Source organism: Lactuca saligna, chromosome 5 (assembly GCF_052625555.1).
Source record: "Lactuca saligna cultivar CGN05327 chromosome 5, ASM5262555v1, whole genome shotgun sequence".
Classification (NCBI taxonomy): domain Eukaryota; kingdom Viridiplantae; phylum Streptophyta; class Magnoliopsida; order Asterales; family Asteraceae; genus Lactuca; species Lactuca saligna.
In genome coordinates, this window is record NC_136421.1 from 311,259,798 (window position 1) to 311,324,745 (window position 64,948).

At 34.9% G+C, this 64,948-nt stretch overlaps 3 protein-coding genes and 1 long non-coding RNA gene across 5 annotated transcripts; 2 read left to right on the top strand and 2 right to left on the bottom strand.

The window, feature by feature from the left end:
- The first annotated feature begins 10,502 nt into the window (after positions 1-10,502).
- Positions 10,503-12,731, top strand: LOC145048594 (tryptophan synthase alpha chain-like). Its single transcript, XM_078997126.1, has 9 exons — positions 10,503-10,772; positions 11,014-11,160; positions 11,263-11,328; positions 11,503-11,611; positions 11,703-11,779; positions 11,935-12,012; positions 12,133-12,210; positions 12,296-12,355; positions 12,443-12,731. The coding sequence occupies exons 1-9, from the start codon at positions 10,575-10,577 to the stop codon at positions 12,575-12,577; spliced, it is 948 nt and encodes a 315-aa protein (XP_078853252.1). The 5' UTR covers positions 10,503-10,574; the 3' UTR covers positions 12,578-12,731.
- Positions 12,732-39,386: 26,655 nt separating this feature from the next.
- On the bottom strand, positions 39,387-43,939 carry LOC145048595 (Guanylate-binding family protein). The gene is made up of 17 exons (XM_078997127.1): positions 43,464-43,939; positions 42,952-43,054; positions 42,757-42,826; positions 42,629-42,667; positions 42,261-42,378; positions 42,109-42,166; positions 41,943-42,007; positions 41,815-41,821; positions 41,659-41,719; positions 41,523-41,582; positions 41,351-41,370; positions 41,173-41,238; positions 40,919-41,086; positions 40,561-40,818; positions 40,248-40,460; positions 39,894-40,165; positions 39,387-39,768 (listed from the first exon to the last, which is right to left on the bottom strand). The coding sequence occupies exons 1-17, from the start codon at positions 43,553-43,555 to the stop codon at positions 39,627-39,629; spliced, it is 1,812 nt and encodes a 603-aa protein (XP_078853253.1). The 5' UTR covers positions 43,556-43,939; the 3' UTR covers positions 39,387-39,626.
- Positions 43,940-48,552: 4,613 nt separating this feature from the next.
- Positions 48,553-51,264, bottom strand: LOC145048597 (uncharacterized). The gene is made up of 2 exons (XR_013682923.1): positions 48,969-51,264; positions 48,553-48,880 (listed from the first exon to the last, which is right to left on the bottom strand). It is a non-coding gene; the product is annotated as an uncharacterized LOC145048597 (long non-coding RNA).
- Positions 51,265-53,583: 2,319 nt separating this feature from the next.
- LOC145048596 (3-ketoacyl-CoA synthase 20-like) lies at positions 53,584-55,702 on the top strand. 2 transcript variants are annotated; one of them, XM_078997129.1, is made up of 3 exons: positions 53,584-53,758; positions 54,018-54,505; positions 54,779-55,702. In XM_078997129.1, exons 1-3 carry the CDS (start codon positions 53,725-53,727, stop codon positions 55,580-55,582), a joined length of 1,326 nt encoding a protein of 441 aa, XP_078853255.1. In that variant the 5' UTR covers positions 53,584-53,724; the 3' UTR covers positions 55,583-55,702. The 2 variants fall into 2 exon arrangements, with proteins under 2 accessions (XP_078853255.1, XP_078853254.1); XM_078997128.1 differs by having other exon boundaries at positions 53,595-54,505; positions 54,779-55,699.
- Positions 55,703-64,948: the final 9,246 nt, after the last annotated feature.

Genomic DNA, 64,948 nt, shown 5'->3' on the forward strand with positions numbered 1-64,948 from the left:
AGGAAGGCTCCGGTACAGTCGCAGCCGGCACCGAAATGGTCCAAGACAGTTGATGCTAGGTTGGGAGATCAGGGAAGCCGCACTTGTGGGAAGTGCGGGAAGGGTAACACCGGAGTTTGTAGGTCCGGTGGTGCGTGCCGCAAGTGCGAGAGAGAGGGGCATTATGCGAGGGATTGTCGCCAGTCATCCCCGGTTCAGGATATGAGGATTTGTTACCAGTATCATCAGGTTGGTCACATGAGGGCCAACTATCCACAGCTTGTTGCAGGACCGGTGCAGGCTCCAGCACCGGCCACTTTGAGGATTATGGGTTGAAGTCAGGGTGGTGCAGATCCCCCAAGGGCTCCGGGTTGTGCATTTCAGCTTATAGCAGAGGAGGTTAGGGCATATCCGGATTTAGTTGCAGGTATGTTTCCTTTTTGATATCTTGTTATCTTATGGTTGTTATGAAGTATTATATCTGCTAGTCTTGTTCGCAAAATTCATGGTATTGCATTCGTTTGATTTTTCGGGTTTATTGTATTATTGAGGAGTCGGTTAGTATCCAAGGGATGGATGGTCAGGATTGGTTGCGTGGTCTTGTTGTTAGCATTCACGATGTGAGAAGTGTTCATCTGGGAGTCGGACTCTTTTAGGATTCGAGATGTACAATGTCGGGAGAGCAGTTTTGTGAAGGTTACTCGTTCAGAGGAAAGTAGTTTTATGGATAAGGAAGGTATGGGATAGAGATGATTGTTCTTGGCCGGATGAGTCACCGGTATTTGGAGGTCAGTGTTCTAAGTGGGGGAGAGTTGGAAGATTCTCTAAAGGATCGACAAGTGTTTGAGAGTGATTAGCTGTGTGGGATTCAACAATATTCAGTCAGCCAAGAGTGTGGACTGGTATGAGTAAGGGGCAGACAGATGGGATAGGGTACAGAACGGGGTTACTGGAAAGGTGATTGGTTAATGAGAGGCCCGGGATTAGGCCGGGATCAAAGTATAGGAACGAGTTAGAGTTCGGAACCCCTGGAGGGCAAGAACAGTAGGTTCGCGAGAGATTCCTGAGAAAGAGAGTTCGAGTTGATGTATGATAGTTGAGCAGACCGAGACAACTGAAGGCTAGAAGGTGTACCAGTCAGGTCGAAGGCTCGGGAAACGGTCCAGACAGTCTGCAGGCCCAGAGAGGCGGTCCAGACATGCTGAAGGTTCTGAGAACGGTCCAGACAGGCTGAAGGCCCAGGAGGGCGGTCTAGACATGCTGAAGGTTCCGAGAGTGGTCCATATGGGTTGAAGGCCTGGAGGGGCGGTCCAACCATGCTAAAGACTCTGTATGTGTTAGTGGATCAGTATGAGGAGAATGAGAGAATATGTCGCCATGATATGGTGATTGATATGGTCTGGCCCCAAGTATTGATCATGTTAGTGGAAGGCAGTGCATGGACCCGAGAGTCCTTGCGGGTAAAATCAGAGTAGGTGAAGTTCGAGAATAGCAGTTGCTCTACATGGATACTGTAGAGTGGAGTTTAGCTCAGTGGCACGCGCATACGTGTAGGAGTTGTCGGGTGGATTTCCTGGAAAGGAAAAGGTATGTAGCTCCGGAAGGTGCGTGGGTCCTCCGTTAGGGGAGGAAGTGGAGTAAATGGATGACCGTTGTGCCTCAGTCATATGTTCAACTCCTTGGAAAAGGAGGAGGTTAGTGGCTCCAGATTGGAGATTTGGAACAAAGGAAGGTGAGACAGCAAGTTAACAAACTCGGGAGTAGTTTGGACAGATGCTGGGGGCGGTATAAAAGATTTCGATCGGAGGCCAAGGACCTGGAGACCATGATAGGGAAGACGCACTAGTAAGGTTGCAAGAACCTGAGTTGATGGGTAATCGAAATCTGCAGTGCAGGGGTTGTTCGGAAGTTGTGTTGCCGCAGGCTTCGAGGATGAAACCTAATTTAAGTGGGGGAGAATTGTAATGCCCCGTTCTTGAAATATCTATTTATGGGTTTCCGAAATCAAGAGTAAGGGCGTTTCGGTCCTTAATATGGATATAAAGTTGACGGGAACGAACTTATGATGGAGGAGATGTTGTAAATTAAAGATATTGGCAGCAATGATCCCTAAGGGGGAAGTTTAGCAAAGGGGTCCCATGCATGCCAAGCATGCATGCATGTGTTTGGTCGGGTACGCCCAGCGTAATGAAGGAAAGGAACGCGAAGCTCTCTCGACGTACGCCCAACATACTGGATGTACGCCCAACGTACGTCTATCATTCAAAAACCCTAAATTTAGAGCCAGCTACTATATAAGGAACCTAATGGTTCTCACCCTAGCCTCCATAAACAATCTCTCTTCCTCAGAAGCCCTAGATAGTCGTTCCACCTCCATCGTTGGGTGTGTTTGACCTTAGAAAGCTTGTTTTGGCAAAGGAGAGTCTAGAAGAAGAAAGAGGAAGTTGTCAAAGAAGGCGTTGACTGGCTGGAGCTTGTAGATCTGGAAATACATCATCTTCTGAGGCCCTTTTGAGGTAAAAAGTCTCTGGCTTGACAATCATATTGTGTAGATCTATGTGTTGTGAAGTTTTGAAGTCATTCTTGTCCCAAAACCTCATCTTGATGCATGATTCGAGTTGGTTGAGATTAGTTGTCCTTTTAGACCTTAGGAGAGGTCTTGAGTAAGAAAAATGAGGTCCTAAGGGCTTTGGTTGTCTTATATGTGATATAGATAGGTCTTAATGGATTAAGACATTGGATTAAGAGCTTTATGGACATCCCAAGTAATAAAGTTTGAGACTTTATGAATCCTAGGCATATTTGGTCTATGGATTCGAAGTTTGGGCTTAAGAGCTTAAGCCATTAAGATATTATGAGAAGTTGTAGTTCAGCGGAGTTACGCCCCGCGTAAATGGGAGTACGTCCAGCATAGTGGGTCTGTTTCCCGATTTCAATTCGTGAAACATCGTTGTACGCCCAACGTACCAAGGAGGGTACGCCCAACGTACTCCCTCTGTTGGGTTTTCATTTTGGGCCTTAAGAGATTGGGATGTTATTGGGCCATTAGAGCTTAGGCCGTGACTGGACATTATGGATGGACTATTTTGGACTCACTAATTATTATGGACCTTGGATCTAGGCCCGTTTGGTGAGGAGGACCCAATTTAGTAAATTGGGCCAATATTGGGTTTTGTTTCGGACTTTTGGTCTTTGGACCAACAGTAGGCTTGAGAGATTACCTAGTGTTGGGCCCTTCATATTCTGGTGTTGGGCTTTGGTCATGGAACAATTTGGGTTAAGGGTAAAATGGTCAATTTACCCTTGGAAGGATATTGTGCTTGGACTAATGATTGTTTTCCTGCTTCGAATAGTTCGGGATTTTTGGTGAGTCGGTGATTCGGGAATCTGCTTCTTCAGTTCATAGTTTCAGCAGTTGCGAGGTAAGTTATCCTCACTATATCGACATAGTCTAAGTGTAACGCCCGTGTTTCTAGGCTTGCCATTTTTAGCAATGTAATAGTCTAGGTTAACCTTGTAACTCAACTTGAAATAATAAGAATGTATTATTTGTGAATTATTTGAATTATGTGATTTATGTTTGTATTTTCTTAATTTTTATAATTTAATGAATTAAGAATAAAATAAGCGTCAAAATTTAAGTGTGAGATAAGCCCGACATCTTTGCATAAAGTTGTAGTGGTTGAAACAAGGATTTCGGAGATATAAGGAATGCCAAAATCTGAGTTATAACGAAGAAGTTATGACCTGTCGAAGTTTCGAGACAAAACCGGTACGACGCTGAGTGACGTAAAATATGAATTTAAGATAGAGCGATATTTAGCCTTAGCGATCTAAACGAAAGTCGTAGATTTCATTAAACCGAGAGCATGCATAAAAGGAACGCCCAAATCTGACTTCGTATGAGGAAGTTATGATTTTCTGAAGTTTCGACGTGGCAGTATGCAGCCCGAATACTCGATTTGAGATCGAGCGGTTTTTAGCCGAAACAATCTAAATGAGAAACGAAGATCTCGTTGTTAGTAGCGAAACGATGACAAGTTAGGCGAGGACGGACGTCAGACGAAGAAGTTATGAATTTATAACGAAATTTTTCTGTCCCGGCCTTCTAAAAATAAATAATAAAAATAAAATTCAAAATTAGCCGACAGAGTCTAAATGAAAGTTGTAGAGTATGGTCTGACCTTCGCGTGGATATAAAGAACGTCGAAAACGGAGCTCGTATGCGAAAGTTACGCAATTTAGAAGTTTGACAAGTCAATTACGCCCCGCGTAATTTGTGTACCCCCCGCGTACTCAGTCGGATGCAACTTGTCTGACCAATACTCGAGTGCCACCAGTCGACGCACACAGTGACGTCAAAGTACGCCCTGCGTAACCCGAGTATGCCCCGCGTACTGAGTACGCCCCGCGTAATTTGAGTACGCCCCGCGTAATCCCAGACCCAGCAGCCTATAAATAGAACTCGAATTCAGCCATTTTCTCTTGTTCAAACTCTTCCCTCTCTCTAAGTTTTGCCTCGTTTTGCGTGTCGTTTATGCCCCAAAGCCCCGGTATCATTCCCGAGCCCCGAAGTAAGATCCGAAGCCCCGAGGATCCCGAAGAGCGTTATTCCCGAGCCGAAACGCTGCCCGCGAGGAGCCCGGTTTTGTGAAGATCTTCCAGATCTACGGAGAAACACCTCTTCTGCAAGCCGTAGTGCTGCCCGATCATCTTTTGATCAAGTGAGTGTGTAGTTATTTTCATTCCAACGCAATATTATGAAGTATTTCCTATAAAATACGTGTTATGTGTATATATTTGGTTGTTATACGTATGAGTGTATATTCACTCTCTTCTATCTTATAGATATGATGTATTCTCTATGAAATACGTGTTATGTGTGTATGCCTCATCTGTTATGTGGAATATGTATTGCTTAAAGCATGTTATACAGGTTTTTAAACTATGTATAAAAACGTATATTTTTATCTACTAATATGTTGGGTAGAACATGGGTAGATAATTGGTGTGTAATAAACAAATGAGAGGCCTCGGTGTTATTGGTGTTATTCTAGTCATTCAGCAGAGTATGGATGACGACCACGGACTATTCTAGACTGTCCTGTGGAACACTAGCAGGCTCATTACCTGTAGGTGTTGTGAACGACGTGTTCACCGGTGTACTCTATCCCCCACATGGTTGCCTTTAGGACACTTAATGTTGAGGAAGCCCCTCTGCAGTAATGTCCATCCCGATGAAAAATCCTGAAATAGGTTCCTTATAATAGATGTTATTTTTAGGAACGTAAGGTGAGGATAACGGGAATGGGTAATCGGGTTTATTGTTGATTGTTGAAATTAAATATAATTATTGTGGGTTGAAAACCCTATATGCTCACCAGGCTCCCAAGCCTGACCCACTCAGTTGATTTATTTTACAGGAAGTGGCGCAAGAGCTTAAGATGGGCGAACATCAAGTTGTTTTGTTTACAAGTCTGTATATGTATATATTTGTTGAATGACTTGTAATGCTATTGTTTATGCTTTATGATCTGTATCGGAACATGACATCCCGACTTTTGATTGTGAAATGAAATCATATTTCTTTATGAAATGTTTTGATAAATATCTATTTTATCATGTTTTGTTTTTGGGAACAAATTCCGCATCTCTTTTAAAATTAAAAGGATTTACTCTGAAAATTATTTTAAAAAGCATAAATGAAATCGGTCTTTTCTGGCCGAGATTTTGGGGATGTCACACTAAGGCACGAAGGTCGACCCTTTATCGGATTGTAATCCGGGTATCGTTGTTATGTTATTGCTTTGCTATGTTTGCATCCTGGTAGTTAGGGTGGTATATGTTAGAGACCCAGTTAAGTCGGTATCCTGTTTAGGATGATGTTATGGTATGTGATCTGCTCGATCGGTTTGTTTGGATGTGAATTGTTATATGATTGGATGTTTATGTGCACATGGTTGTTGGACTGGGGTTGGGTTGAGGCGGGTCCTGCTTTGTGCTGTAGGCCAACATACCCAGGGCGGACCGGTTATCCTAAAGGCCCAACGAGCGGTCCGGATAGGCTGTAGGCCCCACGAGGGTGGACTAGACATGCCGAGTCTCGGAGAGTGGACCAGGCCGACTGAAGGCCCGGTGTGGGCGGACCAGTCATACTGTAGACTCAAAGAGTGGACGAGGTGGGTTGAAGGCCATGTGCGGGCGGACCAACCACACTTCAGACTCGATGGATATGGATAGACTCGGAGGGTGGACCAGGTGAACTGAAGGCCCGGTGCGGTGAACCAGTCACATAGTAGACCCGAAGTGCATGGCTGTTCTGTATTCTGTTATGTTATGATATGTTATGTGTATGGTATATGTGGTTGGTATTTTGGGGGTAAATCACTAAGCTTTCGGGCTTAGAGTTGTGGTTTAAATGTTTTCAGGTACTTCAAGAGACCGTGGCAAGGCGAAGGCGTGATTGTACCGCTCCTCATGTTTTATGTGTTTATGATGTGGTTCTGTGAAAATACTCTGATAATAAATGTATTGAAAACCTTTTTGTAACGAATTAATGAAATCAGGTTGTTTTTGAAAAGTTTAAATTGACTTGAAATTTATGGATGTTATAGTAAAGATGATTTTAGACAAGAAGAATGCGAATGAAAGAAGTTTGACTTGCAAAAGATAATAGATTGATGTAAAGAGAATATCGATATATCTATTCTTGGTTACAAACTCATGAAACATTCACTCTTTAAATAGTGAAGGAAGAAGTTGGTACAAACCACCGACACATTTTAAGGACTGGATATAAATAAGTGTTTGACAAACTGACACTTAAAAGATTCACACGGTTTGGTCCTAAGAAATGTTACATCAATATAAAGACAAAACACATTTAATGCTTGTACAAACTTCTGACTTCAAGTTATCTTTATCTTGGAATTGATATGCTTCAGAACACTTAACATCTCGGACATAAGTTGACTTCATATCTTCATTACTTCGGATTGCTAGAGGTTCATTTTTCATGTATTAACAACCTCCCCATAAGTGAACTTAGCAATCAATCAACTTAGTTGGCTTCTTCTTATATGAAAAGGTAAGCGTTGTAGAGTCACATTTGGACTTCTAAATATCATTTGAGATGGTTGATAAGCTTATTCTTCACATGCTCTGGAGCATCACTCTTGGCAACATTGGCGATGGACTTTTTCAAAACGGATGAAGGAATGAGATTCTTATCCAAGACTCGGAATAATTCTTTCTTGTTGGTCTTCTTCTTCAGATAGATGTATCCGAGTTCTTCTTCAGATAAATGTATCCGATTTCTTGTCCTTCAATTGGACCTTCCGCTAGGATTTGGGCTTCTAGAAGTTCATAAGGGATTTTTGCCAACACTTTTTCTGTTCCAAAAAAGTGTGTGAGCTCAAAGTCAGATCTATAGAATTCGATGACATAATCTTTCAAAAAGTTCATTGCAACACTATAGGCTCCGATGCTAAATTGATCAGTTTGACGACTTCTAAAATGAGCTGCAGTTGTGAGAAAATCATTAGGGTTGATAGATGGAAAATCCGCATCCGTGATATAATAAATGAGTAATGTGTATGATTACTAAGTTTTATACTTACCTATTGTTTATTAACCCTTTTTCAGTACCCTCCGTGGTAGACATATGAAATAAATTGGCATGAGTGTGACAACATTTCACATTCTCATGGATTTTTAGTTTTCTATTAATATGACATTTTGAGATATAATATGAGATTATGACTTCGGTATTTTGGTTTATGCAACATTTTTAGAAAACTTTGATGTTATGTTTTAAATGTTTCATATCATGAATGTTTTTCTTTTACAAATGATTTTTATTTTGATTAAAGTTTGAAAGTTATGTTTTAAATATACTTTTATTCCATAAATTAGGATGTTACAAAACAAACAAACGATATAGAACCATAAAACATGAAATTAAACAATTTCACAGTGATGTGCATTTGCTTGCATTACGAAAGTGTTACAGGATATTCACACATAACACGTAAAAGTTATTCACTGTAAAATGTTCTACTTTTATATACCACACTATTTTCATCAACATTTAGTTGCTTCAAACAACCTTTATGTTAGCGTATATGTACGCATATGTCAACACTTTATAATATAATTTGTCAAAAACAAATAGAACCATAAAAATGGAACGAGCAGCTTTGTGATGTCATAATGTGTTCCTCTTCCATTCAACCATTATGAGAATGTTTTTAGATAACTTATTTGAAGGAATGCAAAGTATGAGACGACAATAAATGAGGTGTTAAGGGTAAAATAAATTTCAAAATTCATTTTTGATACAAACAATGAAATATATTGAAAATAATCTTCAATTGGGGGACTATCTTTTTGATGTTTCACATTTGGTTTCAAAATCGTTTTTGTAAGGGAAAATGACTTATATGGGTAACTATGTTTCAAAATCGTTCAAAAAATATCATTCAAGTTTGGTGTGTCCAAAAAACACCATCCAAATAAAGTATTTGTACAAAAAACACCAACGAAGTACATTCTTTGTTCAAATTTGACCTTTGGTAACCGGCAACTACCGATAAACAATAAGTAAAGGAAAAAAAAACAATAGGAAATGACTCAAAGAGGTAACTATGTTTCAAAATCATTCAAAAAACACCATCAAAGTTTGGTTTGTTCAAAAAACACCATCCAAGTAAACTTTTTGTACAAAAAACACCAACAAATTATATGTTTTGTTCAAATATTACCCACCGGTAATTGGTTCTTACAGGTTAAATGATAACTTGGCTTAACTATTATAGCATGGCATAATGATGATTGACAAAACAATAAATGATATATTCCTCCTTTAAAAACCGATTTAGGGTTTCTTTATGAACGAATAACTTCTTCTTCTCCTATGATTGCTCTTCTTCTTCTAAAGTGATGATCTCGAACTCAAGTCCAAAACGCTAACTCTTAACTTAAGGCAAAAAGGGCTCCTTTACCCATGCCTCAATGGGCCTTCCTCCCCCTAATGCCCAAATCCATAAAAAGCCCAAAAAGGCATCCAAGAACCCCTAACATGACCTTAAGCCTAAAAAATGACCTGCTACAATCAGGTGGGCCTGATGCCCAACTTTAACAAGTCCATTCATACGCCCAACATATGCTGAAGCCTCTGCGATCTGGATTTTATGCAAGTATGCCCAATGTACTCCTACGTACGCCTATCGTACTCGGCTAGGCTCAAGAACCTCCAATCTTCCTTCAGCCATAACTTGTTCATTCTAAGTCTAATTTTGTTCTTTATATCCATGTGAAGGAAACGAGAAGCTCTACAATACTATCAACTCTCCCTTGCCATAAAACCTTTCTAACATAAACCCAAACTTCATAAAGGCTCGAACTTATACTTACTGATATGCCAATGGGCTCAAACACAAACCGAACACTCGTTCCCTACCCTCGGTTGGACCTTGGAATGACGAAATCTAATTTAGCATTAAGGTAACACTAAGAATTGCAATGTAAAGGCCATAACCCTCAGTATGGCTTTCTGATGCCTAAATTAGCTCCCGTAGATATAAAGAATAACAAAATCACACTTAAAATGAAGAAGTTATGGCCTTCAGAAGATTGGCGATTATTGACCCTAGCGGAGTACGTTGGGCGTACGCGAGGAGTACGTCGGGCATACTGGCTCGACATCTGGATCGCAGAGGCTACAACATATGATGGGATTATGCACAGACTTGTTTAAGTTAGGTATCAGGCCCACCTGATTGTAGTATGTCATTTTTTGGGCTTAAGGCCATATTGGGGGTTCTTGGGCCATGTTAGGCCTTAGATGCCTTATAGTTGGGCTTGGATGTCTTTTTCGGCTTTTTATGGATTTGGGCCTTAGGAGGAGGAAGGCCCATTGAGGCAGGGGTAAAGGAGCCCTTTTTGCCTTAAGTTAAGAGTTAGGGTTTTGGATTTGAGTTCGAGATCATCACTTTAGAAGAAGAAGTTATTCGTTCATGAAGAAACCATAAATCGGTTTTTAAAGGAGGAATATATCATTTATTGTTTTGTCAATCATTATTATGTCACGTCATAATAATCAAACCAAGTTATCATTTAACCTGTAAGAACCAATTACCAGTGGGTAATATTTGAACAAAACATATAGTTTGTTGGTGTTTTTTGTATAAAAAGTTTACTTGGATGATGTTTTTTGAACGATTTTGAAACATAGTTACCTTTTTGAGTCATTTCCTATTGTTTTTTTTCCTTTACTTATTTTTTACCGGTAACTATCGGTTACCAAAGATTAAATTTGAACAAAGAATGTACTTTGTTGGTGTTTTTTTGTATAAATGCTTTACTTAAATGGTGTTTTTAGAACACACCAAACTTGAATATATTTTTTGAACAAATTTTAAACATAGTTACCCATATAAATCATTTTCCCTTTTGTAAAAGTTCAAAACGATGGTCACTATTAAAATAGTCGAGGGGGTAAACAGAAATTCATCGAGCTTCTTTATACAAAACCTTTTGGCCTTCAACCCGGCCGCAGAATACCGAATCCCCCCAATCGACACGAAGAGGTGTACATGGCCATTACAGCGAAATCGGCTACCTTCATTCACTTCCAACACAACAAATCCCATTCCCTCTTCCGTCTCGATTCTCGAAGCTCTGTTCCCTTTTCTCGTAAATCATCCTTCAGTCCTCCAATGGCAACTTTCTCCGTCGCTTCGTCGACTCTCGGACTGTCTGAGACCTTCACCAAATTGAAACGAGAAGGAAAAGTAAGTGATTTTAGGGTTTTTATCGCTCTTCTGCTTGATTCTCGTTGAAGTCTCGTGGTTTATTAACTAGAAATGTCCATTTCTAGTTGTTGAGTTGATTTTTGTGCTCTTGATAAGTTGGATTAGATAGATGATGCCCGGACTGTTCGTTATGGATTTGTGATTGTAATCATGTAATGTAGGGTTTGTACTTTCTTTTATGTAAAAAGCTCGTTCTTACGAACTCTTTTCTGCTCCAAAGGTAGCATTCATACCATATATTACAGCCGGTGATCCTGACCTATCAACAACAGCAGAAGCATTGAAGGTGCTCGACTCTTGTGGATCAGATATAATTGAATTGGGCGTTCCATACTCTGATCCCTTAGCCGATGGACCAGTTATCCAGGTTATCCGGAGTGAATCATCACCTATATACTTTAACTATTAAAATACTTTAATGTTTCCATATCCTTCTTTAAAAAAAAAAAAAAAAAAATTCTTGATGCAGGCTGCAGCCACTCGATCACTGGCAAGAGGAACCAATTTTGATTCAATTCTCAAAATGTTGAACGAGGTAACCTTACCAACATAATAAACTCCCACTTCTCCTTATATGTTCTAAAAATCTTTCATTTATCCACGTTGTTACCTTTTTCATTAATTCTGCGTGTTCTGTAGATGTTTCTTTTCTATTTATAATCAGATGTCACCATTTAATAGCTCATCTCTTACTCTTAACTCCAAATAGGTGGTGCCAAAATTATCCTGTCCAATTGCTTTGTTCACTTATTACAACCCGATTCTTAAACGTGGAGTGGAAGAGTTCATGATTACTGTTAAAGAAGTTGGAGTACATGGTAAAGTAAAAGTTAAAAGTCATGCTTAATTTCAGTTCCTAAAATTAATGGTAAATGGTTTCTTGCTGATTTGAAATTGTATTACTTTTAGGACTCGTTGTGCCAGATGTCCCTCTGGAGGAAACAGCAATTTTAAGACGAGAAGCTTCCAAACATAAGATTGAGTTGGTAGGTTTTGCTTCTGCTTGTGGTCATTTATGTTTTAAAAAAAAGTTTTTTTGTGAATTTTTTTTTTTAAAAAAAAAAAGTTTGTTTTTTAATCCCACTAAAGATCTACTAGTACTATTTATTTGATACTTATTGGATATTTTTATTCACTTAAGGTACTATTAACAACTCCCACTACTCCTAGAGAACGGATGAAAGCCATCGTTGAAGTCACAGAGGGATTTCTGTACCTTGTAAGGCTCTTTGTATTTATTTATACATAAAAATTGCAACTTTTTTACCATTGAGGACAAACATCTGTCTATCAACAAAATGTCTTAAATGCCCTTCAATAATGTAAAAAAAATATATAGGTGAGTTCTATTGGAGTGACAGGGGCTCGAGCTTCAGTAAGTGCAAAGGTTCAATCTCTCTTGCAGGAAATCAAAGCGGTTTGTTTCCAAATCCATCATCAATCATTACATAATGAAAACCAAAACCATTGACTGGTTGAGTTGACTTTTTATTTATTGACAGGAATCAAGCAAGCCTGTGGCTGTTGGGTTTGGGATTTCAACACCTGAGCATGTGAAACAAGTATGCATGCATGTCTTTGATTAATATGAGTAAATTGCAAATGCATTGAAAATACTTAAAAAGGGTATGGTGTTAAAATTGTTGCAGGTGGCTGGATGGGGAGCTGATGGTGTGATAGTGGGTAGTGCGATGGTGAAGATATTGGGTGATGCAAAATCCCCTGAGGAAGGACTTAAAGAACTAGAAAAGTTCACAAAATCTCTCAAATCCGCATTGCTTTGATATAAATAAGTGTGGATGGGTGTTTCTTCATTCCTGTGATGGTTTTTGAGAGGATTTTGGTTTGTACAATTTCGTGTTTGAATTCTATCCAGACATCAGCATTACAAATTTTGGTATAAATACTAAGTAGTAATGCATTGTTATTATTAGACAATACATAGCGTCTCGTTGATTTTGGGGTCCTATGCTAAAAATAAAAATAGGCATATATATATATATATATATATATATATATATATATATATATATATATATATATATATACACACACACACACACACGGGGGTTCAATTGAGAAAATAAAAAAAATTGAAAATGGGGGAATCATTCTCAGCCACTTATTTAATCTAAGCATAAAAAAACACGGTGGTAAATTTGTAAATATGTTAATAACCTTCAATCTCAAATACGTATCGATAACAGTTCGTTCATCATCAAAAATTTTCCTCCAACTTTCAATAATCATCCAGGTTTCTTCAACTAAATCGGAATTTCTTCGCTGTTCATGAAATTGGAATCGGAGTTCTGGACTCGCAGTCACAGTCGACATTGAAGGACTCAAAATCGGTACTCATAGGTTCTCAATTGGATTTTTGGAAATCAAAATCAAAATGAGAAATCGATCAGACATAGGATGTCGCATCTGAAGTCAAAATCAGAAGTATATGATGATTTGGAATTGATCACTTGATGTTTTTAATATTTTTAAAATAGTTAATTTGTAAACTGTTTGATGAAATGCATAAAGTAAATTACCACGTTATATTCACATATGAATATTTTTCTCACCTGAATTAGTATATGATTATTAAAAACACAAAACAAATATGCAAGTCTGTATGTTATTCATATGTGAATAACATATACAAATTATATATATTTGTCAAAATATATTCAAATATTCATAAGTGAATATATTTACAAGTGAATATACCTTGTAATATTCATATGTGAATATACTGTGTAATATTCATAAGTGAATATATCATCTAATATTCACAAGTGAATATAATATGTAGTATTCACATTTGATATACCATGAAATACTATGATTCATATATGAAATATTATTTAATACTCATAAGTGAATATATCATCTAATATTCACAAATGAATATACCATGTTAATATTCATAAGTGAATGTATCGTCCAATATTAAAATATGAATATACTATGTTTATTATATGCTATATGCATATATGAATGATACTTAAATTGTAAAAAAAAAAAAATCATACTTTTTATTCATAAGTGAATAACGAATGTACTGTAATAAAACCTGATGCATTTTTATTCACTTATGAATAACGATAGTTGAAAATATAAAAAAAATAAATTTTTAGTTTTATCTTAAAACTATATCAATATGGATGTCTATTTGTAGAGAATAAAAAATCATGATTTTTGGTATATTTAAAATCATTTTTGATAAAAATAGCTTCTAAAAATTAAAAAAAAAAAACGAAAAAACTATGTTTTGTATTTATTAAGGTAATGATTAGCATAGTTTAAGGAATATGTTTTGTTGGAAAAACACATGTGCATTCCTTTCCCATTTCCGACGGTACGTTGGACGCTTTTGTGACAAAAATAAATGATTGACTGAGAATTATTCCCCCATTCTCAACTTTTTTTTTTCTTCTCAATTGAACCCTCCCATATATATATATATATATATATATATATATATATATATATATATATATATATATATATATATATATATATATATATATATATATATATATATATATATATATATATTAGGTGTAAGACCCGTGTACTACACGGGTTTATTAAAAATAAAAATTTTGATATCAATATGTAAACATTAAATTTAATATCAATATCAATTTTAGAGCTCTCATTAATTATATCATTTATTACATTATAAATATATCATTTCTTTTTCAAGGAAACATTTATTTCTCTCAATTGTAACCGAAATAAGTTATGATATGTGAACAAATCAGAAAATTCCATGTGGAAATAAATAAATTTTAAAAATCTATTAAAATGTCATGTGTCTAAATTAATGAGGACATGACATGTGGTAGAAAATGGGTTTTATTTATTAGTATATATATATATATATATATATATATATATATATATATATATATATATATATATATATATATATATATATATATATATATATATATATATATATATATATATATATATATATATATATATATATCAAAATTTGTTAATCATCGATAAGTCGGTAAATGTTATAAAACAATAAAAACAAAAGAATGATAATATTTTTTATTGTATTGTTCTTAATAGTTATTATTGTTAATTCATTAAGTCTTTTTTTATAAAATTGGAGTTATATAATCATCTTTGTTCAATTTCTTATACGCATAGATAAATAATCCTCATGGCTTCCAAAATTCACAAGTATCATCTTCAAGTTTTTCGATTCATAAGAATAGCCGTGTGGTTTCAATTTCTTGCATAAGTGATCCATATAAAATGACTTTTATATCATTTTTATTATATTTTATCTTTATTATTTTTTGTTTAATAACAATTTACATTAATATTAAATTAATAGGGTCCAACTATTACCATGTTAGCCCCACCCATTCAAAGGGACCAACCATAAACTCCCAAACCCTTTATTTCCGCTTTCACCACCAATCCACCACCGCCTAAAACATAATTTGTTTGAACGACTAAAATTTTTCATCATCAAAAAAGTCTTTCAGATTGAAGCATTTAGTGGTAATTTTACAAATCCCATTTACAATTGTGTTATTTTGGTAATTTAAAAACATGATGCATGACGGATTACCAATGAAATTAGAGTGCCACGTATTTGTCTCCTTAAATAAATAAGGATAACTAGAGTCACATAAACTAAAGTGCCATTAAAGATTAGGGTTGTAAACGAACCGAATGATGGGGAGAAATTTGTTTGTGTTTGTTTATTTTAGACAAAACTTCAAAAATGATCCTTATGGTTTTTAAAAATATCAAGTTTAATCCCTAAGTTCAAAAAACCTCACAGATAATCCCAGTAGTTTCAAAACTTTTAACATTTGATCCCTCCGGCTAACTCCGTTACCATTTAACCGTTAGGTCAGAGGTATTTTTGTCATTTCAATACTCATGGACCATTTATGAAGTTTTCTATTATTTTAAATAAAAAGAAAAATAAAAAATAATTATTTTAATATATAATGGTCCTCTCTCTCTCTCTCTCTCTCTCTCTCTCTCTCTCTCTCTCTCTCTCTCTCTCTCTCTCTCTCTCTCTCTCTCTCTCTCTCCGTTGACCTTAAATCTTCATCCATATACTTCAACTCCTTCTTTGAGTCATTTTACCTCGCTTCCAACCTTCACATTGTTTCAGAAATTCAACCCCATTGTTTCGGAAATTCAAACCCAATAACTCAAAACTCATAATCGATTTCATCGCCTCTCATACTCCTTTGTCAGAGGTAAAAAGGGTTTTAGTGGTCCTTTGAAAGTTAGGAGGGGTATTGGAAGACTGAGGAGGATTAGGGCGGGTGATTGTGTGCGAAACCTGCAACTTCATCTCCCATTCCTCTTTTGAAACCTGCAACTCAAACCACCATCACCATCATGAATCCTAGCTTATGCCCCCATCAATCACCATTGTTGCGATCTGTTCTTTTTTCCTAGCTTCATTCCATCATTAGAGAGTGTCGCCTCAAACCTACAACAAGATCGAAAAACCCACCATTCCCCCAATATGAAAAAATTCTCCAATCTAAAGCCCTCAAGCCCCGGGGAAAAACACGAAGAAACTGTAAATCAAGCGTATTGTGTGTTCTTCCCCCCATTTTAAACCAACTCCCACATGAAATTAGGAGTCACGGTTATTGAGGTGTCTGACGGTGGAGGAGATTGATGGAGGTGTCTAACAACGACGTTGGTGGCAAAAGCCGACGGCTATGAAAATAGATCGACAATGGTTTTCTTTAACTGAGACAGAAAGATGTTTAAGGGGAAGAAGAATACAGTAGGATGAGGTTGTGAGTTTTTTATTTTCAAAAAACGTATGCGTGGGTGTTTTTGAGTTTCTAACGATCAAGCAACCCATTTCTTAAACGAGATCAAAGTACTTTCTTCATACAAACATGTAAATATCATCTCTTTTATTGGCTTTTGTGATGAACATGACGAGAGAGCTTATAAACCTTTAGAATCGGAATAGGTAGTGTTCATTTGGGGTGAGTGGTTTTAGTTTGTGTTCATTTGCAGGCACACACACACACACACTCAGAGAGAGAGAGAGAGAGAGAGAGAGAGAGAGAGAGGTGGGACCCCCTCGCATATTAAATATTATTTATTTATTTATTAAAAAAATAATTAAAAACCTCATAAATGATCCTTGTGCAGTGAAATAACAAAAATACCCCTAACTTAACGGCTAAATGGCAACGGAGTTAACCGGAAGGACCCAATGTTAAAAGTTTTGAAACCATCGGGACCATCTGTGAGGTTTTTTGAACTTAGGGATTAAACTTGATATTTTTGAAAACCATAGGGACCATTTTTGAAGTTTTGTCTTTCTTTTATGACAAAACTGCAAATTTGGTCCTTGTGGTTTGCCAAAACCTTTGGATGATAGTTTCCAGCTTGCACCAAAGGTCCAAAATCAAGGTTTTCATGGGTTTTTAGTCCATTCCGTCATTGACCATTTGTTTGGAGCCGTTAGTGCCTTCACGTGCCCTCCATGTGAGGGCATTTTGGTCATTTTAGGTACTTATTTTAAATAATATCATATTTCTCCTTTATATACATACTCATACGCAATCCTCTTCTTCTTCTTCATTTTTATTTACAGAGAAGCAGCAAAAAGGGCTTCTTCTTCGTCTCTCAAAGGATTCTTCTTCTTCGTCTCTTGTCTACTTCTACTGCTACGAGATTCAAAAATGGTGCTCTGCTTCTGTGGGAACGTTGTTGTTGTGCGAACCTCATGGACTTCACGAAACCCTGGTCGTCGTTTCTATGCATGCCCTAAAATGGTAAGCAAACTCATATTAGGTTATGATATTTCGGTAGTTATGCAATAACTCTTCTACTTTAATGTATTCTTGTAGGGATCTAGATGTGGATTTTTGGGGTGTTTCGATCCCCCTATGTGTCAAAGAGAAACTGTTATCATACCAGGACTGTTGAGAACAATGAATAGGTATGAGGTTGAAGTGGGCCAGCTGAAGATGTGTTTGCTTGTCTCGTGGGTTTTGTTTCTGTTGTTTGTGCTGTTTTGGAAATAGGAATTAGAGGTTAGGACTTTTTTGTTGGTAGTAACCACTTAAAAATGTTGTCTTTTGGTGCTAGAAGGTTTAATTGTGGTTTATATATGTTTTTGTTGGTAGTAACCACTTAAAAGTGTTATCTTTTGGATCATTGTATATGTAATGCTTTTATGACAATGGGAAGTGTAATGGTTTTATCCTTTTATGAATATGAAATTATAAAGGTTTGATCTTGACATGATATGCAAGTGTAATGGTTTTTCTCTACGTTTGAATATGCAATTGTAATGGTTTTATATGCATACATTAAGTACATTGCCATAACATCTTCATGCTTTGACAGTACAACATAAACAAATAACAAACAACATTACCAAAAGGGGACCATAACAGATAAATGCCAAAACACAATCATTACCAACAAAGGGCATTAAAGTACATTATCAAAAGGGCATCAAAGTACATTATCAAAATGGAACAAAAAAGGCAACAAAGTACCAACTAAAGTGCATTAACAAGTCTTGACAAACATAAAAAGTACTTAAACATCAATTCCCATCTTTGGCCTTGCAGGTCCTGGCATTGTGACCCTTTTGCTTACACTTACTACATGTCACAGTCAAAAACTTCCTGCTCAGTGATTGAGTTTCATTATCATTTTGACTTTGACTGTTTGCTTGCCTCTTACGTTGCTGGATTTCAATCCTTTCCTCTGCTGTAATCCTTCTTTTCTTTTTTGGCCTGCCTATAGCTTTGTTGTGTGGTGGAGGCACAAGAGTTGTTGGGCAGTCACTCTTAGGCCACATGGCTCTACCTTTGATAGGCTCCACCTTGAAGGAGTACATCTCTTTCCATGTATCAAGCCAATACACCTTATGCACATAGGTGTATAGTTCTCCTACCTTTTCATTATTGTCTGCCATTTCATTTAGGCTTGCAATTGCATGTTTGCAAGGAATTCCAGTAAGCTCCCACTTTCTACAACTACACTCCCTTTTCTCCATGTCCACCACATGTTGATCATTCCATGGACCTTTAACCTGATAGTTTTGTCCCCCATTCCATCGTGCATGATACTTACTAGCTAGTGTTGTGTTTGCTTCCAAAATCCTAGTACCAGTTGGAGTTAATGGACCTTGACACTTGTTTAACACCTTCATCACATTGCATACTCTCTTTATAAGGTACTCTCTGATGAACTCCAAACAACTGATAATGGGTTTGTCTCTCCCTTTTACAAGTTTGCTATTGAACACTTCACAAAGGTTATTCAATAACATGTCTGAAATTGCCCTTCCTAATAGTTCATTAACAAAACAACAGTTAGTGTATATCTATACTACAATAAAAAATAAGACAACAAATTGAGAAAATACCTGAAAAATGACTTCTAGCCCAATGATGTGGATGGATTTTCAAGAGCCATTGATATGCTTCTATGTCATAATTCCTTAGCTCTACCATTACAACTTCAAACTCTGGTATGGTGGTGGCTGTAGCACACCTCCAAAAATACTCCTTGTACTCTGTAGTCTTAAATAACTTCCTCATGTTCTGGTATATGTGTCTAATATAGAACCTGTGTTCTGCATTAGGGAACAATTGTTCTATGGCTGGTAGAAGACCCTGTTGTCACCAAAACAAAATAAGAAATTAGCATTAGTTTGTAATGAAACTAGTATGAAATATTAAATGTGACTATAGTACCTTCTGTCTATCACTGATAAAGGTGAAGTTGGAATTTGAATACAAGTCAAGATCTTCTGCAAGACACTGAAGAAACCATTTCCAACTTGAAGTGTTTTCACTTTCAGCAACAACATATGCCAATGGGTAGGTTCCATTGTTGGAATCAACACCAACTGCACTTAGTATTTGACCTGGGAAAGGTCCCTTCATGAAGGCTCCATCTAAGCCTAAAAATTCTCTCAAACCTGCCTTAAAACCTTTCTTCAAAGGACCTAAACACACGTATATCCTTCTGAATTGCCTGGTTGGGGATGAAACCACAGGTTCTGAAACCACATCAATCTTTACAGTTGTACCTTCATTTGTCTTTTGTAGCTCTAGTACATAGTCTCTCAAAGCTGCATATTGCTTTACGTAATCCCCTGCAACATTTTTGGTGGCTAATGCTTTTGCCCTAAATGCTTTCTCTTCTGAAATACTAACTCCATAAGTTGATTGGAGTTGCTCTTGTAGGGCACGAACAGGCAGTCCAGGATTAGCTTCAATCTGATCCATAATACGTTTGGAAAGAAATGTTGCTGTGCAAGATCTGATTTTTCGTGTTTGGAGGTAGATGTGTTTCTGATTATAGGTCTTAATAAACCAATAGTCCTGTTCACTTGACCTAGATGCATGAAGTTTCCATGTGCATTTAACTTTATCTGAGTTTACATCTTTACCCTTTACCTTTTTCCCAGAGGTAGGTCTACCTACCCCACTTGCATTTAAAACTACAGTTCCATCACAAATAGTTGTTAATCTACTCTTGTCGTTTTTTGTGAATGAGATATTCCTCCTTGTCTCTAAAGCATGCAGGTCAATTTTATCTTTCAATTCTTTCCTAGCTTTATATTTCTGCCCAATATGAAAAGCTACCTTGTGCACCTCACCAGCAAAACATAAGGTTTGTTTCCCCAGCTCTTTGATCATTTCTCTTCTTTTCCTGTTGTCCCCTGAGTCATCACTTAGTGAATCCCACTCGTCATTGTCAATTACCTCCAAATCATCTTCTTCATCACTATCTTCATTTCTTTGACCACCCATTCTTTGACATCCATTGAACTCTGCTTCTGTATCAATATTTAGATTGAAATCCTCCATGTCAACGTCAACATCTTCAATTATGTTGTCCTCATCAATCATAAAGTCACTATCTTCATCTTCACTGTTTTGATTCTCAAACTCAATGTCATCAGGCTCCTCTTGTCTCCACTCATCATTGAAAGGAATATTATCTTGGCCTTCAAACCCATTAAATGGGATGCTATCTTGGTCTTCAAACCCTTCAAAAGGTTGAAATTTTGTCATTAACTCATCATCTATGTTGATGTTAGTTGAAAATTCATTGACTCCTTGAGGATCATTATCCATGACAACTCTATACCCCTCATCTGCAAATCCTTCTACACCCTCACCATTGGATTTGTTCACATCAAGTTCTTCATTCACATCAATCTCTTTGTTTATCTCTTTTTCTGCATCAACTACAACAAATTCATCTACAAATCCTTCTACACCCTTACCCTTATCAACTTCACCACTTGCCATTGTTTTTTCAGCACCTTCCCAATCCAAGTTAAGCTTTCTACTACAAGACGATGCCCCTTTACCATGTTTCCAACCTTTAGACCTACTAAATTCAGGTGTTGCTGATTTGTATAAGGTTAATGCTAACCCTAAATCACCCTCACCAACATCAATTTGGATTGGAGTTACCACTTCATGAGCAACTACAGGTGATGAGGGTCTAATGGAATCCTGCTTCTCCATGTCTTCTATTATAACCCTTCTTGGACCAGTTGGGGACATAAAATATGTAAGCAAGTTCGTTTGACCATGCTCTGTGTACACTTTAATCATTTTGTTATTATGGGTAACATACCGTGAGAGATTACGCACATCATCATCGTTACCTAATGCTCGGAGTCCAAAGTCAAATCCTTCATTAGGAAAACGGAAATGGTAATACATGATTTCAGTACCATCATACCCTAATTCTCTCATCATCAAGTCTAGTTCATGAACAGAAAATTCATCAATGTCGACAACATCAAAGTACCTTACTTGGCCATTAATATACCTGATATTTGGAAACTTTGTGAAACTCCCTCCGTGATGAAGTTCAATAGAGAATATGTTGGGGTAACCATCTTCAAAACAGAAAGAGACGATTGTTAGTTAGAGTTTTTCAAAGTTTGAAGTTTGATCATAAAATACAGAGTTTTTCTAAGTTTGAATCTTACCATAAACTTCTTGAACGTTGACAATCTCTCCAACATTTCTAAGTCCCCACATTTTCAAAAGCATGAACACAATCCAACTTTCAGACGATCGTTAGGGTTTTTGCGTTTGAATCAAGAGGTATGAGTAGAAGACGAAGGAGTGAGTACAGTCTGAAATCTTATTAATTGAAGTGGCGGCAACGGAGGCTAGGACCTAAAATGACCAAAATGCCCTCACATGGAGGGCACGTGAAGGCACTAACGGCTCCAAACAAACGGTCAATGACAGAATGGACTAAAAACCCATGAAAACCTTGATTTTGAACCTTTGGTGCAAGCTGGAAACTATTTGGACCCCATCCAAAGGTTTTGGCAAACCACAAGGACCAAATTTGCAGTTTTGTCTTCTTTTATAAATGAACGAATATGAATTCAAATTCTCATTCGTTTAATTAAACAAACAAACATTTAATTTAAGTTCTTTTTATGTTCGTAATTGTTTAATTGTCTTTGATTACATTATTATAGTATTTGCTCGTTTATGTTCAATTATGGTTATTTATTTATGTTCGTTTATGTTCATTTAGCATGTTCACGAACATAAACAAACATACATGAACAATGCAATTTTTTAAACAAACGAACGTAAACAAGAAAACCCGTTTGTTTATTCATTCCAACTCATTCATTTGTTCTACTAACTTAAAGAAACAAACATGAACAAGCTCTTGTTTGTGTTCGTTCGATTTATTTACAACCCTATCAAAGATACATTCAACAAGTTATAGAGGAAATTCCGTTAGAGAAATCTAGCATTCATAAGGTTGATGATTATCAAGAAGCTATCGAGGAGGATCACTTGGGATCTGATCAAGGCCCAATCATTTGATTTTGAAGGCCCTATACGAAGAGTAAAATAATAAACAAAATTCATTAATACCATAACAACTATTATAACAATAATCAAAACAAAAGAATAGTAAGATAATAGATAATCTTACATAGTTACAAGAATCGTAAGACTTTACTATTATTTTTAGAAACAAAGTTGTTCATCCACTCTTTTTAATAAATATTCTGTAATATATTATTCTCAAGAGCTATCATTGTCAATGCATTAACTTTTCTTATGACCTTAACAACTCCTGTGTTGAGAAACTTATTTTTGCAAATGAATACTCTATTTGCATTAGGAAAACAAGACTTTTTTTTCATACATTTTAAAACATGAATATGGTTGGTAGTTTCACTCGGTAAAAACATGTCAAGAAGCTTTACTTCATATAAATTTAATTAGGATCGATATCTAATCATTTACCATACTTAAGGGCAACTTTAAGACGACTACAACACGACTTAAGATATTTGCCATCAAATTCCTTCATTTTTTTAGGAAACAAAAATCCAAATATATTTTCATACTTTTTGTATTGTTCAAATCTTATTTTAAGAGAAACACCCGCTTGATCAAAAATATATAAAAAACAATTAACTTTAAAATTCTCATCAGCTAAAAATATGACATCTTGATCACTTGAATTCTCATCAAAGTTTTTTCTACGAACGTGACACTTTTGAAGGAAAAGCATATCAATATTCATTTCGATGTAAAGTTCCTTAGCATAATCAACCGCGTTAGAGAACCATGTATTGAAGTATTCAATCAACATCTTCACTTCTTTAATAGCAACTCAAGAAACATATCTTTTGATTCTAAATTTTTGTTGACCAAGTTAGCGGTGTATAATATTTAATACCAAACGAGTATTGGTACCAAAACTCAAATTCAAATACCTTAGTATTTGCTAGTGATTTAGATTAACTTTGAATTTTAGCATAATTGTCATTTGTGCAACTTCAAGTAAATATTCTCTTATAATTGAAAATTGTAGTCTAATAGATTTAACACTATTAACACGACTCTGCTAACGAATGACAGACAATGACTTAGGAGTCAGACTGTAACGCCCGCAGATCCGGGCTCGTCAATTTAGAGATAATAGGGGTCAAAAACGATTATTCAACAAAAAAATTATTTAGAATAAATAATCTTAACCAAGTTGTAAAATATGTCTCAAGGGTTCCGTACATACAAAGAACGCCGAAATCCAAGTTATAACGAAGAAGTTATGGCTCGTCGAAGTTTTTCGGTAAAACCGGCACGACATCGGGAGACGTAAATAGTGAATTTTTGATAAATGAATTTTTAGTCTTAGTTATCTACACAAAAGTTGTAGTATACGTTAAACCAAGAACATACAAAAAAAAGAACACCGAAATCTGACTTCGTATGAGGAAGTTATGCATTTTCTAAGATTTGGCATAACAGTGCACGACTCGAAACTCAAATTTTAGTTTGACCGGTTTTTGCCTATGCGACCTAAATGAGAGTTGAATATCTCATTAATAGGAACTCACCGGTAAAAAGACAGATGAAAACGGAGTCCGTATGAAGGAGTTACGAGTTCTTCGCGGTTATTTAACAGTCTAATCTCCTCCTACTGTTAAATTTAATATCGGTCGAGAATTAGCCAACGGAGTCTAAATGAATGTTGTAGATCTTGTTTTAACCTACGCGTGGAAAAAAGAATGTCAAAAACAGAGCTCGTATGCGAAAGTTATTAATTTTTGAAAATCGGCTGATTTCCACCCTATGTGCGATGCCACATGTCAGCACTAGGCTGTGCCTGGTTGTCTCCAGCTGGCTCACGACGTGAGCATCAAGAAACTCACGACGTGAGTGAACCTACATCCCCCTATAAATAAGAGGTGAAGCCCTCTTCATTCCTCAAACCTCCCATCACTTCCCCCTCTCTCTAGAACTTATCTTTAGCCCCGAAACCCCTCGAAAAGCCTAGGGAACCTCCCTAGCATGAGGCGGAAGCCCCGAAGTTACTAATGGCTATGAGAAGAAGAGCCTTTTGGCTAGGGAACGCTGCTCCAGCAGCACCTGATTTTGAGAAAAACCCGATGTAAGTGAGTTACGCCTACGCTATTTTTAATATAACTTTTATTTAACTATAGTAACATTATTAGGAACTTATAATAAATACTTGAGCTATTATTATGGGTTATATAAGTATTGTTTAACGCTTATATAATAGTAATAATAGCTAGACTATTAATTAATCTCAGTGAATATTAAACTAAACCCTAGTAGTAATGATACGAGGTTTTGTCGAGGGGAGGGAAATTGTTTTAAGAGTAATGAAGCGCTGTCTGAATTCAGAATCACCACCTTAACAAGTGAGTGCATGGTGTTGGAATAGTGTCTAAGGCTGCAACTATATTTGGTAAGTACTTGACCCGATTGAGCATGGTCCTTTTGGGTTGCCTTCACCATAGCAACTTGATAGGATGATTTACAATGAGAGTTGAAATATTATAAGGTATAATAATATTATTATTTGATTAATATAAATCATAAATTAATTAGGAATTAATTTGGTGACTTAAAGAGATTAATTAAATAGAAGGGCATAAACTGTCAAGTGTATGATAGTTGTACTTTAGGCTGTAATCCCTTATGGATAAAGGGGTGGACGATTTTAGAGGCTTAGGATAGACATAAAATCCGTCCAAAGCTTATCATGAAGGGATTAGGATTGCTTAAGGTCTAAGTTATCCAATTAGGGTTTAAAGGTAAAACCCTAGGAGCCTTACAAGTATAAATAGACCCTAGGGGTCATGGAAATCGGCACCCTTGTCACTAAAGGAACCCTGGTCAATTTCTAAGTCCCTCCCCACTCTCTCAAATCATCCTCTTGCTAGTTGGTGTTTGTAAGCTATTAGAGGAGTGGCAATTGTGACTCTAAAGCTCCAAGGACAAGAAGATCAAACAAGTGATTCAAGGTAAACTTATAACTCTGATTTCTCTTTGTTATTATGATAGAATGATCATTAGAAGTCTTGGATTCATGCATGTTCAATTAGAGAAACCTAGATCCAAGCATTAGGGTTTGCATGTGCACATAGGAATGTTCATATGGCCAAAACCCATCAGTGGTATTAGAGCCTAGATTGGTTTCTATTGAGTTGATGCATTGGTTGCTTGTTTGATGCTTGCAAAATTCGATTTTTGTGTTCCTGCCTGATGAACTCGGCGAGTCCCATAGTGGACTCGGCGAGTAGGCCTCAACTCGGCGAGTCCATTGTGGTACTCGGCGAGTTCGAGCGTCAGAAAGAGCTAATTTCGGGATTTCTTGCTGTTTATCCTTTTGATACTTACCTTAATCATATTAGGTCAATATAAATCCGATTTTAAGATATATTTGAGTATATCCTTGACCCAATTGAAGATATTTATCAATTAATTAAATATTAGTTAGCTTATGTGATAATTGATTAATTATTTTGATTAAATTGATAAATTGTTTTGCAAGAAATAAGTAAATAAATCAAATATGGATAATTAAGTGATTAAATGTTAATTTAGATTATTCGTTGTTTGATCCTCTATGTTTTGAAAAGTTTAAAACCTGCCCTCAAGTTTTGAAATTTATGTTTTGTGATTAAAAGTTTAATTTGGACAATTTAAATTTCAAACCCTAGAATTTTACAAGTTTAAAATTCAACCCTATACTAATATAATATTACAAGATTAATATATATATATATATATATATATATATATATATATATGTGTGTGTGTGTGTGTGTGTGTATAACTAAAATGCTAGTCTTACCGTTAGTAGGCCTCATTCACGAAGCCGGTCTATAAGGTGGGTATAAGGTTTCTGCCTATAAAATGGTGCTTAATGGGTGTACACTCACACCCACCTCTTGCTTGATCGGTGGAGGGTCGTTAGCCGAACGGGTAGGATAGGGCAACTCTCTCTCCTCGTTAAAAGTATAATATGAAATACAAAGTAACTACATGTTTTCAAAATTCCCAATCCTAGTTACTTTAGGAAAAGTGAATTGATGCAATCCCATGAAATTACACTTTGCACCCTTGCTAAGAAGTTAGTGGAGCGTGTGTGGTTTATCGGCACACTAATTGGTTCTAAGCAAAGGTGGCAAAGGGTGATTCATTGTTTATCATAGTTCGATGGAGCGTGTGTGGTTTACCGGCACATCGAATAGGTGATCGTTACAATGAAGGCACCATGTGAATTTGCATGGTAATTCACACCCACTTTGTGATCCTCGGTATCCCAGTCACAAACAAGAGGGGCATATCGAGATTTAAACATGCCATTGAAAAGTTTCAATGAATCTCATCCAAACCTAGGAATTCTCAATACATTTAGAACTTAAAGTTATGTTTTCATGGTGGAGAATTAGTGAATCGTCATTCACTTACCTTCAAATTGTTTGCATGTTAGATTACGGCATCCCTTTTCTAATATGTAAATATTGTTGTTGGATCCTAGCCCTAATTTTCTTATTGGGTGATAATTAGGGATCCAAATTCTAATCTATCTTTGTCCTTTTTATTTGTAGATGTCGAACGTGAACAACGCTACTGCAAGCTCGTTCACATTGATGAGCCTTTTCCAAAAGGTGACTTTCGATGGAACGAACTTTAGCGAATGGATAAGATACATTCGCGCGATTGCTCGCTATGAGGACAAGGAGTATGTCCTCGATGAGAAGCTCGAGAAGATCAATCCTGAAATCGCTACTCCGGCTGAAATCACCGCTTTTGAAACTCATGAGCGTGATGAAATGAAGGTTCATTGCATCATGATAGCCACTATGAACTTCGAATTCCAAAATTCCTACGAGGACATGTATCCGTACGAAATGCACCAAGACTTGTTGGAGAGGTACCACCAAAACGCGAGGCAAGAACGTTATGAAATTTTCACTAACATGATCTCCGCTAAGATGGGTCATGGTGAATCTCTAACCGTGCACCTGCAAAAGATGCAACGGTATGTCGATCGTCTTTACAAGTTGAATGTTGACTTTGGGGAAGACTTGACAATCGACATGGTGCTTCACTCATTGCCTCCGTGTTACAACCAATTTAGGATGACTTACCACATGAACAAAGAAGAGGTCACCCTAAGTAAGCTCCAAGGTCTCCTTAGGGTTGCTGAGAGCAATATCAAGGACAAGTCCGTTGCACCCACTCCCAATCCACCCACTGCTCCTGTTTTGGCCATTAGGCAAGGAAGAGGCAAGAAGATGAAGGCTCCGTCTAAGAGCCACCACAAAGGAAAGTCCCGAGATGGTTCCTCCTCTAGTGGGACCAAAGTTGATCCCGCTAAGCCTACCTCTAACCCAAAGGAGGCAGAGTGCCACCATTGTCACAAAATAGGGCATTGGAAGAGAAGCTGCCCAGAGTACCTGCAAGCCATCAAGGAAGGAAAGATCAAGCCATCTTTCGCAGGTATATATACAATTAAATCTAATGATTCATCTCATGCTATTTCTTAGGTCCTCGATACCGGGTGTGGTTACCACATTTGTTCTGAATTGCAGGGACTAAGAAGAAATAGGGATGTGGAGCATGGAAGAATAAATCTAATCATGGGGAACAGAAGATCGTCGCATGTGACCAAGATTGGAGTGTATTCTCTAGTGCTTAGGAATGGTTTATGTTTAGATTTGAACAATTGTTGCTATTCGCCAGAAATGGCAAGAAACATCATTTCATTTCATGGTTTGTTTAGACAAGGATTTAGATTTTCTTTTAATAATGAGAATGGTTCTATTTGTGCTTATCTAAATGGTGTCTTATATTTTGAAGCAATACCATGTAATGGAATTTATGCAACAGTTATGATTGTAGATAACCTAGGAAATGATGTTTTATGCATGGATTATTCTAATAGTATGGATAGAGCATCCTTGTGGCATTGTCGTCTTGGACATGTCAACAAGAAGCGCATAGCCCAACTCTAGAAGGATGGAGTGTTGGAGTCATTCGACCTTAGGGAAGATGACACGTGCGAATCTTGTTTACTTGGAAAGATGACTAAGTCACCCTTCACTAGCACATGTGAAAGGGGTGAGGGTTTATTGGACCTAATACATACCGATGTATGTGGACCGTTTAGATCAACCATAAAGGATGGGAACCGCTTCTATGTGACTTTTACCGATGACTATAGTAGATATGGGTATATCTACTTAATCAAGCAAAAGTCAGAAACATTTGAAAAGTTCAAAGAGTTCAAGAATGAAGTGGAGAATCAATTGGGCAGGAAAATCAAGATGCTTCGATTCGATCGAGGAGGAGAGTACCTAAGTCTTGAATTCCACGACTATCTAAAAGGGTGTGGAATAGTTTCACAATTGATGCCACCTAGGACACCGCAATTGAATGGTGTGGCAGAAAGGCATAATCGAACCTTGTTAGATATGGTCCGCTCTATGATGAGTCGTGCTTCACTATCTATCTCATTCTGGGGGTATGCCTTAGAGACTGCCGCCCATATCCTTAACAGATTCCCTACTAAGAAGGTTGCCAAAACACCTCACGAGATGTGGACAGGGAAATCTCCCTCGTTAGCACATATCAAGGTTTGGGGTTGCGAGGCTTTCGTAAGATGAGATACTCACGACAAACTCGAACCTCGTAGTGAGTGATGTATTTTCATCGGCTACCCGCAGAAATCCTTTGGATATCTCTTCTATAGACCGAAGGACAATGTTGTCTTTGTTGCGAGGAGAGGAGTTTTCTGAGAGCGAGAACTCATAAGCCAAGGAGACAGTGGGAGGAAAATCGAGTTTGAAGAGATTCAAGAGTCGATAGATGAAGGAACCTCTACCGCTGGCCCTCAACCTGAGGAGGAAACTCCGGTTGAACCGATTGACGAGTCCTTACCTCTTAGATGTTCCGAAAGAGTTAGAGTTCAACCCCAGTTATATGGTTTTCATATTACTACCGAAGGGGACACGTATATTAGTGATAGTACACTAATAAATCTAGATGAACCTAATAGCTATAAGGAAGCCATGGCAGGCCCGGAGTCTGCGAAATGGAAAGAGGCAATGGACAGCGAGATCCAGTCCATGTATGACAACCAAGTTTGGAATTTGGTTGATTATGTGCCCGGACATAAGACCGTTGGGTGCAAATGGATCTTAAAGAAGAAGACCGATGTGGATGGAAACGTACACACATATAAGGCGCTATTGGTTGCGAAGGGTTTCACTCAAACTCCCGGAGTTGATTATGATGAGAACTTCTCACCAGTTGCGAAGATAAAATCTATTAGAGTGATGCTAGCAATTTCCGCATTTCATGATTATGGGATTTGGCAAATGGATGTCAAAACCGCTTTCCTTAATGGGAAGTTGGCTGAGGATGTTTACATGGCTCCGCCAGAAGGTTTTGTCGATCCGAAGCATCCAAATAGAGTGTGTAAGCTTGAGAAGTCCATTTATGGACTTAAGTACGCATCTCGCAGATGGAATCTTTGCTTCGATGAGAAAGTCAAAGAGTTTGGATTTGTACGAAGTGAAGATGAATCATGTGTATATGTCAAAGCAAGTGGGAGTATATTTAGCTTTCTCGTGTTGTATGTTGATGACATACTGCTCATAGGAAACGACATCTCGACACTGCAGGAGATTAAGTCCTGAATCGGGAAGTGCTTCGCTATGAAGGACCTCAGAGAGGCTTCCTATATTCTGGGAATAAGGATAGTGAGAGAACGAAGTAAGAGACTAATAGGACTTAGTCAGAACACTTACTTAGATAAAGTACTAAAACGTTTTAGTATGGAAAACTCGAAGAAAGGAGAATTACTGATACAATATAATGCAAAGCTGAGTAAGACTCAAAGTTCGAGTACCGAAGCCGAAATAGCAGAAATGAGCCGAGTACCATACGATTCCGCAGTTGGCTCAATCATGTATGCTATGACTTGTACTCGCCCTGATGTAGCTTTTGCTTTGAGCATGGTCAGTAGATATCAAGGGAACCCTGGCAGAGCCCATTGTATTGCGGTGAAGAATATCCTTAAGTACCTTCGGAGGACCAAGGAATGGTTTTTAGTCCCTCGGAGGGAGTGATGACTTGAAGGTGCGACGGTATAGTGACGCCAGCTTTCAGACCGACAGAGACAACTACCGTTCACAGTCGGGTTGGGTCTTTACCCTGAATGGAGGAGCAGTAACTTGGAAAAGTTCCAAACAAGAAACCATAGCTGATTCAACGTGCGAATCAGAGTACATCGCAGTGAGCAAAGCGTCGAAAGAGGCAATATGGTTAAAGAACTTCATTGGTGATCTTGGAGTTGTACCTATCATAAAAGAGCCCATGAAGATTTTCTGTGATAATGAAGGAGCGGTTGCCTTGATCAAGGAACCAAGGGATCATGGTAGATCTCGACATATCAATAGAAAATATCATTTTATAAGACATCGTGTAGAAGAAGGACAACTTGTGGTGAAGAGGATATCATCAGAAGATAACCTAGCAGATCCGCTTACGAAGGGACTAAGTAGGGTTAAGCACTTGCAGCATGCTAGGAACATTGGGCTGAAGGATGATATTAGTATAGATTAGATAGTGTTAGAAACGCGTGATAGATAAATGTAATTAACATTTTATGATTAAATAAAAGAGTATTATGTATGAGTAATGTTACTGTCTTATGTTAATTGTTTAACTATTGTTTCATTTTGCATGTTTTGACTTCCAGAATAATTGAGTTTATTAAGAATAATCGAATTATTCAAATTGTCCACAATCGTTCATATGTTGGAAGTAGGTATGAATGAAGATTGTCATGAATTGGGGTGTAGATTGTCTAAATGGTATTAGACATAGTAAAAGTTTGTTGCAACGTTCATGAGTGCTTATGAACTAGTTTTGAGCATTGGAACAAACCCGCGCTTGCTGGAATCACCTTATGGAATGTGATAAAAGGGTGATCGCAAGACGATAATATCATATGGTCTTAAAACCTAGATATATGGTTTGTTATTTGTTAATTGGTTGTACATTGATGATGCGAAAACGCATCAGTAACTTGATGTTATAAAACGCATTGTTGTGTATAGTTGATTAATGAATAAGTAAATGCATATAAGTCGAAGTTTATTTGTTACTTTTATCCTAAGAAGGTAAAAGCGATATCTCGGCCGCTCGATGATTTGATTTGACTTATGTGCCGGGCCCGGTCAGCACTGAATTGATGTGTTTGATTAAGTTCTATGTCGAATAAATCTGAGATCGAGAAACTAAATGCTAGACAATTGGTTCCATTTGATTGACAGCATGATATCTATACAGAGGACTGTACGATCCCTTATCTAAAGGACAAATTGATTAGATCAAAGTTTGACAGCGTCTTTGAGAGCTACGATTGCTAATCGATATATATAGTTACTAGACTTATCCAAGTGGGAGACTGTTGGAATAGTGTCTAAGGCTGCAACTATATTTGGTAAGTACTTGACCCGATTGAGCATGGTCCTTTTGGTTGCCTTCACCATAGCAACTTGATAGGATGATTTACAATGAGAGTTGAAATATTATAAGGTATAATAATATTATTATTTGATTAATATAAGTCATAAATTAATTAAGAATTAATTTGGTGACTTAAAGAGATTAATTAAATAGAATGGCATAAACTATCAAGTGTATGATAGTTGTACTTTAGGCTGTAATCCCTTATGGATAAAGGGGTGGACGATTTTAAAGGCTTAGGATAGACCTAAAATCCGTCCAAAGCTTATCATGAAGGGATTAGGATTGCTTAGGGTCTAAGTTATCCAATTAGGGTTTAAAGGTAAAACCCTAGGAGCCTTACAAGTATAAATAGACCCTAGGGGTCATGGAAATCGACACCCTTGTCACTAAAGGAACCCTGGCCGATTTCTAAGTCCCTCCCAACTCTCTCAAATCATCCTCTTTCTAGTTGGTGTTTGTAAGCTATTAGAGGAGTGACAATTGTGACTCTAAAGCTCCAAGGACAAGAAGATCAAACAAGTGATTCAAGGTAAACTTATAACTCTGATTTCTCTTTGTTATTATGATAGAATGATCATTAGAAGTCTTGGATTCATGCATGTTCAATTAGAGAAACCTAGATCCAAGCATTAGGGTTTGCATATGCACATAGGAATGTTCATATGGCCAAAACCCATCACATGGTCCCTTTCATCTTACACATAGATTTGAAGTATTTTATATAAATTACATGCTATGTGTGCATACTATCTGTATACTTGCTATCTATGCTGGATGAACGATTTTATACAAGTTTTATATGATTTAAACTGTATATGTATTTATATCTATATAATATGTTGGGTAAAACATGGGTAGATGAAATATGAGTTGGATGATGAGTTGTGAGGTGATATAGACCATGATGTAAGGGTGAGAGGTGGAAGATGTGAGAAGCCTTGTTCCCAAGTGTTGGCCCCGCCATCTAGCACAGTATGGATGACAACCACATGCTATTCTAGACAGTTCAGTGGAACACTAGCAGACTCGTAACCTGTAGGTGTTGTGAACGATGTGCTCACTGGTGTACTCTAAAAAACCATTGACATGTATTGCGAGTGGACTCTCGAAAATGATACTGTCAATAAACGAGATACCCTAGCAGCTGTGCCCGAAGGACAATACCGGCAGTTGCGCCTCATAGAGAATGTCACAATTTTGGCAGTTGCGCCTAAGTGATAGAACTAGCAGCTGTGTTTGACAGTTGTGTCATTGATAATGATGGATTTCGTACCTATTCCTTAGGATAATCCTTACGAATAAATAAATGAGAAATAGCTGATTTTTAGGGTACATCCTTAAGAGTAAAGAAGATAATAAAGATGGGTAATTGGGTTAATTGTTTGATGATTAAACATAATAATTATATTATTGTGGGTTGAAAACCCTATGTACTCACCAGGTTTCCCAACCTAACCCACTCAGTTTACTTATATAACATGTGTTGATATGAAGTCATATTACACTGAGAGATTAAGGAGATATAAATCACTAGTGATAATGAATGTAAGTTTTGTTTATGCTTATGTTTCTGTATTGACGATAATATCCCAAATGTTTTAAAATGAATAAAAATACTTTTCTTTGGAAATGCCTTGATAACGTATTTATCATGTTTTACTGGGAACAAATTCCGCAAATTTTTATTAAAAGATGTACTCTGATCGTGAAAATGGGGATGTCACACAGACCTTAATTTGTCTTTCAAAATTTTCAACCTCTTTATAAAACTGTAAGATATTGTATAAACACGTTGTATGACTCCAAACAATGTTCTAGCTTTACCATAACTGTTAGCCATGTAATGCAACATTAATACTATGGCAACCACATGGAGTATAAAACGCTATAGGATTTATGTATAAAAATCTCTTTTGAACCCTTTGATGTTTTCCTTTCATGTTTGATCCATTTTCATAACCTTACCAACATATATCGTCCATATCAAGACCAACATATTTTAATTAATCATGTGTAATACCAAAGAGCCCTTTATTGGTGGTATCATCAACATTCAAAAACCCTAAAAATGATTATTCAAAAATAACAAAATTAGAGGAAAAATTTATATACCTCACTTGTAAAGACATCTATTTTTAGTGACTTGTATAAGGGATACAATGAAGTTTAACAAAGTCATACTTTGCTTCCTTTATCTTTTTAATGACTTCCCGTTTAATTTCACAAGCTAGTAAAAGTATTAACTAATTTTGGCTCTTTTGTCCAAGATATATACATGGATTTCTTTTTTATTATACGTTGCACATGCTCTTTCAATCTTTCATAATTAAGTTAAACTCTTCCAACATATCAACCGCTCCCAAAAAGTTTCCAATACTTGTTTCTAATAATACCTTTATTTCTTAAATTAATCACATGCCACTTTATTAATTATTTCGTTGTTTCTCATTATTTAATGCAGTTGTGAGATGATCTAAACCAATGCATGTTCTTTAAGGCCTTGTTTGATATGCGCCTGACCAAGTCAAGTCATACATTTTTGGCTGACTTGGCCAGCTAAAGGTGTTTGATAAACTAAATTTGGGCGTCTGACTCGAAAAGAATTGCATGATTGAGTAAGAAGGAAGAAATCGACTAAATGAGAAAGGGAGAAGAGTTTCCAGTTGTACCCTTGCCTTATCAAAGAAGAAATCAGCGCCTCTATTGTTTCTTCTCATCCTTTAGCGCCGATTTTTTTCTCCCACAACCAGCAATCGTCGATGATCCTCTTTTAATCAGTTTCAATTTTTTGAAGCCTACTTCCTCTTCTGATCGGTTTCGATTTTTTGATAATATATCGGTTCCGATACATGATTTTTCTAATTGATTATTCTACTTTGTATAAATTAGTATAGAAACTGTAATATGTTTTAGTTGGCCATTTTTCTTATGGCATTACCTTGTTCTTCATTGAATTCTGAAAATTTCTCAATGAAGTTACTTTGTTTTCTAGTATTTTTATGTATAGAGTTCGAAAATTTCTATCTCATATTTTCATTTTTTATGATTGATATATTATTGTCTAATCACTTTTCATTGATAATTGATCATATAAGATGTTGCCGTAGAGATTGATGAAGGGGATGTTCATCATCTCCCCCAACCCCTTGATTGTTTAATAGGGACACAAATTCCACCATTTTTTATCAAAAACCTATGATTTGGTGGATGATGCGGGATTAAATCATCTCAGGGAGTGATAACGGTGCAAGCTTCATTGTGTGGGATCTAGTGGAGTTCGCAAGGGTAATCTGATTCTCTGTCTCACTCTCTCTCACTTACTCTCTCTCTCTCTCTCTCTCTCTCTTTCTTTCTCCCTCTTTCTTTTTTTCATTTGGATTTTCATGTTTTTCTTTTGTTCTATACATCTGTAGCATAGTTCTTCTTTGTATATCATCTTTTCTCTTCCCCCACCCCCTGTAAATTCCTCAATGTAATATGATCTTTGACATAGATAATGAAGGTGTTTGTTTCTTGATCCCTATTCTAACTTGGTTTTACTGGTTTTTTATGCTTATATCACGTCAATTTATTCCTCTTTTAGCATTTGTTTGGACATATATCAAGAACTCTTTTGTCCTTCTTCATTACGTTATATTAATGAGATGCACTATTTATCATGTGAATAAGAAGAACGATATTGTTGTTATATATATATATATATATATATATATATATATATATATATATATATATATATTATGTTTTTTATGCTTATATCAAGTCAATTTATTCCTTTTTTAGCATTTGTTTGGACATATATCAGGAGCTCTTTTGTCCTTCTTCATTACTTTATATTAATGAGATGCATTATTTATCATGTGAATAAGAAGAACAATATTGTTGTTATATATTATAGATAAGTATATATTATGTATGTTGGACCTTTGTTGCTGCTATTGTATTTTTCCGTATGTGTTTGGTTTGAAATCAAGTGTCTGATCAGATGTACAATCTAGTAGTAGCAAGATAAGATGGTATTTTTTTTCATAAGTCAACACATTCAATTAGATGTACAATCAAAGAACATGATTTCTTACTTAGTCATGATTTCTTACCCAGACAGATATTTCCCAGTCAACAACTATCAAACAAGACTTAAGTCTAGTACTAAGATGTTGTCAATCCACATAACCTTTCTTATCCAAATGACCTTTCGGGAGCCCTTTTCTAAGTATTTTATGACAAAAATATAAAACTTTGTCAAGCTATTTAAATATCCTAATTCAAAAAAGCTAGACAATTTTTATTTTTTTATTTTTTATAGAATTCTGGTATACATAATTGTGGAAAACCATCTAGAAATTTAATATTGGGCCTTAACAATAATGTAATCTCTTTTAGGATCTTTATATACCAAAGTTTTCATCAAGCCCGGAGTAAGACCCTCCAAGTTCGTGAGTTAAATATATCAACATGATTAATATTCTTATTTTAGGATTAGAACCCATAGGGCTATACATGTATTTTAGTATGGGAGAATTACATGTCAATGGTGGACTTAGTGTTTCAACGCTATACTAGTAGATTGATACTGGTTAATATAAGTCAATCGCGGACTTAGTGTCTGAACGCCATACTTGTATATTGTTAAGAAATATGAATTGGTAATGGGAATTTAGAAGTTCTAGAGTAGTATAATTATGGAAATGAGTAGCATTATTAGTTTATGATGGTGGTTGTAATATCATCGGTAGAGAAATGCAAAATTATAACGGACTTAGTGTCTATAGTGCTATATTTGAAGGATTGTTGCAGAAGAGTGATGGTAGTCTTAGGTGCTGCTTGTTTTTCTGAGATAAAATGTCTATAGTCTGCGGACCACATCTGTAGACCTTTGCAGTAGAAGTGGTAGATTAAACGTTTGCAGTCTGAAAAAAGAAGACTTTGTTTTTTAACATCTACAGGCTACTAAAATAAACTGAAATCTAAATAAACTGATTTTTTTTAACTTCAAAGTGATTTTTTAATATTTTTATAACTTTGTTATAAATAATTAACGAATCTAGATCAATTTTTATGTATTATTATATAAAAAATAAAAATAAAAATGATATGAAATTAACATATTTGATAAAAACCAACAACTTTGGTTGCAAAGCTATAACTAAACATTATAATTAGTGATCAAAGAATTTGATACATAAATGAATGAAAATAAACTTTGATTTTTTCAATTAAATACATTAAAAACGTACCATAAATATTTTCTCGAGAAATTGACAATACTGTATTAAATAATATTTTACAAAATTTGGCAAAAAAATATAAGAATATATTATGATTTTTTTTTCATATTTATATAAACAACTTCAATGACTATTATTGTAATAAATTTTTATTTATAAATTTATCAAAAATATCATGTTTTTATCGTCGAACGTTTTTTTTAAGTTTTGTAATTTTTTTTCAAATTGTTTATTATTAATAAAGTTGGAAAAATTATAAATTAAAAAAAAAAACTTGAAAAAAAATAAAGATATATATGTTTTTTTAAGCTAGAAGATGTTTGAATATGTTAGAAGACTCTGGTCCACATCTGCGCCAAGAAGAGGGCGCGCAGACATTTTTAGGTCTACAATCTTCAGAAAAACAAACAGTCTGCGAAGGCTAATGTCTGCGTGTGGTCTGCGGGGCACAAACAGAAGAGGTCACACAAATCCGCAGACAAAAAGCAAACACTACCTTAGCAAGTGTAATACCATTACTGATGAATTAGTAATGTATATAATATTAATTATTATAAAAAGAGATTGTAGAAATTAATCATAGCTAACGTGACTGTAAGTCTACTATGTGCTTTGGGCAAGTAGAATGTTTGATAGCATGGTTAGTGACATTGTATGTCTATTGGGAATTAGTTGTTAGTAGTATGCTTAGTGTTCTAATTACCAATATGTATTGCTGATGCAAATAATGGTTATTGTGGTATTTGCTTAGTGTTGGAAATGTCACCCTGATGGAATAATGTTAGTCATGATAGTCTTAGTAATTGTAATATCACATGCTTGTATGTTAATATTTTATTTTGATAATAGTCTTAGTCATGATAGTCTTAGTAACCGGTGGTTTGGATTTACTATAACACCACAATATTAAAAATAGTTATTAGTGGTGGTCTTGGTGATGTAATACCATGGTATTAGGATCCATTATTTGTGGTGATCTTGGTAATTGTAACACCGCGTATTGGTAATTGTTATTAGTGGTGGTCTTGGTGATTGTAACACTACGGGGTTATGAGAATGTATAAATGATTGTATGTTGATATTATATTTTGATAATTGCCTTGGTGGGTATAGTATTATCATTTGGAGAATTGTAAATTTATAGAAACCTTGGTGGTTATAATACTATACTTGTGAAAGAATATGTTGTTGTGAAACTTTAGACGACTTCAATGTCAGGAAGAGAAATGTTAGTTGGAGGAGTTGTAATATATGTAGTATTGATTACTACTGAGGAGATGTTGATTATAAGTTTAGTATGGATAATAAATGACGGATTTGGCGTCAGTAATGTCATATTGAATATTGAATGACTGGAAGGTACTTAGGAATGTATGATTGAAAATGTGCTGATATATTTACTTGTATAACTAATTTATATTTTGTTAAGCAGGTTGCTCACTAAACTCTTTGTAGCTTATTTGTTTGTTGTTTGTGTATTTCAGGTTCAAGTAGATAAGCAGAAGAAAGTGAAGTTAATAACGCACGCCTTGGATTCTTATACTAAGTTATTGTAAGATCCTCTTGATAACTACTTGTACTATCTTGTGACACCTTATTGTAAGATCCTCTTGATAACTACTTGTACTAACTTGTGATATGAATGTACCCTAATTTGTATTGATTCATGTTTTATAAATGGACAATTTTGGGTGTACTTTTTGTATAACAAAAAATAAATTTGGCCGTTACAATATACAAGTCATTTTATTTTATACGGATCAAAAACCAATCACATAAAAAAATTAAAAGCATAGGTACCATCTTTATAAGAAAAAGACGAAACACGCAAATTTGGGAAACACATGGACCAGTTACATAATTTTGTCTTAAGATTATAACTGAATTACTATCATTCAAAATTTTGCATGGTTAAATGACATGTTTCAAGAAAAAAAAGAAACAAAAATTTGAAAGTACATCTTGAAAAATAAGGTCACAAAAATCAATAATAGAACATAATACGTGAGTAGAGGAAATATGGGTGCGTGTAATCTACAATCAATCAATCATCATACAAACAATTTGAATTGCTAAAGTTACATACATCCCACTTCTCCTTCACCAAATCCTCCTCCTACATGTTCTATAAAATTTATATTTTTAATTAAAAAAGGCAACCACCTTTATATATATCATCAACCCACATCACACACACCACACCCTTCTTCCCGCATTTTTACTTTCAAAAAAAAGTCAAAAGCGATGCTCTACTCTGATCTATCCCGAACTTTTGATCCGTCGTTGTACAACGGTAACAACGAATTCGATCCGTGTTTGTGTTTCATCCTCCCGTGGCACCGCCAGTACACCAACAATATCACCGCCACCAATCCAAGTTGCACCGCCCATCTGTCATTTTTTATTTTTTTAAATCCAACAAAACAGCAACATTACTTGCGTATATCTTGCAATAAAAATCCAATTGCAAGATTTTTGAGGTTGAAAATTAGTAGTAAATTTATGTATTTATTTACCTGTCTAAATCAAGAATAGGGCTGTAAACAAGTGTCTCCCAGGTTGCCACAATGGCATGCCACATAGGATTGTAATAAAGAGACTCGGGTGACCAAAACATTCGTGTGTAAGTCTCCAAGAAGATGAACATAACCCATGCCCCAATCTCTATCAATATAAATTTTATAACAAACCTCCCTACAATCACCATCACTAGGGAGAATGCCACCAACCAATTAAATAATCTGTGGTTATATTCCTTGATGAATAAAGATCTCGACTTTCCCATCATCTGTTTTTATCATTAAAATAATAAGTTATAAAGAAAAACATTATTAACATGGAATTATTGAAAGATATGATATGCTGCTAACCTTGACCATGCGTTGTTCGTATATGAATTTTGAGGGCCCCACACATTCTTTTTCAAAGCTTTGGTTGCAGTGAAGAAAGCCAGCATTGAATTTGGCCATTGATGGGAGTCTAAGGACTTGAAGTTGATCCATTTTGTCTTCACATGTTGTGTAAAGTGCTTCACATAATTTTGATGACTGATATTGGTTTGCCATCATGAAGTTTTTAAACATCTGCCAATAAATGTTACAAAAAAATTATTACAATTTACAACTATATGATATAATATATATATATATAGTTTTGTGACTCGTGTAAAAATAAAATTGTTACCTTTTCAATGTCTTCATCAAGCTGTTGGACAGATTTCTTTGCATGATGCCGACCAAAATGTTGTTCATCAAAAGATTTCAAAGCTTCTGATCTTGAAGCTCCATGAATGGATAATAGGGAATCCTCAGAAATGGGTAAAGACACTTTGCTCATGTTATCTTCATATAACTTCAAACATCTCTCCAATATTTTCTTGTTGAACACCTCCACAAGAGACCCTGTTGAGGGAATCTCCCCCTTGTTCAAAGCATCCAAAATCTGAAACCAAACAAACAATCAATTTTATATTTATTATTTATACGTTTTATTATCTAAATCATATAATAAAGAAAAAAAATCGGAGACAAAAAAGAAGCACCCTCTCTAGAAATGATACAAACTCGTTTCCATTAAGGGATTTTCCCTGAACAATTTTTGGGCGAATAACAGATTTAACAACTTCTTTTAATTCTTCTCTCCTTTTGACGTAATTTTGGTCAAGTTCCCCATCTTTCAAGTCACAAAGCTTTGTCCTTTGAAGATGTGGCTGATTGAAATGCGACATATACAAAATGTCAAAATTAATTAATTTTTTTTTTTTTTAATTTATATTAATGTATGTAAAGAAGTTACTTGTGGTAAGCTGAAAGCTGTGCTATTATCACCCATGATAGCTAAAGAGTCTCGAATCTGGTTCACCTATTTTAAGTTTTCAACACAACATAAATTTTCAGCATAAATAAGTGTTTTACAATTTACACTTTGTATAATTAATATCTGAATGATAAAACATCTGAAGAGTTAGTTGTACCTGAGCAATATTCTTGTCACCTGCAAAACAAGATGTGTTTCTAAGATTCCATAACAAATACAACATTTTTCCCATTTGAAAAGAACTTAATCCAAAATTACTTTTTTACCCTTTAGTAAACATTACAAAATATTATGAGTAGCATATATGAAGAAAGAAGAAGAAAGCTAACCCTCAGAGTTAGGAACATGTTGTAGAGCTTCATCCACCATTTCTTTTACAGACTTCCCCTCTGTTATAAAATATTTGAGATATGTAAAAAAAAAAAAGTTATGAATTTTTATATAAATGGAGTTGTAATAACTTACGTAAGAAATCACGTTGTATAAGCCACAGGAGTTTTGCAGGTTCAAATGCCACATCTTGCCCCTGTAATTATATCAAAAAGTCAAACCAAAACTTTGACCACACTTACTATCTTTAGTAATATAAACAAGAAAATATCCAAGTTGTTCAAAAGTTACCTTGACTCTGTAGATTCACAACCAAAAAAAAAAAACAAACAGAAAACTAAAATCAGTTTTGGTCATGATATATGATTTTAAGTTTTTAACAATAAGATCATCGTTTTCAAATTTAAATGAAAACCAACCTTCCATAGAACTCTTCAGCAAGCTCAACAGCAAAAGACAATCGGGATATATCAGCTTCACGTATCTGAAATTTTTAAAAAAAAATAGCAACAGACTTACATTTCTTGTTTGAAAAAACTAATAAATAAATAAATAAAAGAAGCAGTTTTTAAAGATGAAACTAACTGTTTCAGGCAAATTGTAGATAAGCACTGAACTTAAAACCGTTGCCAGAGCAAATATCCTGAAGAAATGTGGATCAGAAAAGAAGATCCATTGATTATAAATTTATAATTTCATAATTTATAATGTATAAACAACAAGAAAAAGACAAACACCTGTCATCATAGACATTTGATTTCCCTATACTTTCAAATCCTTCTGTATCCAGATAAAAGACTGAGGTTTTAACTCCATCAATCTCCATTTCAACTGGTGTTCCCCATACCCATATTCCTAAAAAACCATAAATGAAATCTTACATTTATACTTGGACCAAAAAAATCATAAATACTAATAATTGTGGAAGTTCACTATTTCAGTTTGATTTGGCATATAGTTTACTAAAAAAGTCTATGACTAATAATCGAATAACAAAATGTCCACAATCTGTTTTCACAAATACATAAATTTGGAAAAAGAATGTATATACGAAAGAGAAATACGTTGTATTTTATTATTATTATAGAGTAAAGTAATTGAATACCTTTTGTTTTAGTGTCACGCATGTGGCCAACACCAAAACCTGCAAAGTATCAAACTTCAGGGCATAAAATTCTGTCAAACAAAATCAAATTATCTGTGGCATAAACTTGCAAAAAAAGATGATTATACCTTCATCACAAGAAAGTGATAGAAGCTGATTAAGCAGAAAAGATTTTCCAGATCGATATGGACCAATCACCTATTAAGATAGTGATAAAAGAATTTGTAGTTATGAATAACAAGAGGAACAATGACCATTTTGCATTTATTAGCCCTAAAAAAAATCTCACAAGCCACATCAATGGCTTTGAATATAAAGCTTACAGCAACTGCTGCAATAGGATTTGTTATTCTTCTAATAGCCTCTAGTCCTTCAGTAGAAAGACGAAGTTTTGTATGACCAGGATCAGGTTCTACAATAGGAAACCTGTAGAAGAAAAGAATGGTCATTACAAATGCTAAAGTAAAATATATAAACCTCCAACTTGAGCTCCAAAATTTAAGCTAACAATTTGCACTTTGACTTTGTGTGTCAACCCTAGCTAGAGCTATCACATGCAAAGTAGATATGAAATACATATATTGCTGATTAAACTCAAAACATTGTTCGATTTGCAGGGTTTTGATGTCGATAACTTTGTATATCGTTACCATTTATATCAAGAACAATTCAAAATCCATACGAATACGAAGCTTAAAGTAACCATTTGGAGATCCAAAGTCAAAAGTAAATCTCATACGCATTGACCCACATCTCAATATTTTCATGCACTTTTCGATTCTCAAACTCTATAAAACAAATATAATAAAGACGCAATAGATTGGAGACCACTCACGCTTGATTGAAATCATCAATTGCAAACACCCGAGGAGGGGATAACCATAAGAAAATAAAAAAGGAAACGATCCACCACAAAGTCTTCGACATTGATCTGAACCAAATGAACGTGCTATCTTCCAAATGCCATATATGTAAATCTCGAAAGCGTTCCCCAAACAGGGCAAATCAATAACACATATACAGAACGTGTTCTGGACGTAATGAAGAGAGAAACCAGATAGGAGAAGGGATCTCAAAAATCTAATTGTGTGAAAGATTGCCAAAAGGGTTTCGTGTTTAGGGTGAAGTAAGATCTGGGTTTTTGGAAATGATGATGGGATTGCAGTAAAAGGGGAAGAATTTGTAAAAAATAAATAAATAAAAAAGGGACTTCGAAGTTTTTATTTCTTTCCTTTTTTTGAAACTCGAATTCAGACTGGAAGACAAAGGGGAAGAAATTGAGGGGAGTGACTTTGTTAATCTTGTCTAATGGTGAGGAGGTCACATGCTTTCCAAAGTCCAAATCCATATTACCGACCTTTTTGGATTTTGATTAGATGAAATGTTTGTGCGGATGTGCAAACTAATATTTAAATTTTAGAAAAAATATATATCAAAGTTTAGATATTATAAAAATTGTATGATTATGGTACACACAACGTGTATGATAAATCTAAGCATATATCAACATATTACTTGTAATACATAACTAGTAAGTGAATCCGTGGTGAACCACGGGTCGGTTTTTTTTGGGGTTTTCTATTTTGAAGTGGGTTTTGTTCTTAGGCCCATACAGTTAGTGTTGATGCTGGTAAATGTTCTATAAATTTTTTTCGGTTTTCTCTTTGTTGAGTGTGAATCATCATAACTATCATACCCATCGTTTTCTTACAAACTAACCATTGAAATTGTATACTATGTGTATGCTTTTTTTTAATTTAAAAAACTATTAGTGATTAGTTTGCACATAAATTTCAGATATAATAATTATAAAACTATTTCACTTTGTTATATATAACTCCCTTACAAGGTAAAATATTGTTGGAGTACTGATAAAAGAACTAATGTGATGTTTCACAAAAGATAACTCCTTGGTAGGCCTAAACTGTTATGGATCTGCACATGAGCAAAAATAGTCAAATTAGTCATTTACAAATTTTAATCAAAAATCAACTAAATTCACAGCAAATATATGATGCTGATAATAGTACATGCGCCATGGGGTACAAGTTCAAATCCTGGCACCACTCAGCCCTTGTGGCCATGGAGGTTCGACTGCAGTGACTCCAGGGCATGAATCAAAGCTTTATGTTTGCAGCGGGGGATTAGTCGGTGCGCGAAAGCTGGCCCGGAAACCCTCGTTAGGGAAGTTCCCTTTCCAAAAAAAAAAAAAGTTCCTCAAAAATCTCTTTTTCCCATAACTTCCACTTACGTGTATGCATTCAGCAAAATTGACGCTTTTATTTAAGTGAGCCTTGATTTTTTTTATATATTAGAATTCCTTGGGCTTATTATGTGTTCTTGAGGTTGAAGATGCATTTTAAGATTTTTGTAAATAGGTCAACGACATCCAATGTAACATTTTAATAAAAAAACAATATTATAATATGCAAAAATAAATTAAGATTCTAACCTTTGCTCTTCTAAAAATCATTGTGAGGGCGCTATAAATTACATGAAACACGGCCAAGAAGAGAAGAATATAAAGATATGCAATTGATGCAGTTGCTCAACTGTTATGATCTCCTCATATCCCTCGTCACAATAATGATATATATATATATATATATATATATATATATATATATATATATATATATATATATATATATAGATCGTTATATTTGTTAGAATATGAAATATGCAAGCTAAAGTTTGTTCATTATGATGATCTCCAACTCAAGGAAGCCCAAAAGGACGTTACACTTTGAAAGTTCCACCAATTTATAACATTTTAAGAATGCTTTGTAAATATTTAGTTCCCAAGCCGTTATTTCTACCTTTATCTGTCTCCTTCTCAATAAATAACAATTTCTCTTATCAATTTAAAATGTAACCCTGTTTTTAACATTACTTCTATAAAAATTCTTCATTAGCAATGAAGTAATCCAAGGTGGGTCTTGTATATCATATGCATTAGTAACTTTAAACATTCATGTTCTGTAGCCACCATATTAAACTCAAAGGTTACATCAACATCAACTTATTTTTGTATTCTTGAAGTCTTCTTGATAGTAATACATGCAAAGATGTAGCTAAACGAAGAAGTTGATTATTTTATCATTTAATAATAACGAAGTATACAAACAATTATTTTACAAAACACATTACCATTCCATTTAATTAAAAGGTGTAAGTAGAAAGGCAAGTTACCAGTGTTGAACATAAGCTACACATGCATACTGAAACATTACCAATTATTTCTTGCATTTTTTATTAACTTGTTTAACAAAAGAAAAAAAAATGGTAAAACTGAAAAGTATGCTGTTATTTGGTGCAGTTCAACAACACTTACAATAGACTGCTACCATGCATACTTTATACTTTGCCTTAGATGCTTGCAGTCATCCTACAGTTTCAAAACCAACATTATGAACAATTTAAAAGTTACCATTAATTCTATAAAATATAATAATTTATAACCTAAAAACAAAAGGAATTAAGAGAAATCAATGGAAACATGACTAAACCATTCAACCTCTCCTATGGCATGGATGAAAATATAAAAAGGAATAGAACACCTGTGGCAAAGGGTAGATTAGAACTGACATGAACCAATTGAGTAAACCTTAATTGCACTTTACAAACACGATCAAGTCACGAGACTTGTTGCAATGATCTAACCTATAACAACAAACAAAAGAAACATCAAGAAATCCATCAGAAACTCAATCAAGTAAAAAGATTCACATTTCACACACCTAAATTCATACAAAAAAAAAAAAAAAAAAAGGTTGTGTAGCGCATATTAGACTCATTAGAGAGAATGATGATGTTTTCCAAGCACCCTGTAAGATAAAACAGAAAAAATAGGAAAAATGTTAAGATATTTGAAGTGATGATTGAATTTCACGGAAGACACTATGATTTGAAAGAAACTTACGTTGGAGTAAGCAACCAGTTTTGAAATCAAGTAACAGAAGTTCATTGAGACATATGAACAAAAAGTTGGTGAGCAAATCAAATTTTTTTCAATTCCACCACCAGCGATGCCACTATTTATGATATCCTTCTATACCTTCGAACGTAAAGGTAAAAAACAATGCAAAACGTATATTAAAAATACATAAAACACAAACATATATAAGAATTTGAAGGAAACGCCCACACGAAAATAAGGGTTCGTGATGTATGTTTTGGTCAATACCAACCGATAGTTGCCATCGATGTTTTTTTTTTTTTTTTTATGTAATTGGAAATCCTTAGCGATTACATACCTGACTTGTTGGGAAATTTAGAAATATTCGAAGAACACACGTTGAATTTCGTTTGGTTCCTGCTCCTCTTTCGATTTCGATTTCGAATTATGGGGTTCACTCGCTGTTTATTTCGATTTTTAAAGGATTATTGAGATTATTTTGGTCTAACTGGTGATGTTTTTGGATGGTTATTGAGATTGTTTTGGGTTTTGATTTGTTGGTGAAGCAGAGGATAAGAGGAAAGACATTGGAGAAAATGTGGAAGCATAAACTATGAAACAGGTGACCGATAAAAAGAAATCCGACTGGTGGAGAAGGCGATGGGTTGAAACAACCAACAACATACCGAAATTCCTCAGATTACATGCACTTGGTTGCATGCGTTTGGTGGCGACAATAGAGCGCGTAAGTTTTTGGTGAGAGAAATCAAAATCCTGTATTTGTAGATGAAGTCGTCGGGAGAAGAAAGGAAGATAGTCGGAGACGAATGAAGAAGAAAGGGGTAGAGGAATTTATAAAGTGATGTGGATGGTTACAAACTGATGTCGATATTAAACTTAGAAGCACGAAACAATAATTTTGTTAAAGTGATGTGGCGAAATTTTGAAACGTTGGTAGTTTACTGTTCTCAAATGTGTTGGGATTTAATATATGTATATAATACTAATAGTGTTTGAGTTTATACACACAGTTTAACTTAAGCTAAGAATTACATAAAAACCTAAGCCTCGAAATTGAAAATAATAAGAATTATAGTCCTTAAAGCGGCCGTTCAAATAAATACTTGTAATACATAAACATCATAAACCTAGAAAATATTTGCAATACATAAACCGACATAGTTTGAACTTAGAAATACATGAAAAGAAACATAATTACATAAAACAAACGCCGAATTAAAATGGTATGAATTATAGCCTTCAAAGTGGTAGCCTTCATGAAATAGCTACTAGAAGTCGTTATCCGATCCTTCTTCTGGTTCACCCCTATCTACTTCGAACATTAAGGGTGTGATGCCTTATGCAAGCTCTTCTGCATAAATGTAGTATTTAACGGGTGGTAAAAGCGGTCCTTCGAGGGAAACAAAATTTTGAGTGTTCAAGCAAACACATACTTGCATCTATTGGGTTGTGAGTCGTGCCCTTCGTTCCGATACGACCCTACTACTAAGAGAAAAAGTTGATTCCGAAGCTACCATGAAATCTTGAATAGTTAGTATATCCCGGGCTAGGGGGGTTATAATCGAAAACCATGGTTCATTTTCTTTCCACCAAACCAACATGTCTAGGTTTTGAAAATCCTCAAAGGAAAAGTAGATTAAAAAGTTTGATGTCATATAATTATCCGTTTCGCAATTAAGAGCCGAAGTTCATTGTGGTAGCAACAAAAATCAGACATTTTCCAAAAATATTTTGAAAACTTGAGTTTCATAATGGTAGCCATGTAAAAAAGGTATGAAAAAAAGTGTCATCTAAAAAATGTTTGATCAGTAGTTTTAGTCAATGACTTTTTTATTGTTTGAAGCATTATCAAGTGAAATACAAAAAAGTTTATCTTCTAATTTATATTTCATTTTAACATCTAGTAATTTTTTTCTTAAATTTGCACCGGTAGATAGATAACCAAATAATTTAAATTCAATGATTTGTTTCACCAATAGCCATGATTCACAGGGGCAATGTGCAGTAACGGATAAGTAGGAATTTGCATTTTCGTGTGGGAGATCCAAACGTCACAAACAAGCAAAGGGAATCATCATAGTTTATGCCTACAATTCTTTCCGATTCGCTTATGCCTACAATCTAGTAACACCACGTCTAAGTGTAACATTCCAAAAATCATGACAATTTTTTTATTTTTATTTTTAAAGCCATTCCAATCGATAAGTTACACAATAACATAATCTCCAAAACCAAAATAATGAATCTCCCAAAATCATAAGTCAATAAAATCCAGGATGATGTGCATAATTAAGCTTTTGCCTTGCCCCTGTTCTCTGAATTCTCTGAATTACCTGAAACCATATAATCAAACTATAAGCCAAAGTTTAGTGAGTTTTTTTCCCAAAAATACCGCACACAACCAAAAAAATAACAACATACATAAATAACCCTTCAGTTTGGACCACCTCGCAAAGCTTACAAACTATCCAGACCGCCCTAGATATCTTGGCATTTAACATAAAGCAAGACCGCCTCAACCTAAACCGCATTATGTCAACATACACAACAGATAAATATAAACATATAACCAGCAAGTACAAGTAATCATGCATAACTACCAATATAATAGTTCACCACATCATAGCAATGTCCTATATACCATGATACATAACACAACCTAGTGGGCCGACATCAATGCCTTCGTCCCACGAGTACAGTAAGGAAAACTCACCTCATAAATTGCAAGATAGCTAAGTTGATTACCGTTTCGAACACTGCCTCTACAGGTCACCTATACAATAAACATGGATCCAATCTCAATCTACTATTCAAATTACCCCAAATGACCTAAAGTCAAACTTAGTCAAAGTCAATGATCAAAAATCAAAAGTCAATGGTTATTATGAGACCGAGTAGGCCCTGCATACTCCAGCTCTACGCCCTGCATAGAGTGTTGCTTGGCTTTTACGGGGCAATTCAGGGCTACGTGTTGTGTACCTTTAGGTACACCCTACATACTCAAGCCAAAATCAACTCTTCATTAAGCACTTATCCCCTTAATACCTTTCACCCAATACTCAAGTCTAACCCTAAATAGCATCATAAACCATAAAGTTTCCAACTTTATGACTTTGCATGGCTAGAAAATGTCCAAATCTAAAACCCTAACTTATCATAAGATCCTAAGTTCATAACTCATGCACTGATGGAAAGAAATGATCTAGATTGTATTTTTATTACTACATGCACTCAAAAACGTCTGAGAAGGCTACTCATAAGGTCTGGAGTAGCTTATACCCAACTAGACCAAGAATATGGGAAAAGGGACATAAATCTAAAGCTAACAAGATCTATCAAGCTATTCATCAAGTTCTAAACTTTATACCTTGTAAAGAATGATTAAGTCATGCAAATCTCATATCCACAAGACTTAAAGCTTTCCAAGCACCACCACCACCTTCTTCTTCCTTCTAAAGCACCCAAAAACACGCTCTTAAGCTCATTATACTCAAATATAGGGTTAGGGTTCCAAGGGAATTGTTTGGGGAAATGGAGGTTGAGAATGAAAAAGGTTTATGAAGGTTACGATGTTTAAATAAGGTTTAGACCTTGGCCATGTACATCATGTGTACTTCTTAGCTACTCCCCACATAGTTCATTAAGGCATCATCATCACTTTCCTTCTATGCATCGAGTAAAGGCTATCTATGCCGTGCGGAGACTCAAGTCCTACACTTAAACTTACTAGTTAAAGAAAGAAAATTTTACCGAAAATGATCGGCTGTTACACCCGTCCCTCGCGTTGTCAAAGTGGTCAAATATAACACCTGTCCCTCAGGTCTATTTTTTCTTTTGATTTTAAGTTATAACTTCTTGGGGAATTATAAATTATATAGGGCGTAGATTGTAAGTACACAAGGCGTACTTCATTAAAATGCATGTAAGGGTCTTACTTACTATGTAGGGCGTAACCTTGGTTAAAGGTTTAGCAGAGCGTATTGGCGCGGGGTGAAAACCTTAGATTCAGTGTTTTGAGCCCTATTTAAAGGGCCTTAACCCCTTAATACCCTCTTATACCCAACCTCCATCCTCCAAAGTTGCCCTTTCGAAACCTTAACCATTTTTTAGAGATTTTTGAGGTTCTAAGTGTTCATGTGTGTGCTTCTTTGAAAAAGATCCGTGGAGAAGCATCTAAGAGTCTAAGCCTTGTAGATCCAGATTCTTCATCTTGTTTTCTACCTCCAAGAGGTATACAGTTCCCATCTTGGCAACCTTTCAAGATAGATCTACTTATTGTGCTTTTTATATGCTTTTTTTCTCATAACTTTGGTTTTAATGAGTACGTTCTACTCCAAACCATTTGAAGACCATTTTCTACCTTTTTTAGGGTTGTAGAAAAATAAAGTTGCAAGGTTGGACACTCTCATTCGCCCCATGCTTGAGATCTTGATCATTGGTACATTGCATCGACTTAGGGTTTGTTTATTACTTATTTATGGCATGCAAATGGATAAAGCCAAGGACTTTAACCATTAAGACGTCCATACAGTTCATATTTGGAAGTTAGAGGAGTTAACTATCTGAAATGAGGATTAATGGATCATTTTAGCATTCATTTTTAGTACGCGGGACGTACATCTTTCTACTCATGGCATAGCTTGATGTTGGCCCGTAATCATTGTTTTCCATAATTTTCTAATTCCATTTTTTCTAAAATATAAACACACATACTCGCACCCCACCTACCTCTACCTACCCACACCCCAACTCCCACAAACACATACACATACACACACAACACCCCCCCCCCCCCTCCAACACTTCTACCACAATCACTCACCTACCATCACCATCCCCACCGCCATCACCACCATTGTCACAATTACCACAGCCACCCCGCCACCGCCGGGGCCGCCACCACCATCGTCATCTTGGACACCACCACTACTCTCATCGCTGCCTCCACCACCACTGTCGCCGCTATTGTTTTCTAAAAATGAAAACCAACAAAAAGAATATACATCCAAACACATTTTCTAATTTTCTAAAATAAAAAATGAAAAATGAATAACTTTCAATTAAACACGTTTTTTTAAACTATTCAATGAAAACTGAAAACGAAAAATCAAAACTGAAAAGGTAAAATGAAAAATGAAAAATAAAAACTGTTTTTCCATACATAACCGCAACCTTAGGATGCGTTTAGTTGCGGAAAAATAGATTATTTCCCAAAAAAAAAAATCCAAGAAAAATAAGAATTTTGAAAACGCGTTTAGTTTCTCTGTTTTTCTAAATTTTTCACGGATTATGTTTTCTAAAATTACACAAAAGTTGAAAATTTTTGGGAAACTGATAATCATTATTTTCTATATTTTTCTAACTCCATTCACCTTTACCTGCTCTCATCTTAAAAAAAAATTTAAAATATAAATGCACATCCACCCACTCAATACCACTACCACAATCACTGACCTACCATCACCATCACCACCGCCGACCCACTACCGCTACCGTTTTTTAAAAATAAAAGTCAATAGAAAAATAAACATCTAAACATGTTTTCTAATTTTCTAAAACTGAAAATGAAAAATGAATAAACTTTTTTTTTAAATTTTCCAATGAAAAATAAAAATAGAAAACAAAAAGTGAAAAGGAAAAACAAAAAAATCAAAAATAAAAATTTTTCTTCCATAACTAAACACAATCTTAACATAACCATTCCCATTCATCCCATGCCTTTGGCGTTAGATCTTCATACTTCGTAGTTGAGAGGTGGTATATAAATGTGGTCTGGTGACCTTTAACAATAAGTCGAAGAGTTAAAATTTTAAAAGTAGTGAAAATATTGGAAAAAGTATTACAAAATGAATCGAGATGCTTATAAATTACCACCTTCTAAAATATCTTTACATACTTCTAAATGGAACTCTTTTAATCCCTATATTATTTTACATACTAAAGCATAAAATAAACAAAAGGCTATTTTAGTTTACTCGTTTATGATTGAAAAAATATTTTGCCTAAAACATATAGAACCGCATTTAGTTTGTCCGGTAAAACAAACCAAATAAATCAAAACCGATTAAGTTATATCTTTATTCAGTTTGGTTACGATTAATTTAGAATCGTTAAAAAACTGATAAAACAACCGAATAACACCCCTAACCTAGCCAGAGAACGGTTTAGGACAGGTTAGATATGATCCAGGCCATTTGGCCCAGGAATGGCCCAAATCCTATCCCAATAAGGATAGGCCAACGTTGAGCAGCCCACTGTAACTCAAGCCTAGTTCCAGCCCTACAAAAACGTATCAATTATAAAACCAAATGATTTCACCAGTTCCCATTCCTTATACATCAAACGAATACGATCCACATACCCATGTTTAACAGTAAATAATGAAGAGGAAAACATTATTCCTTTCAATAACTAGTGATTTCGGGTTTATGCCATTTACAATCGTTCTTTTTTGCACTTACAATCACGCAATTTATCCAAAATCACTCATTATTGCAAACAATAATGTCTTTTCTTTGTAGTCTCACAGGAATAGCTACGATGATACTTTTACTAAGATAATACCAATTTACTGTTTTTGGGGCCATATAAAAAAAAAAAAAGAACTAGATCTAGGCATTTGCACTTAACAACACATTAACAGATTAAACAAGTACAAAGTACAAGGAATTGACAGATTGTCCCCAACCCATACATAAGTGAAACCCTATTAAAGATTTTGGAAGCCAATGAACTAACAACTTACTATACACGTCCAACCATTATTATTAATATTTCCACAAAACACAATGTCAATAACTTAAAACATTAGCCCACAGGATTAAAACTCCTCTACTTTATCATGTTGATGTAAAGACAATATCAGCAATTGCACATGGAGAATCATTCCATCAATATGTTTCAAGATTTTAATAATCACAAAAAAGGTGATGGGATTCTGCACAAATCAGTTTGCATATTCACATACAATTTCACATGCATATAGTAACTCATAATGTCATGTCTAATAAAAGCTAACATGTCTATAACAAGAAAGTAATTTTAAGGTGGTCAATGTGAAAAAAAAATTATGCTCTTACACCCTATTTTCTATTTGTCAAATATATAAGCAAGGAGATGTAATAGTGTTTCTGTTTACAAAAATAGACTGCATAAAGGCTTTTTTCCGCTTGTGTTCATGCATCTTTTTATGCATCACCATCATGGCAAAAGTAAGTGACATTGCTACAACCACTACTCATTATAAGTTTGATAACCTGGCTTATGAAAGTTTCATTCGAAAAATCTTCATCAGTAAACAAACACATTGTTGATTAAAAAGATTTCTTAGTTGCCTAAGTTCAAAACTAAAAATCATGCCCATTATCAACTTCACTTTGAAGTATCTACAAGAAGACCATGTGGCTTCCAGCTTCAATACTGCACCAAAGCTTATCTTAATAACCTTACTCACAAGTCTTCTTTTGTTAGGTTTCTACATGATCAAGAGAAGTTCATGTGGAGTTTACTTAATAGACTTCGCATGCTACAAGCCCCCGGATGCTCAAAAGTGCACAAAACAGTTCATGCTCGAGAAAGCAAAGCACAGTGGATATTTCTCGGAAGAAACGGTGTATTTCATGAGGAAGGTTCTAGGCAAATCAGGAATTGGTGACTCGACCTATTTAGCAGAGGTATACCTGGCAAATATTCCTGATCCCTGCATGAAAGAATCAAGAAGGGAAATGGAATTGTCTGTTTTTGGATCTATAGACATGTTGTTGGCTAAAACAGGGGTACGATGTGAGGACATTGGAATACTGGTTGTGAATTGTTGTATTTATAACACTATGCCATCTCTTTCTAGCATGATAGTGAACAAATATAAGCTTAAAGAAAGCATCATCAGCTATAATGTTGTTGGTATGGGATGCAGTGCAGGACTCATGGCAATAGGACTTGCAGAACAGCTCCTTCAGGTTAAGCTTTTGGCAACATAGAATCTGATCAGCTATTTTGCTTATTATCTATCTGTCATGCTAATACTGCTAATACTAACTTCCTCAATACTTCAATTAGCGTCTATGATCTATCATCGTCGCATTCCTATCCAGTATCCTGATTTAAATTTTATGTGTGTTTGTTAGATTGTTTGATTGTGCAATATGAATAAAATGGATTTCTAACGGCCTATAATTTGATATCAACGAGAAAGATGCAGAGAACCTAACAAGATATGTGATCTTTCACAGGTGCATCATGATTCCTATGCGTTGGTGATGAGTACAGAGAGCATTACCGAGAACTGTTACCTTGGAGACGATCGTTCCAAGTTCCTTACCAACTGCCTGTTCCGCGTCGGCGGAGCGGCGATCCTCCTCTCAAATCGTCCTTCTGATCACAACAATTGCAAATACAAACTCCTCCACACTGTACACACCAACGAATCGAGTTCGGACCGGTCGTACAACTGCATCGTTCAGGAAGAAGACGACGCCGGGAGAAGAGGCATCACTGTTAATAAAGACCTCTTCAATGCCGCATCTACCGTCGTCAAATCAAACGTAACCGCGCTAGGTAAGCTAATCCTTCCGGTGTCAGAAAAACTCATGTACCTAACAAATAACATCGCCAGAAAACTACGACCGAAGGCGGATATCCAACCTTATATACCAGATTACAGCAAATCCGTCGAACTCTTCCTCCCGCATGTTGGCGGGAAGCCTATGCTAGACGAATTACAGAAAAACCTAGGGTTTGATGAGAACGCCATGGAATCTTCTAGAATGACGCTGTATAGGTTCGGCAACACCTCTAGCAGCTCCATTTGGTACGAACTGGCGTACGCAGAGGCAAAGGGTCGGGTCAAAAAAGGGGACCGGGTATGGCAAATTGCATTTGGATCGGGCTTCAAGTGTAGTAGTGTTGTGTGGCGTGCGTTGAGGACCGTTGATTATGATGAGATGAATCTTTGGACGGACGAGATTGATGATTTTCCAGTCGATGTAGATTGCGATGATGGACCATTACCCATATTTTTTGAACGCTCAAAATAACAGGAATCATAAAATTATGGTATGATGTTTAAGTTATATAATAAAGTTGTTTTATGGGAATGTTTGATAAAACATAATTATCATTGTTTAGTTATACCACTTTATAATTCTCATATGATATATATGAATTTTACTGTTAACATTATAAATCTATATTTATATATATTTAAATGTAGAATGTTTAATAAATTTCTTATAATATTTACCATCAATAAAATATTGCTCTTGATTTTCCCAGTTAGTTTCGTTTGACATAATCAATAGTTGTGACACTTATTTATTACATCAGTTTATTAAAAAATAAACAAATAAAAAGAAACATGAAAATTTAACAATTTAAAAAATTTAAATTTATAAGAAAAAAAATATTTAATTATTAAAATTGAAGTATTTATTTATTTTTTAAATTTTAACTAATAATCCACATTCTCTAATAAACAAAACATTTAAATGTCACATGTCTCTTTTCTAAGTAGGCTAATTGACACGTGATAATTTTTAATAAATTCCTCATTTTTTTGTAGTTGCTTATATTTGAAAGCCGGAAAGTATTTATAACAAATTCAAAATTTAAATTTTTTTTTTTTTTTTTTGTAATTGTAAAATTCATTCGTTTAAAATTTAAAAAAAAAAAAAGTGTATCCTAATAGCATAAATATTCGAAAAACTAAGAAGTATTTATGAGGAATGGTAAACACTCTTTGATTTAAAAATTAATATAAATCATGTAATTTATGTTTCTTATTTAAAGTTTGAATTTAATCTCTATACTTTGTTAGTATATTAGTATGAGTCAAATTACTTTTCTATCTTTAAATAATTATAAAAAGTTATATTAGTTTACTTTCAATTACAAATACCTTTACAACTTTTTTTAACACAATAAATTTTTATTATTAAATTTTAGTTTACAAAATTAATATTTCAACATTAACGTTTAATTTTTTTTAAAAAAAATTATACATACAAAGTGCTTAGTAATAATATATAATAATAATGATTTTATCACATACATTTCGTAAATTGTAATATTAATATGAATTATTTATTTATTTATACGTTTTTATATAGTTCGTATTCCTTTTATAAATTATATATATCTTATAAAAAAAGGTTATATATTTTTTCATGTTTTCAAGACATATATCCTATATTTCATTATAAAATCATTTAAACTCCCCTCCCATCTATCTATTACTTAGTTAACTTAAATATTTATTTAACAAATGTCTCAATATGATACATTTTAATAAGAGATATGATATATATTTCTTTTACAAGGTATGGACATTCTAGTTTATAATATAGAAAAAATATCAAATATAAAAAAAAATGTATTTTATATTGCAAGTAAAAACACAAAAATCATTAGCAATTGCTATTAAATTTAATTAATAATTTATTACATTACGTAGGTCATATTTTCTTCTTAAATATTATATTTGTACACATAAATATGCACTTACATGCTACAAGAACAACAAGAACTTTTTTGATCATTATATTTAATTTTAAATGTAAACAAAGTCCATAGTAAAAATAAATAATTACAATTAGTTTATTATATACTATTTATAAATTATAGCATTAATATGAATCATATAATCTAAAATGTATTTTTTTTTTTTTTTGTTCAACGATCATTTTTTTATTTCATTATAATATATTACAATTTATGTACTATTTAGTTCAATTAAACACTTCTTTAAAAAAAAGTTCTCAAAATAATACGGTTTATTCTTACATTCTTTTTGTTTAACTAACTAATACTCTTTTGCAATACACTTTTTGCAGATTCTATAAACAATATGGAGTAAATTGACACTAAAAGTATGAGAAATTTGAGAAAAATCATAACTAAAAACAATATCGAACATCAAACTTTTATTTCGAGATTGTCTTTAAAACCTTCGGAAACCAAAATTCCATTCAAATTCAAAATGAGATAATTTTCATTGATTGTTTATTTTGCTATGACCATTAATAAAAATCAATGTCAATTGATGGCAGATGTTGGTTATTTAACAAGAACTAATTTTCTCACATGATTAGTTATATGTTGTTTTATCCAGAAAAATAGGCATATAAATTGAAGTTATTGATTTTAGATAAAAAAAATATATAATATAACCAATAAAACCTGAAATGATGTATAGAAAGAAGTGTTTCAAAATGTAATTTAAAAGATTTTCTTTTTTACTTATCAAATTCATCCGACTTTACTTATAGTCTGAAATACATTGTTTTTTTTTTTTTTTTTTTTTTTTTGACATTTAATCTTATTTTTGTGTATATAATAAAAAATTTGAACATACCTACCGTGATTTTTATGGGTTATATCTCAGTTTAAATAAAGAAACAACTAACATAATTAGATTCAATTTAGAAATTTAAAAATTATAAGGAAAGTTGCATTAATAAATTCTATATACACTTATTATTATATTTATTACATTTAAGTATTATATAAAATTTCATTAAACAGAAAAAACCATAAAATGACACATGAATATAATTTAATCTAAATTTACCATAAAATAACATATGACATAATATACAAGAGGATGACAAGTGACAAAATTATTTTCATTTATTATGAAGGAGAATTCATTATAACATAATAAGAGTATCCAATACGCATGTAAATTTTGGTAATGTTAACTTACTTTTTAAAATGGCAATGTATATCTACTTTAATTTATTTATAAACTACTTCGTAATTTTATATACACTATGTGTGAGACCTGTGTATTACATTAATTTATTTAAAAGAAAAACTATACATGAAATTCTAAACATTTAAAAAGTTTAAATTTATAAGAAAAATAAAAATATATTAAATTATTAAAATTAAAGTGTTTTTTTTAATTTAAACACATAATTTAAATAAATAAACAAAGAAAACTAATGATATTTTAATTTAGTCATTTTGAAATTAGAAAGAAATTCTATTAATGAAATTGATATATATTTGTTATTACATTTAGATATTATGTGAAATTTAATAAAATGAAGAAATCATAAAATGACATATGAAAAAAAATAAAAATAATAAGAAAGAACCATGTTATAACAACCGTAAAAAAAATCAAAACAAATTTAAATTTTTTTAAACAATCCTAAATCATAGAATGTTTACAAAATCATTGTTTTCAAAATATTGTTCCATATTAGAGTCTCCTAAAGATCAAAAGTACATAAAACAAAGAATGTGTACGGTCACGCCTTCGCTTTCCCGCGATCATCAAAAGTACATGAAACAACAATTAAAAATCGTAAGTCAAAGCTTAGTGAGTTCCCCAAAAGTACCAACACATAAACAGATAACATATATAACAATATGTCGGGTCTAATCAACCATCGGGTTGGAATGCCCCAGACCCAGTCACCATTCGGGTCTAGTCATTGTAACAATTGTGTAACGCCCTGACTCCCAAGTATTAATTTTTTCAGCTTTATTTTGATATTGGAAGGTCTACTCGACGAGTTGATGCACTGACTCGTCAAGTAGGAACTTTTGGGCCACGTGTTTTAAATGACCAACTCACCGAGTCGGGGACATGACTCGACGAGTTAGAGTTGGAGGATGGAACCTTAATTTATGGGGCTTTACACCCTATTTAAAGGGTCGTTAGCCTCCCTTACAACCCCTTGTGAGTCCAGAAACCCTAAATCGTTGTTTTTTCCTCTATTTGTGTGATATTAAGCTTTGCAGTGGATTTTAGAAGGAAGATCTTGAAGTACTCAAGTTTGGAATAAGAGGAAGGTTGTAGATTCGAGTTATTCTTCATTTTAGCATCATTTTTGAGGTAACAAGCTGTTACCTTGACCTTCTTCTATCAAGATCTATGCATGTATGAGATTAGGGCCACTTTGGTTATGTTAACATGTTATTATGGTATTAGCCATGATCTAAAGTTGCAACTTCAAAATCTAGGCTTATCTTGGCCTGTAAGATCATAAAGTTCCAGCCTTTAGTGAAGTAATACCCTCTTCATCCCTTAGAACCTTTCTTTAGCTTGATTTGGGCCATTATCACATTGCATGTACGTAAAGTTTGCAAGTTTACATAAGAAGTATGCCTTAGGAGCTTAGATCTGCATTATGGAGCTTTTAAGTGGCTTAAAAATCATCTGGATGGAGAAAGGACCGAAGGGACTCGACGAGTTGCATGGCCAACTCGACAAGTCTAATGAAGATTATTGTGCAAGGACTTCTGCATGGACTCGGCGAGTCACTAGGGTGACTCGGCGAGTCAGCTAGGGTTTCCCCGACATTTGGCCATGCATGAATTCGGTGAATTTTAGGGAAACTCGATGAGTCAACTAGGGATTTCACGACTTCTCGAGTTCAGGAAGGACTCGACGAGTCAATGAACTGCACTCGATGAGTCGGGTCAACATGGACTGTTGACCTTAACCATTTACTTGGACTTTGATCAAGGGTTGACTAGTTGACTTATGGGGTATTTTGGTTAGGGCTGACAATTATCGACACGACACGGAATAAATGGGTTTGGGTTGAGTTTTTCAACCTGCCAACCTATAATGCCTTATTCTTTTTTTTTTTCCATCATATTTATTTATTTATTATCAATGCCTTTTAAAAAAAAAGGGGGTTTAGCGAATTTTATGGTATTAGAAGGCTAAGTGAAATAAATAATAAATGTTAAAATACAAACTTAATAGATTTTGATATTTAACATTGATAATAAATAAAGAAATTAATAATTAGTAAGTACAAGTTAAGCATATAAGTAGAGGGTTTAAATTGTAATTATGAAGAAATCATCTTTAAGGAGTTATTTCCATCTAGGGTAGATTTTGTCATAAGGCTAAACCCGAGGGACCATAACTGCCGGATTGTGGTTCTGCGTTTTCTTCCTCCCCTGCTACCCGACATGATCTGGTGTCCTTCTCTTTTTCTATTGTGCGAGAAGCACGCCTCCTGGAAGGCAATTGGATGTTCGACCACGATTTCTTATACATATTATTGTAGCGGGACTAGGGTTTGGAGGATGCGCCACACAATGAATCATTGAGATTGAGGGTGAAGCTGCCATCACTGTGTTTCATCGTCAGCCTCAGATATCGTCGGAAGCAACCAGAGAGAGAGAGAGGGAGGGAGAGAGAGAGAGAGAGAGAGAGAGAGAGAGAGAGAGAGAATTAGATAGCAACTAAGGGCTCCTAGATGGGTGTTGCTTCCGGGATCAAGGCCATCGTGTCTGACTTGTTCAGATGGGTTATCATCAATTTGTTCAGAAGGGATGCAACCGCCATTTCTGGCCTGTTACCAAGCTAACAAATTCAAGTCAGAGCAGTTAGAAGAAGCATTAGAGCAGGGCAATTTCCATTGATCGTTCACGTTTTTGAGATACGCATCTAAGGACCCTACATCAGATAGGGTGCTCGGATTATTTCGATGTTGCTGGAGAGGATAACGTCTCAAGTAAGAAAGCATCGGAGGAGGAGCCGATGTCGCTAGAGAAGCTGATATCGTCGGAGCGGAAGGAGGATGCCGATTACGAGATGAAGAAGCTCTTGGTGAACGTCGATATTAGGAGGTATGCGGCTGTTTGAATCTCTTTTCTCTTTTGAAACTAGGTTTGACTTAGTCGGCTCCATAAAAGTCCATAAAAGTGTGAGTAACGAATTTGGGCTTATTGGGCTAAAATGATTGTTACATGAAGGGGCAAGGCTTTATGGACTAATAATAAAAGCAAGCCTAATGGGCTTAGTGAAAACTCTAATGGTTTAATGATATTTTAGTGGGCCTAATAGGACCAATAAATCTTAATTAACCTAAAAGCCCAACAAATTAGTAATGGACTAGTATTTGTATTGGAAAAACCTAATGCCAATAAAACCCTAATTTGGGGAATTAGTCAGGACACATGGAAATTATTTAATAACTGGAAATATTAAATAATAAACATTGGCAAGATTAATCTAAGCGATATTTGACTTAATGGATTAAGTCCTTAAAGGATTATGTCCTTAATGGGTTAAGTAGGAAGCTTAACCCTAATCATAATTTTATGTGAAACCCTAATTTCACTTGGGTATATAATTGGGCCATAGTTTGGGCCTTAATGATTATATGATGTTGGGCCTTAGAATAAGACCATGTATAGGCTTAGGCCCAATTTGGAAAATTGGGCCATGTGTTGGGCTTTGATTCCTAATTGACTTTGGGCCTATGGATTGGGCCTTGGGCTTGAATAAGTCAAGCTAGGGGTAATGTAGTAATTACCCAAAGAATGTACTTATGGTTATGTATTGGGACCCAATTATTAATTAGGTGTTATTTTGGTGTTGACAGCTCGGGAATCTGTCAGCCAGTAGCTAGGGTCGAGTCTGCGGGACTTTAACAAGTGTGGGATTGTGTCTTCGGGACTTCAGCAGTGTGAGGTGAGTTACCTTCCAGTAGCGGTGGGTTTAAGGCCACAATGTCGGCCCACCAGTAGGAGATGTATGATAGATGATTGTCTTTGTGATATCATCTAGGTTTGCTACTACCTGATATGTTATATGCTAGCATGATATGTCGTATGTGATAGTAATAGAGTTCGGTTGTTAGGACCGAAGGGTAGTCAGACACCCCAGGTATGTCTGACAGTATGTGATGATATGGTTGCATGTTGGCTTGTTATGTTATATGTGATAGAGGTAGTAGGAGGGGACCAGTCCCCGAGTTCGGTTGTTAGGACCGAAGGGTAGCTCAGGCACCCCAGATATGTCTGATAATATGTTTATGTTATGTTATATGTGATAGTAGTAGTAGGGGGTGAAATAGTCCCCGAGGTTCGGTTGTTAGGACCGAAGGGTAGTCAACACCCCAGAATGGCTCGACATGGGTAGGTCAGCACCCCAGAATGGCTTGACACGGGAAGGAAGGCACCCTAGAATGGCCGCATGGGTAGGTCGGCACCCCAGAATGGCTGTACCGGGTAGGTCCGGGCACCCCAGAAATATCTGGCAGTATGTATGTGATATGATTGTATGGTATGTGGTATGATGGTGGAACTCACTAAGCTTCGTGCTTACATTTTTCAGTTTTGGTTTCAGGTACTTCGTGTCTAATGGAAAGGAGCCGGCTTGATCGCAGCGCATCACACTATGGTTTTCCGCACATGAGATCTTTGGGATTACACTCTGATATTATTTTATGATAATACGTTTGATTATTTCTACTGTGGTTTTGACATGACATGATATTACGGATGTTTTATTGCATTGTTGGTTTTATCATGACGTATTTAAAAATAAAAAATTTTGGCCTGTATTTTTGGGATGTTACACAACCCGCCAACCCGTTTATTAAACGGGTCATATATGGGTTTCTCAAAAAATAAACGGGTTGACCCGCCAACTCGTTTATATTCTTAATAAAAAAAAACTTATTTTATTTTAAATGTATTTATGTATTAAGTATTAATATTTAATAAGTATTATATAATATATACCATTGATTCATAAACTATTTGACTATTTCGACATTTTGACTCGTGGTGGATGATCTAAGGTCCTAAGTCGTAACCTATAAGGCTAAGTCTGTAACATGTTTCTATGAATGTTTTTAATTTTCATTTGGATGTTTAAGACTTAAATGTCTAAAATTCGGACCCACGAACCCAAATTTGACCTACGAACTCACCAACCTGAGAACCTGTATAAATAAATGGGTTGGCGGGTCACATATGAGTTTAACTTCCAAACCCGCCAACCTGTGACTTGTATATTTAAATGGGTCATGTTTTGGTTGGCATATTTTGACCCGCCAACTCGAACACGACACGATTTCCAGACCTAATTTTGGTAAATGGGAATTTATGGAAAAGATCTTATGGTAATTATAGGTGTTCGAGTTTGTGGTCGTGGTTCGAGAGCTTGATTTATCACTTCAGTTCGACTGTTGAGAGGTGAGTTATCCTCACTATACTAAGGGGTCGAAGGCAGCAATGCCAGTCCGTTGGATATGTTATCCTAGTAGTTGGTAGTATGTTGAGTATGAGATAGTATTGTTTGCTAGTTGTTATGCCAGTTTGGTAGATCTGTAGGACTACCTATACTATTATGTGATTATCTGTATGTACATTAGTTGTGTTATTTGTCGACATATTATGTGGGTTGGGTTGTGGTTATACTGCTTTGTGCGGTGGCCAACAAACACTAGAGTATTCTAGATATGAACTGAGGGCCAGGCGGTGCATGTCATACTCATACTGAGGACTCAGGAGCATTCTAGATACGAGTTGAGGGTCGGGTAGGCATACCAGACTCGTACTGTGGGCTCGAGAGCATTCCAGATACGTGCTGAGGGCCGAGTGGGCATACTAGACACGTATTGTGGGCTCGATGGCAGTCCAGATGTTAACATATATAATAAATAAACTTTGAATGTGAGATTGATTATGTGAAACTTAACGATGTAATACTATAGCCTTAATATATGGTACACAAGATGCTTAATGAAATGCATTATTGGATTAATATTAAGTCTTTAAGCTGTGAATGGATGTCTAAACTATTGTATTAAATTATGAATGAGTGATTATGAATGAGTATATGAAATGTCGCATTAAACTGCACATTTATTGTATTAAGCTGTGAATTTTATGTATTAAATTATGAATTGATTGTATTAAACAATATTTTTTTTTGTATTAAACTTTGATTTGACTGTATTAAGTTGTGAATTTACCGTATTAATCGGTGAAATTTTTCATGAACTTTGTGAGATAAAGAAGCATTATACACATATATGATTTTTCTCAAATTTTGAATAAATTATGAATATTATGTAAATAAACTTTGAAAGAAACAATGACCTTCAAATTTTAAGGTATAAATGTAAGTTTTAAGTTGAGAATATAGATGTGAATATATATAATTTTTTATGTATTAAACAATGAATTTATTATATTAAGTTGTGAATTTTGTATTCTAAAATGCGACTTTACTATATTAAGTTGTGAACTGAGAATGTATTTAAACTTTGAATTTTTTATAAATTTTATGTTAAAATATGAATGACTTATGTTGAATGTTTGTATTAATTATTTTGTGAATATATTTAAATTTTGTGTTGTATAAATATGTAAGAATGAATTAATTTTTATAATTATTTTGCTTTAAACATCGAATTAGTGAAATAATTTGTTCATTAAATTGTTAATATAATATTTAAGCTGTGAATCCATGATTTTATATATAGATCTGATTTGGATTGAATGATGATTGCATCGGTGATACAAGTGGTAGGTGGCGACATATGGTAGTTAGTGATGGTGCACACATGGTGTTTGATAAAATGCCAAAAAATTTGGAAAATCATTAAACTGTAAATATGTGTTTTTATGTATTA

What these genes read in the sequence shown, in the direction of transcription:
- LOC145048595 (XM_078997127.1), bottom strand. Translation starts at nt 43,555, where the DNA reads ATGTCGAAGACTTTGTGGTGGATCGTTTCCTTTTTTATTTTCTTATGG. An exon ending in GTGACAAGAATATTGCTCAG is followed by an intron (nt 41,239 to 41,350) that starts GTACAACTAACT and finishes AACTTAAAATAG; the next exon opens with GTGAACCAGATTCGAGACTC. An exon ending in TTGTATCATTTCTAGAGAGG is followed by an intron (nt 40,819 to 40,918) that starts GTGCTTCTTTTT and finishes GTTTGGTTTCAG; the next exon opens with ATTTTGGATGCTTTGAACAA.
- LOC145048596 (XM_078997128.1), top strand. Translation starts at nt 53,903, where the DNA reads ATGCCCATTATCAACTTCACTTTGAAGTATCTACAAGAAGACCATGTG. An exon ending in TTGCAGAACAGCTCCTTCAG is followed by an intron (nt 54,506 to 54,778) that starts GTTAAGCTTTTG and finishes GATCTTTCACAG; the next exon opens with GTGCATCATGATTCCTATGC.
- LOC145048594 (XM_078997126.1), top strand. Translation starts at nt 10,575, where the DNA reads ATGGCCATTACAGCGAAATCGGCTACCTTCATTCACTTCCAACACAAC. An exon ending in CCAAACATAAGATTGAGTTG is followed by an intron (nt 11,780 to 11,934) that starts GTAGGTTTTGCT and finishes TATTCACTTAAG; the next exon opens with GTACTATTAACAACTCCCAC. An exon ending in CACCTGAGCATGTGAAACAA is followed by an intron (nt 12,356 to 12,442) that starts GTATGCATGCAT and finishes AAATTGTTGCAG; the next exon opens with GTGGCTGGATGGGGAGCTGA.